Source organism: Tinamus guttatus, unplaced genomic scaffold, assembly GCF_059628265.1.
Source record: "Tinamus guttatus ecotype Peru unplaced genomic scaffold, ASM5962826v1 Tinamus_guttatus_pri_ptg000033l, whole genome shotgun sequence".
NCBI classification, from domain to species: domain Eukaryota; kingdom Metazoa; phylum Chordata; class Aves; order Tinamiformes; family Tinamidae; genus Tinamus; species Tinamus guttatus.
In genome coordinates this window covers 7,232,847-7,303,801 of record NW_028288567.1, presented here as the reverse complement: position 1 = coordinate 7,303,801, position 70,955 = coordinate 7,232,847, and the positions used below count along the sequence as shown (strand labels likewise).

The 70,955-nt window shown below is 44.5% G+C and overlaps 1 protein-coding gene and 4 long non-coding RNA genes across 5 annotated transcripts; 1 reads left to right on the top strand and 4 right to left on the bottom strand.

Annotated features, from left to right (window-relative positions):
• Positions 1–14,178: 14,178 nt before the first annotated feature.
• LOC148596057 (uncharacterized) lies at positions 14,179–22,544 on the top strand. Its single transcript, XR_015913760.1, has 5 exons — positions 14,179–14,270; positions 15,119–15,164; positions 20,835–20,915; positions 22,094–22,193; positions 22,492–22,544. It is a non-coding gene; the product is annotated as an uncharacterized LOC148596057 (long non-coding RNA).
• Positions 22,545–30,395: 7,851 nt separating this feature from the next.
• Positions 30,396–34,163, bottom strand: LOC148596056 (spindle and centriole-associated protein 1-like). Its single transcript, XM_088531459.1, has 5 exons — positions 34,145–34,163; positions 32,384–32,602; positions 31,103–31,497; positions 30,577–30,754; positions 30,396–30,445 (listed from the first exon to the last, which is right to left on the bottom strand). The coding sequence occupies exons 1-5, from the start codon at positions 34,161–34,163 to the stop codon at positions 30,396–30,398; spliced, it is 861 nt and encodes a 286-aa protein (XP_088387585.1).
• A 464-nt stretch (positions 34,164–34,627) lies between these two features.
• On the bottom strand, positions 34,628–66,819 carry LOC148596053 (uncharacterized). Its single transcript, XR_015913759.1, has 2 exons — positions 66,708–66,819; positions 34,628–34,775 (listed from the first exon to the last, which is right to left on the bottom strand). It is a non-coding gene; the product is annotated as an uncharacterized LOC148596053 (long non-coding RNA).
• Positions 53,986–54,576, bottom strand: LOC148596055 (uncharacterized). The gene is made up of 2 exons (XR_015913757.1): positions 54,525–54,576; positions 53,986–54,081 (listed from the first exon to the last, which is right to left on the bottom strand). It is a non-coding gene; the product is annotated as an uncharacterized LOC148596055 (long non-coding RNA).
• LOC148596054 (uncharacterized) lies at positions 63,288–63,724 on the bottom strand. The gene is made up of 2 exons (XR_015913756.1): positions 63,584–63,724; positions 63,288–63,341 (listed from the first exon to the last, which is right to left on the bottom strand). It is a non-coding gene; the product is annotated as an uncharacterized LOC148596054 (long non-coding RNA).
• Positions 66,820–70,955: the final 4,136 nt, after the last annotated feature.

The following is a 70,955-nucleotide window of genomic DNA, read 5'->3' as shown; positions in this document are numbered from 1 at the left end:
CACACTTTGTGGGTGGGATGAGAAACAGGCTTGATTCTGCTTTGCTGCCGAAAGGAACGCCGGAAGCGCGCTCTAGTGTAAGCGTGGAGTTGAGCGAGGGAAGAAGCGCAGAGCCCCATTTGGAGTGAGGCTGTAAAGAGCATGCCAAGGGAAGTGTGAAGCAGTGCCAAGACTCATGCTGGGCACACTTTGTCGCTGGGATGAGAAACAGGCTTGATTCTGCTTTGCTGCCGAAAGGAACGCCGGAAGCGCGCTTTAGTGTAAGCGTGGAGTTCAGCGAGGAAAGAAGCGCAGAGCCCCATTTGGAGTGAAGCTGCAAAGAGCATGCCAAGGGAAGTGTGAAGCAGTGCCAAGACTCATGCTGGGCACACTTTGTGGCTGGGATAAGAAACAGGCTTGATTCTGTTTTGTTGCCGAAAGCAATGCTGGAAGCGCGCTTTAGTGTAAGCGTGGAGTTCAGCGAGGGAAGAAGCGCAGAGCCCCATTTGGAGTGAGGCTGTAAAGAGCATGCCAAGGAAAGTGTGAAGCAGTACCAAGACTCATGCTGGGCACACTTTGTGGGTGGGATGAGAAACAGGGTTGATTCTGCTTTGCTGCCGAAAGGAATCCCGGAAGCGCGCTTTAGTGTAAGCGTGGAGTTGAGCGAGGGAAGAAGCGCAGAGCTCCATTTGGAGTGAGGCTGTAAAGAGCATGCCAACGAAAGTGTGAAATAGTGCCAAGACTCATGCTGGGCACACTTTGTGGGTGGCATGAGAACCAGGCTTTATTCTGCTTTGCTGTCGAAAGGAATCCCGGAAGCGCGCTTTAGTGTAAGCGTGGAGTTGAGCGAGGGAAGAAGCCCAGAGCTCCATTTGGAGTGAGGCTGTAAAGAGCATGCCAAGGGAAGTGTGAAGCAGTGCCAAGACTCATGCTGGGCACACTGTGTGGGTGAGATGAGAAACAGGTTGATTCTGCTTTGCTGCCGAAAGGAACGCCGGAAGCGCGCTTTACTGTAAGCCTGGACTTGAGCGAGGGAAGAAGCGCAGAGTCCCAATTTGAGTGAAGCTGTAAAGAGCATGCCAAGGGAAGTGTGAAGCAGTGCCAAGACTCATGCTGGGCACACTTTGTGGGAGGCATGAGAAACAGGCTTGATTCTGCTTTGCTGCCGAAAGGAACGCCGGAAGCGCGCTCTACTGTAAGCGTGGAGTTCAGCGAGGGAAGAAGCGCAGAGCTCCATTTGGAGTGAGGCTGTAAAGAGCATGCCAAGGGAAGTGTGAAGCAGTGCCAAGACTCATGCTGGGCACACTTTGTGGGTGGAATGAGAAACAGGCTTGATTCTGCTTTGCTGCCGAAAGGAACGCCTGAAGCGCGCTTTAGTGTAAGCATGGAGTTCAGCGAGTGAAGAAACGCAGAGCACCGTTTGGAGTGAGGCTGTAAAGAGCATGCCAAGGGAAGTGTGAAGCAGTGCCAAGACTCATGCTGGGCACACTTTGTGGGTGAGATGAGAAACAGGCTTGATGATTCTGTTTTGCGGCCGAAAGCAATGCTGGAAGCGCGCTTTAATGTAAGTGTGGAGTTCAGCGAAGGAAGAAGCGCAGAGCCCCATTTGGAGTGAGGCTGTAAAGAGCATGCCAACGAAAGTGTGAAATAGTGCCAAGACTCATGCTGGGCACACTTTGTGGGTGGGATGAGAAACAGGCTTGATTCTGCTTTGCTGTCGAAAGGAATCCCGGAAGCGCGCTTTAGTGTAAGAGTGGAGTTCAGCTAGGGAAGAAGCCCAGACCTCCATTTGGAGTGAGGCTGTAAAGAGCATGTCAAGGGAAGTGTGAAGCAGTGCCAAGACTCATGCTGGGCACACTTTGTGGGTGGCATGAGAAACAGGCTTGATTCTGTTTTGCTGTCGAAAGGAATCCTGGAAGCGCGCTTTAGTGTAAGCGTGGAGTTGAGCGAGGGAAGAAGCGCAGAGCCCCATTTGGAGTGAGGCTGTAAAGAGCATGCCAAGGGAAGTGTGAAGCAGTGCCAAGACTCATGCTGGGCCCACTTTGTGGCTGGGATGAGAAACAGGCTTGATTCTGCTTTGCTGCCGAAAGGAACGCCGGAAGCGCGCTCTAGTGTAAGCGTGGAGTTCAGCGAGGGAAGAAGTGCAGAGCCCCAATTTGAGTGAAGCTGTAAAGAGCATGCCAAGGGAAGTGTGAAGTAGTGCCAAGACTCATGCTGGGCACACTTTGTGGCTGGGATGAGAAACAGGCTTGATGATTCTGTTTTGCTGCCGAAAGCAATGCTGGAAGCGCGCTTTAGTGTAAGCGTGGAGTTCAGCGAGGGAAGAAGCGCAGAGCCCCATTTGGAGTGAGACTGTAAAGAGCATGCCAAGGGAAGTGTGAAGCAGTGCCAAGACTCATGCTGGGCCCACTTTGTGGCTGGGATGAGAAACAGGCTTGATTCTGCTTTGCTGCAGAAAGGAATGCCGGAAGCGCGCTCTAGTGTAAGCGTGGAGTTCAGCGAGGGAAGAAGCGCAGAGCCCCATTTGGAGTGAGGCTGTAAAGAGCATGCCAAGGGAAGTGTGAAGCAGTGCCAAGACTCATGCTGGGCACACTTTGTGGGTGGGATGAGAAACAGGCTTGATTCTGCTTTGCTGCCTAAAGGAACGCCGGAAGCGCGCTTTAGTGTAAGCGTGGAGTTCAGCGAGGAAAGAAGCGCAGAGCCCCATTTGGAGTGAAGCTGCAAAGAGCATGCCAAGGGAAGTGTGAAGCAGTGCCAAGACTCATGCTGGGCACACTTTGTGGCTGGGATGAGAAACAGGCTTGATTCTGTTTTGTTGCCGAAAGCAATGCTGGAAGCGCGCTTTAGTGTAAGCGTGGAGTTCAGCGAGGGAAGAAGCGCAGAGCCCCATTTGGAGTGAGGCTGTAAAGAGCATGCCAAGGGAAGTGTGAAGCAGTGCCAAGACTCATGCTGGGCACACTTTGTGGCTGGGATGAGAAACAGGCTTGATTCTGCTTTGCTGCCGAAAGGAATCCCGGAAGCGCGCTTTAGTGTAAGCGTGGAGTTGAGCGAGGGAAGAAGCGCAGAGCCCCATTTGGAGTGAGGCTGTAAAGCGCATGCCAGGGGAAGTGTGAAATAGTGCCAAGACTCATGCTGGGCACACTTTGTGGGTGGCATGATAACAGGGTTAATTATGCTTTGCTTCCGAAAGGAACGCCGGAAGCGTGCTTTAGTGTAAGCGTGGAGTTGAGCGAGGGAAGAAGCGCAGAGCCCCATTTGGAGTGAGGCTGTAAAGAGCATGTCAAGGGAAGTGCGAAGCAGTGCCAAGACTCATGCTGGGCACACTTTGTTGGTGGGATGAGAAACAGGCTTGATTCTGTTTTGCTGTCGAAAGGAATCCCGGAAGCGCGCTTTAGTGTAAGCGTGGAGTTGAGCGAGGGAAGAAGCGCAGAGTCCCATTTGGAGTGAGGCTGTAAAGAGCATGCCAAGGGAAGTGTGAAGCAGTGCCAAGACTCATGCTGGGCACACTTTGTGGGTGGCATGAGAAACAGGCTTGATTCTGCTTTGCTGCCGAAAGGAACGCCGGAAGTGCGCTTTAGTGTAACCGTGGAGTTCAGCGAGGGAAGAAGCGCAGAGCCCCATTTGGAGTGAGGCTGTAAAGAGCATGCCAAGGGAAGTGTGAAGCAGTGCCAAGACTCATGCTGGGCACACTGTGTGGGTGAGATGAGAAACAGGTTGATTCTGCTTTGCTGCCGAAAGGAACGCCGGAAGCGCGCTTTAGTGTAAGCGTGGAGTTCAGCGAGGGAAGAAGCGCAGAGCCCCATTTGGAGTGAGGCTGTAAAGAGCATGCCAAGGGGAGTGTGAAGCAGTGCCAAGACTCATGCTGGGCACACTTTGTGGGTGGGATGAGAAACAGGCTTGATTCTGCTTTGCTGCCGAAAGCAATGCTGCAAGCGCGCTTTAGTGTAAGCGTGGAGTTCAGCGAGGGAAGAAGCGCAGAGCCCCATTTGGAGTGAGGCTGTAAAGAGCATGCCAAGGAAAGTGTGAAGCAGTGCCAAGACTCATGCTGGGTACACTTTGTGGCTGGGATGAGAAACAGGCTTGATTCTGCTTTGCTGCCGAAAGGAACGCCGGAAGCGCGCTTTAGTGTAAGCGTGGAGTTGAGCGAGGGAAGAAGCGCAGAGCCCCATTTGGAGTGAGGCTGTAAAGAGCATGCCAAGGGAAGTGTGAAGCAGTGCCAAGACTCATGCTGGGCACACTTTGTGGCTGGGATGAGAAACAGGCTTGATTCTGCTTTGCTACCGAAAGGAAAGCCTGAAGCACGCTTTAGTGTAAGCGTGGAGTTGAGCGAGGGAAGAAGCGCAGAGCTCCATTTGGAGTGAGGCTGTAAAGAGCATGCCAAGGGAAGTGTGAAATAGTGCCAAGACTCATGCTGGGCACACTTTGTGGGTGGGATGATAACAGGGTTAATTATGCTTTGCTTCCGAAAGGAACCCCGGAAGCGCGCTTTAGTGTAAGCCTGGAGTTGAGCGAGGGAAGAAGCGCAGAGCCCCATTTGGAGTGAAGCTGTAAAGAGCATGCCAAGGGAAGTGTGAAGCAGTGCCAAGACTCATGCTGGGCACACTTTGTGGGAGGCATGAGAAACAGGGTTGATTCTGCTTTGCTGCCGAAAGGAAAACCTGAAGTGCGCTCTAGTGTAAGCGTGGAGTTCAGCGAGGGAAGAAGCGCAGAGCACAGTTTGGAGTGAGGCTGTAAAGAGCATGCCAAGGGAAGTGTGAAGCAGTGCCAAGACTCATGCTGGGCACACTTTGTGGCTGGGATTAGAAACAGGCTTGATGATTCTGTTTTGTTGCCGAAAGCAATGCTGGAAGCGCGCTTTAGTGTAAGCGTGGAGTTCAGCGAGGGAAGAAGCGCAGAGCCCCATTTGGAGTGAGGCTGTAAAGAGCATGCCAAGGGAAGTGTGAAGCAGTGCCAAGTCTCATGCTGGGCACACTTTGTGGGTGGCATGATAACAGGGTTCATTATGCTTTGCTTCCGAAAGGAACGCCGGAAGCGCGCTTTAGTGTAAGCGTGGAGTTCAGCGAGGGAAGAAGCGCAGAGCCCCATTTGGAGTGAGGCTGTAAAGAGCATGCCAAGGGAAGTGTGAAGCAGTGCCAAGACTCATGCTGGGCACACTTTGTGGCTGGGATGAGAAACAGGCTTGATTCTGCTTTGCTCCCGAAAGGAACGCCGGAAGCGCGCTCTAGTGTAAGCGTGGAGTTCAGCGAGGGAAGAAGCGCAGAGCTCCATTTGGAGTGAGGCTGTAAAGAGCATGCCAAGGGAAGTGTGAAGCAGTGCCAAGACTCATGCTGGGCACACTTTGTGGGTGGCATGAGAAACAGGCTTGATTCTGCTTTGCTGCCGAAAGGAACGCCTGAAGCGCGCTTTAGTGTAAGCATGGAGTTCAGCGAGTGAAGAAGCGCAGAGCACCGTTTGGAGTGAGGCTGTAAAGAGCATGCCAAGGGAAGTGTGAAGCAGTGCCAAGACTCATGCTGGGCACACTGTGTGGGTGAGATGAGAAACAGGTTGATTCTGCTTTGCTGCCGAAAGGAACGCCGGAAGCGCGCTTTAGTGTAAGCCTGGACTTGAGCGAGGGAAGAAGCGCAGAGTCCCAATTTGAGTGAAGCTGTAAAGAGCATGCCAAGGGAAGTGTGAAGCAGTGCCAAGACTCATGCGGGACACACTTTGTGGGTGGCATGAGAAACAGGCTTGATGATTCTGTTTTGTTGCCGAAAGCAATGCTGGAAGCGCGCTTTAGTGTAAGCGTGGAGTTCAGCGAGGGAAGAAGCGCAGAGCCCCATTTGGAGTGAGTCTGTAAAGAGCATGCCAAGAAAAGTGTGAAGCAGTGCCAAGACTCATGCTGGGCACACTTTGTGGGTGAGATGAGAAACAGGCTTGATGATTCTGTTTTGCTGCCGAAAGCAATGCTAGAAGCGCGCTTTAGTGTACGCGTGGCGGTGAGCGAAGGAAGAAGCGCAGAGCCCCATTTGGAGTGAGGCTGTAAAGAGCATGCCAAGGGAAGTGTGAAGCAGTGCCAAGACTCATGCTGGGCACACTTTGTGGGTGGCATGAGAAACAGGCTTGATTCTGCTTTGCTGCCGAAAGGAATCCCGGAAGCGCGCTTTAGTGTAAGCGTGGAGTTCAGCAAGGGAAGAAGCGCAGAGCTCCATTTGGAGTGAGGCTGTAAAGAGCATGTCAAGGGAAGTGTGAAGCAGTGCCAAGACTCATGCTGGGCACACTTTGTGGCTGGGATGAGAAACAGGCTTGATTCTGCTTTGCTGCCGAAAGGAACGTCGGAAGCGCGCTTTAGTGTAAGCGTGGAGTTGAGCGAGGGAAGAAGCGCAGAGCCCCATTTGGAGTGAGGCTGTATAGAGCATGCCAAGGGAAGTGTGAACAAGTGCCAAGACTCATGCTGGGCACACTTTGTGGGTGGGATGAGAAACAGGCTTGATTCTGCTTTGCTGCCGAAAGGAACGCCGGAAGCGCGCTCTAGTGTAAGCGTGGAGTTGAGCGAGGGAAGAAGCGCAGAGCCCCATTTGGAGTGAGGCTGTAAAGAGCATGCCAAGGGAAGTGTGAAGCAGTGCCAAGACTCATGCTGGGCACACTTTGTCGCTGGGATGAGAAACAGGCTTGATTCTGCTTTGCTGCCGAAAGGAACGCCGGAAGCGCGCTTTAGTGTAAGCGTGGAGTTCAGCGAGGAAAGAAGCGCAGAGCCCCATTTGGAGTGAAGCTGCAAAGAGCATGCCAAGGGAAGTGTGAAGCAGTGCCAAGACTCATGCTGGGCACACTTTGTGGCTGGGATAAGAAACAGGCTTGATTCTGTTTTGTTGCCGAAAGCAATGCTGGAAGCGCGCTTTAGTGTAAGCGTGGAGTTCAGCGAGGGAAGAAGCGCAGAGCCCCATTTGGAGTGAGGCTGTAAAGAGCATGCCAAGGAAAGTGTGAAGCAGTACCAAGACTCATGCTGGGCACACTTTGTGGGTGGGATGAGAAACAGGGTTGATTCTGCTTTGCTGCCGAAAGGAATCCCGGAAGCGCGCTTTAGTGTAAGCGTGGAGTTGAGCGAGGGAAGAAGCGCAGAGCTCCATTTGGAGTGAGGCTGTAAAGAGCATGCCAACGAAAGTGTGAAATAGTGCCAAGACTCATGCTGGGCACACTTTGTGGGTGGCATGAGAACCAGGCTTTATTCTGCTTTGCTGTCGAAAGGAATCCCGGAAGCGCGCTTTAGTGTAAGCGTGGAGTTGAGCGAGGGAAGAAGCCCAGAGCTCCATTTGGAGTGAGGCTGTAAAGAGCATGCCAAGGGAAGTGTGAAGCAGTGCCAAGACTCATGCTGGGCACACTGTGTGGGTGAGATGAGAAACAGGTTGATTCTGCTTTGCTGCCGAAAGGAACGCCGGAAGCGCGCTTTACTGTAAGCCTGGACTTGAGCGAGGGAAGAAGCGCAGAGTCCCAATTTGAGTGAAGCTGTAAAGAGCATGCCAAGGGAAGTGTGAAGCAGTGCCAAGACTCATGCTGGACACACTTTGTGGGTGGCATGAGAAACAGGCTTGATGATTCTGTTTTGTTGCCGAAAGCAATGCTGGAAGCCCGCTTTAGTGTACGCGTGGCGGTGAGCGAAGGAAGAAGCGCAGAGCCCCATTTGGAGTGAGTCTGTAAAGAGCATGCCAAGGGAAGTGTGAAGCAGTGCCAAGACTCATGCTGGGCACACTTTGTGGCTGGGATGAGAAACAGGCTTGATTCTGCTTTGCTGCCGAAAGGAATCCCGGAAGCGCGCTTTAGTGTAAGCGTGGAGTTCAGCAAGGGAAGAAGCCCAGAGCTCCATTTGGAGTGAGGCTGTAAAGAGCATGTCAAGGGAAGTGTGAAGCAGTGCCAAGACTCATGCTGGGCACACTTTGTGGCTGGGATGAGAAACAGGCTTGATTCTGCTTTGCTGCCGAAAGGAATCCCGGAAGCGCGCTTTAGTGTAAGCGTGGAGTTCAGCGAGGGAAGAAGCGCAGAGCCCCATTTGGAGTGAGGCTGTAAAGAGCATGCCAAGGGAAGTGTGAAGCAGTGCCAAGACTCATGCTGGGCACACTTTGTGGGTGGCATGAGAAACAGGCTTGATTCTGCTTTGCTGCCTAAAGGAACGCTGGAAGCGCGCTTTAGTGTAAGCGTGGAGTTCAGCGAGGAAAGAAGCGCAGAGCCCCATTTGGAGTGAAGCTGCAAAGAGCATGCCAAGGGAAGTGTGAAGCAGTGCCAAGACTCATGCTGGGCACACTTTGTGGCTGGGATGAGAAACAGGCTTGATTCTGTTTTGTTGCCGAAAGCAATGCTGGAAGCGCGCTTTAGTGTAAGCGTGGAGTTCAGCGAGGGAAGAAGCGCAGAGCCCCATTTGGAGTGAGGCTGTAAAGAGCATGCCAAGGAAAGTGTGAAGCAGTGCCAAGACTCATGCTGGGCACACTTTGTGGCTGGGATGAGAAACAGGCTTGATTCTGCTTTGCTGCCGAAAGGAACGCCGGAAGCGCGCTTTAGTGTAAGCGTGGAGTTCAGCGAGGGAAGAAGTGCAGAGCCCCATTTGGAGTGAGGCTGTAAAGAGCATGCCAGGGGAAGTGTGCATGCCAAGGGAAATTTGCAAATCTGTACCAAAGAACAATATGGTTGAGGAAAGATTAGGATAGGAAAGGATTGTCAGAAAGAGGAAAATATGTGAGAGTGACACTGGCATTGAATAGAAAGAGTCTGACACTGTTTTTTGTTTTGTTTTGATTTTCTTTTTGTTTTTCATGATTGTGTTGAAGAACATTTACTGATCCTCAAAAATAAGTGATAGGTTGATACAGCTGTAGCCACCGAAGATACCAGCAACATGGTAGGTGGCAGATTTTTTAGTTGAGGCCATATCAAATGACCAGCTTTTCAAGGTAGCAGAAAATTAATATTACTGTATCTGTAGTGTTACTCCAGCTCTGGGGGACCACAACTCTGGGAAATCGTTGCATGGGGAGACTGCAGTGCCGTGTTTCCTCAGAAGGCTCTGCAGGGACGTGCTTTGCTCTGTACTGAGAGCGCCTTTCCGCTATGCAGCACACTGCTGCTGAAGCTGGAGCCCCTGGGTGTCCTTGAAGAGATGTCCCAGAGAATTGGGATCGAGGAGGTTCAGAGTAGAACTTAGGAAAAAAATCTACATGGAGAGAGTGGTGAAGCACTGAAATAGGCTGCCCGTCCCTGGCAGTGTTCAAGAAACGTGTAGATGAGGCACTGGGGTACATGGTTCAGCAAGCAGGGTGGTGATGGGTCTATGGTTGCACCTGATGATCGTGAAGCTCTTTTCCAAGTGCCCCCCACCCAAAACGTGGCTATGCAGCGGCTCCCTCTGGGAACGGACTCACTCACACCCCCTCCTCCCCACGCGCGGCGTGCACGGCCGCGGCCCCCTCAGCGCGGGGCGGTACCGGCGCCCACCGCCCGCGGGCGGGGCCCGCGCGCCTGCGCACTGGCGCATGCCCGGCGCCGCCATTTCCCCTTCCCGTTCCCTTTCCGGTCCCTCCGCGGTCCTGTCAAGATGGCAGCGGCGGCGGCGCGCGGGCCGCGCCGGCTCTGGCAGCAGCAGAGGCGCCTGAGGGTGGCGGGACGAGGCGGGCGGCTCCTGGGCCCGGCAGCTCCTCCCGCGCTCCCTCCCCGCAGTGGCCGTCGCGCTGGTGCTGGCCTCGCAGGCGGCTTTTGTGGAGGACCTGGATGAGTCGTAAGTGGCGGCTGCGCCCAAGGGCGGGTTAGGGGGAAAGGAGGGAGCAGCCCAAGGCAGACGCTGCTCATTGCTGTGTCCTCAGCACCGGGTGGAAGAAGTTTCTCTTGGCAGAAGTGGTAGGAAGGTAGCAAGGCTGTGACGTGCTAAGGAATATCTGTCATGAGTTACCTTCTGTCTTTGCATCACCAGTTGCGTGGATATGGGCTTGCTGTTCGCACAAAACATGACTTTCCAAAAATATATATATTTTAAGTCAGAGCAGCCAAGCTGATTGAAGGCAACTGCTGCCACAAAGCAGCATAATTATGAGAAAGAAGGTATAAAAAATAGTTGCATGGGGTGTGAGGAGAAGGCATTCAATTTCCATTTCATGGTAAGTTTAAGCAGGTTTAAGTCTTTGTTTTTATAAGGGATCAGTCCGTGATAAATCGCTTCACAGAGTTGAAGAGTCAGAAAAGAAAATGCCTGTTTTTTTGTCTAACATTCTGCTTCCTCAGCAAGAGCAGGCAGTGCTAGGATCAACTTGAGGGGCAGTGAAAGCACAGGGGATGGAACATCCTGTCAGGAGTACTGAAGGGAGAAACCTCAGCATCTCTGACTTGTGTTTAAACTGTTGTGCATGAGAAGCCAAAGCACAGAACTGCTTGGCATTGACTTTGCAAAGGTTGTTTTTGATCCACGCCTCATATTTTCAAAGACTGAATTTGAAAAAGCCAAATGAATAAAACGAAATGCATTTGTGCTCCCGCATCATAGTTTGAAGTTTAAATGTAATTGTTGCATGGAATGACAAAGCATAACTCTGTACTCATGGAGCTTTTGTGAAAGAGCTGCTAGAAGGAAATCTTGATGTAGAATACTTTGCTTTCTAGTCACAGAACTGTAGAGGTGCTTCTGTTTGCATATTTAGAAATCGAAGGTTCCTGTACCAAGCTTACAGGATAGGAGAAAACAAGTAGCTGAGAAGTAACACAGGGGAGGTGAGACCCAACATTGCCTATTTGGCCATAAAAGAGAGGCAGAAACAGAAAGGCAGAGCAAGAGCTGTGTTTTTTGTTGGCCAGTGCAGATATAGCTGCTTGCTATCTGAAATCTGTACTTGTCTTGCCATCTTTGCTGAGCTGTGACAATGTGCTAACCAAGCAGAAGAGTAAGCTGACTTAAACAAAAGTAAATATTCCTCTATCTGGAGAAGGTGCTGTCATGGCTCAGTACAGAGAAGCCTCAGAGCTGGGGGAAGCAGCACTTGAGTTGGCCTAGGTTTCCTTTTCTTGGAGTTGTGGCCAAAGATCCTAGTTATACTCTGTGCTGGTTTCTTTTAACAGTTAAGGATGAACTGGGGTGCATAAATTAAGTTAAGGTGTTAGGGCAATAATTGGTCACATAATGTTGATGTTGAGATGTGTATGTTTTTGACACATGGTTCTGATTCAAGGATATAACCTCTCTCATCTTTATGCCAGTATGATTGTCCTTGTGCCTCCTGCTGACAGAGAGGGTTGCAGAGGGAAGTTAATGGGAAACTTTGAGATCTTTACCCTTAGAAATATATTTATAGCCCTAGAAACAGCACCTTTGGGAAATGTTGAAATACCCCTTTATACAGAGATTTCAATTTTTCTTCAACAGTATGTTTAGCCCACTCAGTGTTGTCTAATAATTTTATCACATTTACATTATCAAACTACAGTGGAAGTGCAGATATAAATCAGTAAAGCTTTAATAAGAAAAAATAAATGACAGATTGTAACTTCATGATAACTGCATACCACTTCTCTTTCTGGACTGAGTTGAGACAATTTTGCTTTTGTCAAACTTCTGTTTTTTTCTTGCCATTTGATGGTATTCTAAACAAGGATTTAGTTTGCCATTCGGCGCTTTAATGTTTTTTTTTCAGTTACCCAGTAGTACTGGGGGAGAGGTGATAAGAGTATTTCCTTGTAAATTCTTGTTTTGTGAACCAGAGGTGATATTCTAAATTCAAATACAACCCAAGATCTGATGATTCGATAGCTGTATTTACCTGTTGCATCATAACCAATTATTTGACTTTATAATTGGAAATGAGCTGGAGCTTTATTAGAATTCACAAGAGATGATAGACTCTAACTAGTTCTTCCATTAGCTCTGTAATGGTACATCTTTTAGTGAGGTTGCAAAGCAAGCAATTGTTTGCCTTAAAAATGCTGTTTTCTAGTAGTTGTCTTGTGCTGTCATTGTAAGTACCTTTACAACCTCAGCATGCTATCAAAAAGAGAAGGGAAAAGGGGGAAGATAAATGATTTCATCGCTGAACTGCAGCAGTTTTTAGTTTCAGATTTGCAGTTTTGTAATTAGATTATTATTTTAGAGATTTTTTTTTCTCCTAGTAGTGGACTAGCTCAGTTTTAGTATAATTCCAGAACTATTACATACCATTAGGAAGCTGTTCAATTTTAAATAAAATGTAATATACATTCTGTGATTCTGCTGACTGTCTATTTGCGATTTATAGTCATGACGCATATTGGGAAATGATGAGTCAGATTATGACTTCTATTAATTGCACCTCAACTCCATAAGGTCAGCCACAAATTTACTAGATAAGTAATTATATGTAATCCTCTCTTTCTATTAAAGACTTGGCATGCTATTTGCAAAGGTGTCACAATAAGAATTTTATACAATGTATTTTGTATTATGTGACATCAGTCCCATTCCTAGTCATTGTTATTAAAGTTTATCTCTTTTTTCAGAAAGAAACAAACCTTCCATAAAAATTATGTTTTATTTAACGCACAGTTTACAAGCAGTTATAAAATGAAATTATATGTATGATCTTGTGGTACTTAATTCAATTCAGTGTGTAACCAGCATTCTAAGAAGTATCAAGGAAGTTTCATATTTCACTCTTTATGTTGGAATAGAGTAATTTCAGCATCTACTGTCAGATTTGCAGTTGGTGGAGCTAGCTGGTTCGTTAAGTTGCCATTGCTCCAGCAGTAATATAAATTAATAGTACTAGTGCCTGTTTTTTATTAATAACTTAAACACTTTCTATCCAGTAGTGTTATTTTTATAAAAAGCATGAATTGGAACATCAGTAGTAGTCAAATGCTGAAGGAAGTTGAACTAAAATTAATGTTAACATTAAAGATAATTCATGCATAATGTGTGGTCATTGAAGTGCTAAGCTTAACAGGAGTGTAAATCCATGCTCTAGGAGAATGTATTAGTTGATTATAAAAATACTAGGTTTTCTGAATAGTCCTCAGCATGTAGTATTTATATATTTATGTAACTAAAATCTGTTAGTTTTAATTTTATACCAAGATAAGTGAAGTAGCAGTTTACTTTTTCACAAACGAACGTCATTTATGTATTTTCAAATGTATCATATATATATATTTTTTCCCCTCCTAGGTTTAAAGAAAACCGCAAAGATGATATTTGGCTTGTAGATGTGAGTATGTGAGAAAAACCTGAAGATTTTCACTTGATTTCAAACCAAGCTAGAAACTGAAACACAAAATGTACAATATGCTACACTGTAGTAAGGCTGCTTAATCATTTGGAAAATCTTTTGTGCATGGTTCAGAAAAATTAACATGATATTAATTCTGTTGACAATATGGATAAGCAATCTGTTTTGTTCAGGATGAAGCAGGAATCAGATTTAGTACTGAATGCAGGCTGCAGCCTCTTTTAAATCTCCTAGAAAGAAGCAGATTATCTAACGCTTAAATTGAGGGGGAGGAGTATAACTAAGATTTGTGGGGTGTTTTTATTTTTTTTTTAGTGGACAAGTTGACATATACTGTTTCAGAATTAATCAGTAATGTATAGGAAGACAGAAAACAATATTGCCAGGTAATATCTTCCTTGTTAATGTTGCTTAATGTGCCCATTCATGGGCAGAAAGATGGAATGGAATGATTCTCCCACCTGTTCTGGTTTCAGAGAAGATGGGGTCAGTGGGATTTCACAGTGTGCCTGTATAAGAATAATGTCTGAAACTGAAATCCAGAGAGCAGCTTGGAGAAATGCTTGTGTATTCTGCTTTCTTTCAAAGAACATTGTCCTCCTGTCAGGAGAAAAAAAAAAAAAAAAGTCCATATTTCTGAGTAAGAATCTTTTGCTAAGATTGATTTATGTAATCTTTTACTTTGCCATAACAGAGGGGGGTATTTCAAAGAGATTTTTTTTTTAATGTTATTGCATAGTCTGCTTTTAAATAACTGTTAAATTAGTACAGCAATTAAATAAGTTAATTATACACTTCTGTTTTCAACATTGAAAAATAGTGTCAAAGCTCAGTTTACCACTCCACCTTTCTAAGCAACTTGGATTTTTATTAAATCTTGTAATATAAAGAAACAGACATGGAAAATAACTCCTGTTAATGTGTTTGAGAGTTCAAATTAACTTCTCTCTTTTTCTGCCACTCAGTTTTATGGCCCTTGATGTGGCCACTGCAAGAAATTGGAGCCCGTATAGAATGAAGTTGGTATAGAAATGAAAAGCATGGGTTCTCCAGTAAAAGTTGGGAAGATGGATGCAACTTCCTTTTCTAGTAAGTGTGATTTGATTGGGGAAATTTCATGATATCATGTGTTTTAAAACTTTTTTTAAAAAAAAAGTTGTTCTTCTGTTCTTTATCATATAAACAAATGCACTTGAAAAATCTCTTCAGGTTTATGTTCCCTTTAAAAGTTACAGCATGTGATAGTGTGCATTTTTGTGATATTTTTCATGCTTTTGTGTCAGAATTCTTTCTGACAGATGGAAGATAAAAGTTTTTCAAAGATATGACTTTTTATATGCTTTTGAGATTAGTTTTATACAATAGCACTTCTTTTGACAGCATCTAATTTAATTCCATTTTAGATTCCTCTTATTGGTCTTGGACAAGTATTTATGTTTTTGCTATTACTCTTTTTGGGCAGCTAGTCTGTAAGATGTTACACCAAAGGCCTACTGAAATCACTAGATTCATTACATCACTGTTAAAACAGCTTCTTATAAACCATAACCAGTCTCAGATACTCTACACCTTTAATGTTAATTTTTGGTAATATCTTATATTTTTTGACCTTGAAGGATGTTTGAAGAGAAAAACTTCACTTATTCAAAGAAGTGGTTTGTGTAGACTTAAGTTATATGCGTAATGCTATTGTTTTAGTATTAATGTGCCTGCTTACAGTCATTTCACTTTAATCTGTCTTCAGCCAGGAGAGTGTTGGAAAGGGTAAGGCATAGGGAACAGTGGTGCCTATGTGAGCTTCTTTAATCCATGCATGATGCTAAAATTCATTATTTTTTCATTAATTTACGTGGCTGAAATAGTGAACTGTCTTTAAACTGTGGTCTTGAAGAACAAGATAGACTTAGTTCCCTTTGGCACTTATCAATATCTTTCAGGTATCGCATCCGAGTTTGGAGTGCGAGGCTATCCAACAATTAAGCTGTAAGTTGATGTTTCTTGTTGAATTGTTTCCTTTCCTGACTGTGATCTCAGGTGGATTAAAAAAAATGCACATGTAGCTAGTTGATATCAGATAAAACTTTTTTTTTCCCTCCTTTTTTTTTTCCTCTGGAATCCTTTCTTTTTTTCTCTTTTTTTTCTCCCTTTTCTTTCTTTTTTTTTTTTTAAAAAAAACTCTGGAACCCTTTTTAATTAGGCTGCCTGATAATAGTAAAAACTAAAACAACGGCAGCTTACCAAGTTTAGAATTAAACTTCTGAATTTTATACTTCTATGCAACTTTGTTACATGTATGTGTGTGTGCATGCGTGTGTGTATTTTAATCACCTCTCTTTTCTCTTCCCTGTTGAAAATCTTTTATAAAGGATGCTAGTGGTTGCTGCATAGGATAAATTGTGAAAGCAGTTGTTTGGCCAGGGGTGTTGATGTCTTCTTTTCTTAAAATTTATAGGAAAACATAAGTAGGTAACACTGTTGTGTGGATTTGCTCATAATACCCAATCTAAAATCACATTAAAAAAAGTCCTAGTAATTTTGACTAATTTTTACTATGAATATATTGGTTTGTCAGCAGTTTATTGTTTTAGCAAATAATTTCAGAATATATAATAGATCTTCTGTAGTTAACTTTCTCAAAATGTCGTAAAGATTTTTAACTTTGTAATCTTTAGGGAGGAAACATTCTTCTGGCATATAAAAGCATTATTTTTTTAATTATTTTTTTAAGATGGCTTTCATCTTGTAGTTTTCCTACAGTTATTTGGATTTCAAGGAAGCTTGTTGAAATTTACCAATTTACAAGACATTTAATCTTTTCTATTTTTGCAATATTAAGTATGTCGTGTCTCCTGTCACTTAAGTACAGTAAACTGCGCAGAACAGGAGTCCTAATTAAGCACATAAATTCAGGAGGTTTTGCAGATCATTCAACATTTTTCAGTTATAAAAGGCCTTTAATCATAGAATCATAGAATGCTTAGGGTTGGAAGGGACCTCTAGAGGTCATCTAGTCCAACCCCTCTGCATACGCAGGGTCACCTAGAGCACGTGGCACAGGACTGCATCCAAGCGGGTTTTGAAGATATCCAGAGAAGGAGACTCCACAACCTCTCTGGGCAGCCTGTTCCAGTGCTCTGTCACCCTCACTGTTAAGAAATTTTTCCTTCTGCGTTTTTTTTTTTTTTTTTGGTAGAGACTAGTCTCTTTGAAATGCTGAACGTTTGGGTGTAGATTTTTTTTTTTTAGATATATTTTTAATTTAGTCCTAAGCAAAAAGAAAACCTATTCATTTTTGAAGAAAATGACTGCTGTATAGTAGAAAAAAAATAGCAGTTAAGTGTTAATTGTTGGGGCCTTAGTAAGAATATATAGGAAAGTGGAGTTTGTGGGGAACTGGATCGACGCCTAGCAACCGAACACCTGGAGGAGAACCAATCAGCTGGGAGCCTGTAGCCAATGAGGGCTGCTCCTCAGCGCATGCCCACCTGCCCCGGTATAAAGCCCTGCTACAGACAACAGCAGAGCGGAGTTGACTTCACTTCCCAGAGAGGTGTTGTTCACTCCGGCTTGTGGAGAAGGCTTCGGCACTCGCCACAAGTTAAACCACCTTCATATTAAAGTCCTGCTCACTCTGATTTGTGGAGTGAGCCTCAACATTTGAGTGACCCTCGACATCTGGTGACCCCGACGTGATCGTGCGAGAACGCAAGGGATCTTACTGGAGAAAAGCGGATTGTGACCACGACCTGGTGAGTCAGAATGGGAATTGGCGCATCTAGAGTGAAAGTTGCTGCAACAGCAATGGAACATGATACTGTTGAACGCTTCGTAAGGCTTGCTCAAAAAACTAAGATTGAGGTCTCGAAAACCGAGCTAACTGATTTATTACTATTTTGTAAGAAGAAAAAAATCATAGAAGAAGCTTCCCAAGCATATAAATTTGAATCATGGGAGCGAGTAGGAAGAGAACTATGGGACGGTGTACAATTAGGCTCGGAGGAAGCGTGGCGCCTCACAAAGACTTTTCGTCTAATATGGCCTATGTTTGAGCGGTTAGTTGCTATTGCGTTTTGGGAAGCGCTCCATGGAGAAGAAAAGGAAAACGGGTCTGAAAGTTCTGAATGTACCAACAATACTGAGCCAATTCAGTGTAAGAAAATAGATAATAAGAGAAAGGTAACCTCACCTAAACAGGCATGTCCGGTAACTTTGGCGGAACGAGAAGTATGGGGGGGAGTGGATGAATATCTCCCCCCGTGGGAGGGGGAGGAGCGACCACCCCCCACAGCACCTGAATGGGAAAAGCGACCACCTCCCACAGCACCCGAATGGGAGGGGGAAAAGCGACCAACCCCCACAGCGCCCGAAATGGAAGTGGACCCAGTTAAAGTACCGATCCCAGATGGATCGGACGATGATAATGCCGTGGTTCAAAAAATGCGACAAGAACTTCGGGGACAGGCAGAGAAAATGACAGAATTATTAGAACAAATGCGGCGACTAGACGGTGGGTCCAAGGCCAGAGATGTGAAGGCAGCCTATAAGGCTGCCCATAGGGCTATAGTCGAAGGGTTGGAAAATGTAGACAAACAATTAGAGCAGTGGGAGGCACGAAAAGATGCTCCTAAGATTCAAAAGAAAGCAGCTGGAGCAAGTGACCCAGCGGAAGAAGGATTGCTGCCGGAGCTCCCAGCCACTTCCACTGCAGGTGGAAGTAATGATGAGGAAATGCCACCTGTTAATCCAACATTTAATGCGGGAGCACGGTATAAAGGGCTCATAGAGAATGCTCAGTTACAAGGAGAATTTGTACTAACACCACTAGCAGCTCCTGTAGTAACGGGAGCCCAGGGCCCCAGGTGGGAACCTCTCGATTGGAAATTTGTTCAAGGCATACAAAAAACAGTAATGCAGTATGGGCACGACAATAAGTTGGTGAGAAATCAGGTCTCCGCCCTGTTTAAATATTCCCATATGGTGCCTGCGGATAGCAGAGCGATAATGGAGCTCCTGCTTTCCTCTACCGCTTACATGCTTTGGTTAGCAAAATGGCAGGAAAGATTAGAGGAAAAACAGTTGGAGAATCTAAATCGCAGTATGGACGATCCATTAAGGGTTGCCACCCTTGATCAACTGATGGGCAATGGACGCTACCGGGCAACCGAGGCCCAGGCAGCGCTCCACCCCAGGATACTACAGCAATCAAAAAATGCAGCGCTAGCCACTTTTCTTGCACTACCACAAATAGGAACGCCACAGTTGCCATACACCAAAATAACACAAAAACCGAATGAGTCTTTTTTCAACTTTGTTGATCGACTGAAGGAAGCCTTGGATATGGCACCTAATGTGCCTGCGGAAATGAAAGCAATATTGGCAAAGGATCTAGCAGTTCAGAACGCAAACCAAACTTGCAAGCAACTGTTAGCTACTTTGCCACCAGGAGCTTCAATTGTCCAAATGATAGAGACCTGTGCCCGAGCGCCATTGATGGAGGAAGAACAAAAAGCAAAAATACATGGTGCGGCTTTGGCCGCAGCAATTAAAGGAGAAAGAATGTCTAGAAAGGAAGACAAGAGATTTCATGGGACATGTTTCCTATGTGGTCGATTAGGACACATGAGGAGGAACTGTCCTAATAGATTCAGGATGGAAGGTACGGCCCCGAGAGGATTTAATGGGACCTGTACGAGATGTCAAAGGTTCGGGCATAAGGCAGCGGAGTGCCGATCACGGTTCCGCAAGAACGGCACGCCAATACAGGGAAACGGGAGTCGCCGCGTTGTGAGGGACGCGGCGAACAAGTATCCCCAGACAATGGCTGCCTCCACGAACTCTCCGCCGCAACCCGAGGAAGTGCAGGAGTCGACCTCTATGTGGCAAAATCCACAGTGATTAGAGATTGACGTGCACATATTAGAATTGATGTGCACTGGTCCCCTGGGGAGGAGCTGAGAGCCAGCGACCCCCCCCCCCCCCCCCTCCCAACCGCCGCCCTCTTCTCCTTCTCCTGCCCCCCAAGCTGCATTGTTGCTGGGAGCAGGTCAGGGCGGGCGGACGATCTGGGCAGGGTAATGAGCAGCGGACGGAAGAGCAGATTTGTGGTCCTCTCGGAGGTGGCAGTGAAGTGCAACTTTAGCACGGGAAAATGAGTGAGCTTGACCAGTTATGCCAGGAGGCTGAGCAACTGAAAAACCAAATCAGGGATGCTAGGAAAGCATGTGCTAACGCCACCTTGGCTCACATCACAGCCAACATTAACCCCGTGGGGAGAATTCAAATGCATACTAGAAGAACACTCTGGGGACACTTGGCTAAAATTTACGCAATGCACTGGGGGACTGATTCCAGGCTTCTAGTCAGTGCCTCCCAGGATGGCAAGCTTATAATCTGGGACAGCTACATCTCCTCCTAGCTGGTTAGGACGACTTCAACTGCAATGTCTGGGATCATGATAACTGTGTCAGTTGCTTAGGTGTGACTGATGATGGAATGGCAGTGGCAACAGGATCATGGGACAGCTTCCTCAAGGTCTGGAACTGAAAAGAGCGGCAGACTCTGTGACTGGAAGAACTTTCCAGTGGTTGAAAACTAAAAATGATAGCATATCCAGTCTGACCATACTAACTTGGACCCCCATCCTCCCCAGCTCCAAAGGGCAAGATTTTTTCCTTCCCCTGTTGCTGAAATGAAGAGCACAATTACCTTTCCAAGAAGAATTTCTGTGGTTGTAAGCAAAATGAAATTGTGTATTCCTTTGGGACCATTTTTTTTTGTCTTGGGAATTTAAAAATGAAACACTATCATAAGCGTGACCAGAATGATTATATTTGTGCTTGCAACTAAGTTACTTTGTTTTTGTTCATAATATTTTGATGCATGGTATTGCCAATTTTTGTTTTTTGTAAAAAGAGGGGAAATGCTGAGGATTACAGCCATGTTACTCTGTTTTTTGTAAATGTTGCAATGTTTATTGCTAATTTTTGTTTTTTGGAAAAAAGAGGGGGAGATGTTGGGGCCTTAGTAAGAATATATAGGAAAGTGGAGTTTGTGGGGAACTGGATCGACGCCTAGCAACCGAACACCTGGAGGAGAACCAATCAGCTGGGAGCCTGTAGCCAATGAGGGCTGCTCCTCAGCGCATGCCCACCTGCCCCGGTATAAAGCCCTGCTACAGACAACAGCAGAGCGGAGTTGACTTCACTTCCCAGAGAGGTGTTGTTCACTCCGGCTTGTGGAGAAGGCTTCGGCACTCGCCACAAGTTAAACCACCTTCATATTAAAGTCCTGCTCACTCTGATTTGTGGAGTGAGCCTCAACATTTGAGTGACCCTCGACAGTTAATAATTAAGAACATTATTTTCAGAAAAAAAAAAATTGGCATTGTATAAAAAATTCTACAGTTGCATTTTACTGCATTACAGAGTTTTATGTTTGGCAAACCAAAGATCACTCTTTTGAGTGATCATTTGACAAATGAGCTTGCTTATTATTTGTAATAGATGACTGTAATACAGGTGTGGAGGTTTTGTAGTTCTACACGTGCAGATATGTTTTTAGTTTGTTGAGTGTCTTTTAAAATCTTTTTAATAGTGTTGTTTTTGCAATGTTTCTTAATATATTTTTTCCTTCTTTTTTATCCCCTCTGTCCAGCTTAAAAGGTGACTTGGCATACAATTATAGAGGACCTAGAACCAAAGATGATATAATTGAATTTGCTAATAGAGTAGCAGGGTAAGTATAGATTTCCATGAGAATAGTTCTGGTGACTTAAATTGTCAGGATTTTTCTTTAAAGGATGGAATTTAGCTGAAGGACAGAAAGTGGGGCATTAATTTAAATAAGCTACATATTAGTCGCTCAGTTTCATGTGGAATTGTTAAAAAAAAAAAATCTAATATACCCTCGAAGCTTGAAAGATGTGGATGTTCTTTGTTGCAGGTAGTTAGGTCCAGCGGCCGGAAGATGTCGTGCTGTACGGAAAGATAGGGCCCCTAATAGCCAATAGTGTTAGTTTATGATGTAAGCAGACGGATGTGACGTTGTAAGCCTTAGCTATATAACACCTTGTTACCCATCAATAAGGGCCATTTTGTCGTCCATCACATTGGTGTCAACTAGTTAATGGACCGAGTGGCTTGGGGGTGGTCTTGAACCGGGTCGCTGCGCTGTTTGAACGGCAACAGTTCTTTTACAAGATCTTTTTACACAAGGAAATTGTTTTTACAAGATTGTTCACAGTGATTTCTGTGAACTTTTTCTTCTTTCCTGACAGTGGCCCAGGCATTCAAACCTTATAGACAGTAATATTTGAGAAAGAAAGAAGTTCAGCATTATTCTCATTCTTAAGAAGCATTCATATATATGTATAAGATTAATTACAGATCCTAGCTGTATAGTCCAGGACCATCAGTGATCTCTGATAAGTTACCAAAAGTCTGTGAGAATGTTTATTTCGGTGACCACATTTCCCAAGCGCTGCACTCAGATCCAAAATTTATTTTTCAAATGACCATGCAGTGCATAAATGACTGGAATATTTATAGTTACTGTAGCAGCATTTTATACTAGGATACACTATAATTTTATTTAAGGGTGTTACTGAGGGAGAATTCCTGAATTCCTGAATTTATTTTTATTTTAGGGGGTGGGGAGTTGCCTTTTTTTTTTTTTTTTTTTTTTTTTTTGTCTTCCTGGAAAACTTAAACTTGAATCCTTTGAGAGTTAAATAAGAATTTACAAAATAAGCTTTACTTTAATTTGCTTTGGGGAATTTTGTAAGAAACCTATATGAACTGTTCTGGGGGATCTTGTTTGGAGTTTTGCAGCTTGTAGAAACTGAACCTTTGTTTCTTTCTCTTCCTTTTTTTTTTTTTTTTTTTTTTCTTTCTTTCTTTTTCCTACCCTCCCAGACCTCTAATCAGGCCACTTCCTAGCCAGCATATGTTCGAGCATGTGCAAAAGAGGCATCGTGTGCTTTTCGTGTATGTTGGTGGGGAATCTCCTTTAAAGGTTTGAAACTTGATTAAATAAAGTTATTTCTTTTGGCTCTTCACAGATGTAGTTAAAAATATATCTTCTAAAACAGGTGAGAAAGTAATAGTTGAAAGACTGAAGAAAGTGCATATGTTATAATAAAATTTTGTCTTTATAAATACTTCTACAGTGCTTTACAGTCTTTCGTTGTAACCATATTTTCTAATTGCTCTTTCAAAATAAGGCTTCCTTTGACTTGTACTAAAAAATGAGAAGAATTCCTTTGATTTGTACTAAAAGTTGAAAAGTTTTCAAAAATCTTTGTATTTTTCAGGAAAAATACATAGAAGTTGCCTCAGAACTAATTGTTTATACATACTTTTTTTCTGCCTCAGAAGATGTACTACCTGAGAAGATGTACTACCTGTACTACTACTCTTTCAGTTCTTATTATTTCCATTGACATTGTATAATTCTCCACATCTGTGTCTGCAAATTGGATATCTGTCTTTGAAAAAAGGATTGGTAAATCCTGAGCTGATTACATGTAAATGTTTGATATTCATGTCTACACTAGGTAAAATGTACAAATTGAGTTTAGGTTATGGTAGAGTCTTTTACTGTCTAGTTTGATGAAACTTTTCATAACTGTTAGTATATAAGTCTCTTATTAACTAGTCACTACTCATTCACCTTTTTGCAGTGCACATTTGGTATGTGTGTAAATAGTTCATCTGTTATTACTTTGGCCAGATGTTTTGTTCAGCAAATTAATAAAGCAGTATAAACTTAAACAGAAGGCATGCAGGATTTTCTCACTGACTTCCCTGATTCGAGGGATACATTACCTCTTTGTACCTTGTGCAAAGCAGCTCATCAAAACACAAGTCTGCTCTGAGATCAAATAACCCAGTCGACTAACTGCAGAATCCCATGCTCTCTCTTTGCGGGATTCTGTAACAAGGAAACCATTCACAGTAAATCACAAGGATGAAAAAAGTCAATGCTATTCTTAAGCCTAACTGTTGTTGTCCAAGTGCTGAAGTAAAATAAAGAGCCTTTCTAATTTCTTCTTATCTCCAAATGGGACCTGAAATGACTTTTAAAGTGGGACATGACTGTGAAAACGCTCATACAGGGTTAGTGGAGTGAAAGCTTACATAATTTCTTTTGTGATTCACTTGGATTTTTTTGATGCAGCCGGACTCTTCACAGTGGTGCCCAATGACAGATTGAGAGGCAACGTGTGCAAATTGACAGGCAGTTTCATCTGACATAAGGAAAAAGTTGTTTTATTGTGAGGGCAACAGAGCACTGGAATGCATTGCACAGAGAATCTGGGGTCTCCTTCCCTGCAGATATTCCTCAGCCATCTGTATAGAGTCCTGTGCCATGTGCTGTAGGAGTCCTTGCTTGAGCCAGGGGTTGAGCTAGATGATCTCCTGAGGTCCTTTCCAACCTCAACCATTCTGTGATTCTTTTCCTTTTTTTTCTACATCCTGCTAAGTAGAACTGACCTCGCTGTAAGTAGTGTATCATTAGATTTCCAAAACCCTTGTATCAAGAACTATCTTGATTTGAATTTTCCTATTTCTACCTTAGCCTCAGTTGAGCAAGAAAAATAATATTTACTTGCACATTGGAAAGTGCGCCTGGTGATAAAAATGAGCAGACAAGGTTTTCCCACAAAACATAATTTTGCTATAACTCATATTGGTCGTTTCTAGTATTATGTAGAACAGGAAAAATATTGTGAAAACACGGGCTGGTAGTTGTATCCTGCAACCTTCATTAAAAGATCCGTTTTGCCACTGCACATTATCTTGTCCCAAATTTTAGGCCTCTTTTGCAAGATATGCTCTGCATAGGCTGATCTGCCATTTAAGAAACTAAACTGCTCTTAGAGGAAATAGAAGAATGAGAGCATCATCCAGAATTATCTACTTCCTCGTTATTTTGAACTGTTAACTGTGAAAGCAGTAGATTCACAGTGTATCTCTGAGAAGGATAATCCAAAATGATTGTGGGAGGCTCATCAATTAGAGGAATATAATATTATTCCTATTTTTCCCCAGTACATCAGTAAATTTGAGAGTTCAGCCAACAGTGTCAGCAAGACTAAGCTCAACACATATTCTTTTATTAATCACATAGTCTATTATTTTGACCAAGAGTGTTAGCAAGCAGTAAGGAACAGATGCCAGAATTCATAAATGGCAGGATTCCCTTTTTTCTTTCTTTTTTTTTTTTTAAGTGACATGCTGAACATGAGATGACTAAGTTTCTTTAAGTTGCAGAGCAAGGGTGTCTACATCTGGTAAATTTTTAAATAAGTCTGTTGATGACCAAATAAATCCTAAATATTGTGTTTAGGGTGATAATTCATAGAAGCATTGTTCTGTTTACCTAAATTAGAGTTGTTCACATCCTTGTGCAGAATGAGTGCATTTATATCTTAATCAGCCTGAGCCACAGGAAATGGCACAAACATACAAGGGGACATGTTATCAGTATTACTCTCTCATTCCACAATAATACTGATTGTTAGTTTAGTAGAAATAACTGCATATGTATTACGGGTAGACTAACAACAGCATAGAGTGGGAGTAGAGAATAGTAAAAGACTGATGAAGCCTTTAAATTTTCATGTTTTTCTACTGTCTAGAATTCATGATAGGCTCTGGTTAAACAGTCCTTTAAACGTACTTCAAGATATATCCCTGTAGTCTAGCTGTGCACACTTTTAAGATTTGTCTAAAATTTTTGAGGAACATAAGAAAAAAAAATGGATGTATTACTGCATGGGTTTGAGCCTGGAAATTATTTCTGTGGTTTAGATTTTCCTATTTATTTGTCAGAAAGATAAGAGTAACTTTTGAGAAAAACTTTTTTTTTTTTTTTTAATGAAAAAAGAGTAGTGTGCTGCAGAGAAAAAAGTCATGAGGAAAAGCATGGGAAATAATGTTTCTAGCATTGACCACAAAGTTACAGTTTTCAATACTCTCATGGTGGAAGAAGTCATTTCATAATGGAAACATCAAGTAGCATCTCTGTAAAGAAGGCAAAATGGGAAAATCCAGTGACTAGTGTTGGAGGTTGGGTTTCTATTACTGAAAGAAAACCAATGAGAGATATGAAACTGATTAGCTTTCAGTATTTTCTCTGAGCTACCTTTACTTAAGAAAGCAGTTGTTAGCTCTTTTGTGAGCCAGCTATGATAATTAAGACTGATAACTAAGCTGTGGGTTGACTTTAGAGAACTAATGTGAGAAACATGTAATACCTCAACTCCCTGCTGGTCCGGTTCAGCTGGACTGATGAGTGGATGTAGCGCTGTTGTCTATAAACTCCTCCAAAAGATGGGTGAAGACCTGCCAAGTTCTTGACTGTTGGAACTCCTAGCCTGTGCTAGGAGTGGGCCTAATCCTTCTTACCATGATACTTGGCATTATGTAGACAACTGTCATTAAGATACAAGATTTTCAGTTCCACTTTGTTACTCTTTCCTGTTCAGCAGGTATGATGCTTTCATCAGCAGTAATAATGATGTCATGCATGACCTATTTCTGGTTGTCCTTGATGGTGATGCATGTTTTTAACGTGGGTAATGCCTATGTCTGTTTTTCTCTGCCAATCTCTGCTGAGTCACTTCTTCATTAACAAATAAAATGCCTAGATGAATGATTTTAATTTGAAGAAACAATCAGAAAAAGATGGGGCAATGGCTGTGCTGCATTCCTCCCTGGTTCATTTCAGTAATAATTGACTTCCAGGATGTGATCCTGGGAAATATCATTGGTTTCAGTGAGAAGGATCCATGTCCCATGAGCTCTAGCTATGAATCTTTTCTCTGGATTCACCCTAAGTTCTGGTTGGGAATCATTACTTTCTGCTCTAGACCATCTTTCTATGTCCAAATTAATGCTAGTATAGTTAGAAAAATTATCATGTGTGGTGGTTCTGCAGGCTTAGCAGGACTGAATATAACCCTTCAAAACTAAAACAATATGCAAGACTTTGTAGTTCCATGGGCCTGATTTCCAAAACTGCTGAGAATTTGCAGCGCTTATTATCTTCAATTAGGGTGAAGCACTTTTGAAAAGCAAGAATTGTATGTAAATAAGTAAAAATAAATGTTGCCACCCATACTTCTGGCACCAGGAGCATAATTACTCTTGTGAAATGGCTGATATCCAGGCAGGATGCCTGAGGGTATCATCTCAGATTTTTTGCAAGCTAATCGTGGCTATTGGGATAGTTTGTCGGCATTTAAATATATATATATATATATAAATCATGAGTATTTCCTCCTCCATCAAATTCCTTAAAGATGCATCAATGCATCAGTTTGGGTAATAAAATGGGTATCTCCAAACCTTTTGTGATTATTGGAAATGTTGATGTAGGCACACTTACATGCACATATGCTTTTAACAGAATTTACTTTTTTGATACTTGTTCATACTCATTTTTTTTTAATTGTTCCCATGAAGTGGGTGCTGTTTAGTCTTCAAACCCATACAATTGTTATAAAATACTTTTATTTACTCAATTTCCTTTATTATGGTTTTATTTTCTGTATAAATAGCAACTTTCAACTGATAGCTTGTGAAAAAATGTTGCTGTTCAGCTGTGGTTTAGAAGTAATTATATCTGTAGACAATATGCTGTCATTTGGAGGCAATATTACAATACAAAAACAAATTTTTAAGTACAGATACTAATATTAGTATTGCTTATATGTAAAGCAAGCAGGTGCCATATAAAAAATGAGAAACTCATACCACGGCTTTATGAATCAAAGCATTATGCAACTTTCCACCTGAAATGTAAAGAAGAGTTGGACTTCTAAGGATGCTTTTATGGATGTTTATCTGCTCTTATATGGTTTCACAGTGTTGATGAAGTTTAAACCAACTGCTGAATTTATTTTTCAAAATATTTAACTTTGTCTTTCATTTTTATCCTTTGCTTCACATAATCTTGACCTTAGTCAATGGTGTGGACTCAATTGTCTGTTTACTCTCCTATGTTCACTTCTCAATTCTGCAGTCCTTGAACTGGGAGATATTAACCTGAATTGTCCTGCCAACTGCCAGTGTCACAATACCAGTTTCTTTGGACCTGATAGACAGATAATAAGGAGAGGCCAAACCTTCAACTTTTATGTTCACTTCCAAAATCGGGATTGGGATGACTCTGTGGATCAGATCATTTTCACCGTGGAGAGAGGTAGTCACTCCCAAACTCTGTGTAGTCTTTCTCACTCCTCTGCTGGTAAGTAATATTTCCCACAATCTTCACTAATAAATAGTATCTATCCATTCATCATCTCCCTAAATAGCCTGTTTCCCTGCCATTGCTTCTAACACGTATAGCAACATCATTTTCATCCTGTTGTGAAAGTAACAAGTAGAAAAGGGAACCACCCTTGGGAGCTTTACATTGCAAATGATTGCTAAGCAAATCACTTGTCTTTTACATGTTCTTTCTTCAGCCTGATTGAACTTGTACTTATTTTCCTGCAAAGGCCTCAGACCCTGTGAATCAAATGAGACAAAATGCACCTTCCCAATGGGCAGATGCCTAGATCAAACCTGTTGGAGTGCTTCTTACAAAACTCATCAGCCAAAATGCATCAATGTTAGTGTGTTTCCTCCATCCAATGCCTGCATTGGCCACTACATTTTCAATATGTAAGTTACATCTTGCGGTCATACCTACCAGCGATGTCTTGGAGACTTTTATGTCCTTTTTAACCCCTGGTGTGCAGGTAAGAACTCCAGTGATGTTCAGGTGGTTTTTAGAAAAATGCTAGTAATGAGTAAAAACGTTGAAGAATGTATTACTCATCTAGTAAGTAGGTGGTCATAAAAATTATGAGAAACAGAGAGGGATTTGGGGGGTCTGTTTGTTTGTTTTTTCCTCCATTCTGCGATCCCAATTGCAACATTGAATGTTTTAATTTGGTTTCTTAGTGTTAGTAGTGACATAATATTTTTTCATGTTTAAAACAGCTTTCTTCTGAGCAAGTGATGTCACCGTGGATAATGGATGTAATTTGGTAGATTTAGTTATGGTTTTAGTTGTAAACACGCAGTTTGTAGGACCATTGTTATTACATGGCCAATGTTATTACATGGCAGATATTCACATGTGCCATACCTTTGGTTCAGTCAAAACTGGGTATGTAACTTTAAACACATAAGGTTTGATTTTAGACTGTTTAGTGTGAAGATGCATGGAAACATTTGTAATTCAGAAGTGCCATAGCCAGGACTGAGTTAATAAAGGCAGTATTAAGCTACAAAGAGAAATTAATTAACCATGAATGTTTAGAGAGCCAGCACCCTTAAACACGTCTAAGAGTATATATTTGAAAATTTTAGGAAAGATAGGGTGAGAAAGATGGAAGATGTAGAAGTGCTGAAAATATACGATATACAAAATACATTGATGGCTCTGCCTCCTTTTCCAGATGATCCTGTATATATGGACAATCAAGCCCACAGAGAAGAATATGTTCTGAATGAACATGGAATACTGTACGAAGGGGTTCATAAGCATATTACCTCTAGAACATGGCACTTTGGACAGACACATTTGGAAGAATTTTTCTGAAGCAATCATCCCCTTTTGTAAATAAATGAAGTTATAGCAACATAAGTTTACTACATATTTTTCAGAAATGTATCCTATAGTATGAAGTGTAAAAGCTTAAGATCAATTCAAACTATGCATACACAGAAAGAAATCACTGAAATTCTCACAATAGCACAAACTACTGAAAGGTACTTTTCTATAGCAGAGCTGGGAAAGCTACAGAGCAGTCTTGGAAAAGTGGAGCAAAATGATCCGACCACTGAAAAATAAGAAGAAAAAAAAAGCGGGCGAGGGACTTCACAGACATGAACATAACTACTGAATTGGCAAGAAAAAGACATTATCAGTGTCAGAGTACCATGATGCTTGTGCTAACTTTTCTTTCCTTAGTTTGAAGATGGGATTCTGGACATCTGCTTGAAAGTTCTGGACATGGGTGCCAGTTACCATCATGGCGCTGATCGAGACCATTGCTGGCGCAATGATCCTGTGCATGTCAGCATGGTGGTGAACCACATGGTAAGATCTAACAACGTATGACCTCTGAATAGATAGGTCATGCTGCATTATATTATACAATAGTGAATTGCACTGTAATCTAACCCAATGCTAGTAGCAGATAAAACTTTTCTGTGCTCAGATCCACAGGAAAAAATAATTAATTATGCAAATTTCTGATAGTGTTGTGATATGCCTAAGATGTGGATATGGTCAGATGTTTAGAAAGGTTGGTTTTCTCTCTCCCTGTAGATAAGTAGCCATAAAACTAATAGTATCATGAAGATCCCAGAAAACAACGATTACCTGAAAGGAACTAAACCATTTTCATGGAATGGAAGTGTCCCTATTCTTCAGCAGTGGTACAATGGCAGATGTAGACCAGTCAGATATGGATACTGTGGGTCTCTTGCTGCAGTAATGTGCACAGGTATGATACCCTCATATGTCTTCATGCAGTTGTCCTAAAGGGAAGCAGGACCTTCTCATCCTAAAAAATACTGCAAATTACTGATAAGCATTTTGCTATGAAAGAACCGTAATGTTTTGCCTTGTTACAGTATTATGTGGCTGCCTAGCCCAATGTTTGTCAACCTTTCATTTTCTTGTATTGAGTGAAAAGCAAGAAGAAAAACAGTGCTGTCTTCTCCTTGACCCTCATACATTGTATCTCTCAATAATGCACCTTTTTAAAAAATTCAGGGAAAGCACAGCATCATGGAGGCAAAATTTTATACTTTGACTGATGTTTGGGAGATGAGTATTTCTATACCAAGTTCTGAACAAAACATCTAGTATTGTCTCCTCCAAAATATAACAGCAGCAAGCTACTGTCTTCTTTTACTGGAAGAGAGATGATAGTGAACTAGAGCTGATATAAATGCTTCATCTTTTCCTAAAAGATTCTGCAGTAGAAAGGCCTGCTTAAAATGCTCTAAGCATTCCATAATATATAGATAATTGGAATTGGGAATACTGGGCATTAGACACACCAAGGAAATCTCTTGCTGCCTGTTAGGAACAAAACCTAGTTCTGCTCTTAAGTGACAGTGCAACAGTTCAGCAGACAAAGGCAGAGCAAAGAAGAAATTTACCACACAGCATGACATTTGCAACAAGCTAACTAAGAAACTAACTTTAGGAGAAGTTTAGGTGATGTATTTTTATCTCTCTGAAGTTTGCAGTCTCTAAAAACAAGAGATCGCATAGTCATTTAGAGCAAGTGCACTGAGACAATTGCTGATCTAGTCAATTACAGAGAACTCCCAGAAAGGAAAAAGCACTATCGTTCTGGTTTCTCCTAAAGCTAGGTACTTACCAGTATAATTTAAGGATGGGGGTGGAATAGGAGATACCAGTGGAGAGACCACATGGGCATCATATGGACCTAATTTTTGTGGGTCTGTTAGATGCAACAGTTTATCTTGTGCTTCTGCACTCTGATGATTCAGCTCTGCTATTTGTTCCTCCAAGCTCTTTGGTATCGTGAGATGAGTCTATAGACAGATAATTAGTTCAAATTAAAAGCTTATAATTTGCTCCTTTGGAGAGCATGCAACATATTAACATGCTTCAAGTACTTTTACATATCTAACTTTTCACACCAAAACACAAGTTTCTTAAGGACAGCACCTCTTGTAGGAAGAAAAAAAAGAAAAAAAAAACCTTCATATTTCTTTCTTTCATTGTCACACCCTTCAAGCCCTTAATTGACTAAATACCATATGAAATAGGCCTTAAAACAACTGGAAAAGATGTACCTTTTAAGAAAAAAAAATCAAAAGAAATAAAAAGAAGGTAAGCAGAAAGGGGAATCCACCCTTTCTTTTCTAGTAAATCCTCACCTGTTCCTTTGAGGTATCTACACCAGGGTTTATATTTTGTATTGGACCTGGGTTATGTACGCTATCACCTCTTTCTTCAGAGCAGCCTCTGAATTTGCTCAACTGAGCTTTAATAAGAGAATTCTGCCATGTTAGCTCAGCTATCTGTCCCAGCAGGACACTGCTTTGAGAGAATTCTTCAGCTGCAATGTTTTTTCCTGAATCATCTGGGAAAGACAAACTCACTTTTTCTTGGGAATTCTCCAAGTCTTCAGCTGCAGGAGAAATTGGGTGCCTTTGAGAAAAGAGATATTTTTGCTCGCTTGTGCTCTGTGCTATCAGGGAGGAGGGTGAGGTCCTTTCCTTGCATGGTTCTTTCTCAGTATTTTCAGTTGACTGAGAGATGAACTTGAAGACTAGAAACAAGAAATAAAGTGACAGTAAGGAAAGAAACACGTGATCCTTTTCCAAGAAGCTAACAGTGACTTCCTTCTGTTAGGGTAGCAATTTACAAGAGAAAATAACCAAGAAGAAACTTTAATTGTAACACATAACCTGAAAGGAGCACATTAGGGCGTAAACTCTCCTTACACAAGAGACTGCTACAAGTACTCGCCATTCCAAAGAGTTAATAATTTCCCCTGCCAATTGCCTTAGCATTTGCAAGATTTCGTTAGAGTTGGAGAGAGAAGAGAATTTCTTAACTGATAGAAAAATGGAAACACTCAAACACTTTGTCCTTAATTTCCCATAATCCAGTTACCTTACCTAAGAAACTACAAGTCTGCCTTTTTCTTCTTATATTTATGCTGGGCTGACAATAATCAAGCCAATATAAATTATCAACTAGTTTTAACAGTGTCACCATTACACGTGGAAGATGCTGGATTACACCACTAGCAGATGAAAATCTGAGAAAATGTGCTCTAAATCATAGACAGCTACAGCAAGCTACACAAGAAGACAATTAAAACCAGTACAAAATAAGATTGCCAGTCTGGAATGCCACTGATAGGGCTACAGAATGCAGACAGACGACTTCAAGGAATGATGACAGAAAGCCTAAAGGAAATGAGCCATAGGCACAGAAATAAGAGAAACGCTTATCTGGATGTGGATGCAGGAGATGACAGTTACAGGGCCAAGGTATCTAGACACCCAAATTAAAAAAGTTTTCATAGAACGTAGAGCTCTAAAGAGTGTGGGCCTACAAGATTCAAACAGTAACATAATACACTGACTCCAAAGTCTACTATAGCCAGCGATAAAGAGAAAGAGCAAGAGAAAGAGCAACCAGCTCACCATTCTGGAGGGGAGACAATTCCTGACTGCTCTTCTGCCGGGGCGGTGACAACAGTACTGCTGGCTGGAAGACTGGGAAACTTTTACCTGCTCCCACACTATCAGAGGCACTTGGCTTCTGGGGAAAATTGACAGGCACTTCCTCGTGTGGGAATTTCAGCATATTTTCCCTGTTGCCCACATCAGTCCTGGGCTCATAATAGCTCAAAGTGCTTATCCCTAAAGAAAGAGACAGAGCAGAGATTCAATTTAAAACACACACAAACAATGCAGGAGTAGTATAGGGAAAAAAAATCAGTAATGGCCATCCTTTCATCCAGGGGCCTGACAAGATTTATGTTTCCTACATACCCCCCACTTTCTTTTAATCCTCAAGTACAGAAATCTTTCTCTGGAGCATAACACACATCTTCATTGAGCAAAAAGAGCGATCGCAGTTAGCCTCACAGCCTCAGAACGCATTCATACCTATATGACACTGCATTTGGTGATATTCTCTTGAGAAAAGCAGATCTAGGTACTTGTCCTAATGTCCCCAGGCTTGACGGCAAGAATGATGTGCTGGAAAGGAATTCAAAACTCTTCAGAGCACACCAATGCTCTCACTATGACTTCATTCAAGTCAAACCTCTCTATTAGATAGAAGGCATTACTCTGCACTTAACTACAACTAGGTTTTGTCCATGTTGCCAACGGTTTTGCACATACCTAAGAAGTATAAAATGAAATTCGTGAATCAAAGCTATAGCTAGCAATGCACCCCAGTATTTTTAATACGCTTTCATCCTTTTCTCTATCAGTACTGGCTCTGGGTTAACCATTAATAGCTTTGTTTAGAACACTTGTTTCCAAAAGAGGACTTATTGGAGAATTAAGTTGGACATATCTGATCCAAGAATACCATGGACAAAAAAACTCTTCAAAGGCAAAGAGCCAAAATATGCTGTTTGATCATACTGCTTGCAGTCTGTATTAACTGAGAATGAATTAAGAACCTGCCACCATCTATTTAGTGACCCTGACAAAAGATGTTTCACCTTAAAGTGCACTTTCGAGGTATTATCCTTACATGTTATCTGTCATTATGATACTGTGCCCACCTCTTCTTCTTCTCTCTCCAGTCAAGTTCAACAATACAGTCACCTTACGTATGATTTCTGCAGCAAAATCACCAAGCAGACATCCAAGTTTTTCACAACCAGACAGAAGTCTTAAGGCTGAGTGAACTCTCATCCAAAGGAAGCAGAAAAGGAAGACCTATTTCTGCAACTTTAGGAAGCTTCTTAGGAAGCAGTCTTATCCCAAGAAGGCACACCAAAGAGAATTTGAAACAGACCTGCAAAACTGTTCAACAGGAGAGTTTTGTTTGTCTTTTTTAAAAAACAAACAAACCAAAAAAACCACCATCCTTTTATTAAAAAGCTATTTTTAGCCCTCCAGAAAGGGATATAGTACATGAATTCTCAGGAAGAGAACTACAGAAACCATTAGGAAGAAAGTTTTAGAACATAATGTCCACAGAAACAACATTTACATAAGAAATAGAATAGCTCCAAATAATCAGAGGATTCACTAGGAATTAGTGATCTTGGGAGCAAAGGAGATGCATTTAAACAGTCCAAGAAAGTCCGAGTGGAAAAGGATTAGGAGCAAACTCTATGGTAAGAGAAGCTTAAAAAACACCTTTAGGTGTTAGTTACCCATAGATGCTGCTGGCTTATTTGCCAGTGTCTGTAATGTATCACCTAACTGATCACTCACCTCTGGTAAAACCAAACATGTCAAGAAAGAGGCTTTGTCCTAGCATTTTCTATTGCTAAGTAACTCTGACACTTTTGTCAGCAGCAACCTTCAAAGGCTCATAGGATTCTGATGGATTATTTAGGACCCTCAAACTAAACCTCAGACTAAGGACCCTCAAACTAAGATGAGTTTGCAGGACATCTTAATTGGAAAGAAAAAGAAAGAAATCTCCCCTGTGTGATGAGAGGCTTATTTTTACATTATGGATTACTTCGAGAGATCAGCCCCAGGATCTATAGCTAATTTTGAAGTCCAGAACCAGACAGAAGGATGTCACTACAAAAGGAATACAGCTTTTATTTATATTTATAAAAATAAATACAAATCATTGTATTACTTAAAATAAATATATTTAATCAGTTTCAAAATGGTTATGCTCGGAGCAGAACTGTGGCACATGAATTCCCATCTCCCTCCTCCCACATGCATGTACACATACCCCTTGGCTGTTTGCTGGACCTTTGCTTGCAATTGCAAAATGATTAAGATTTTATCCTCTTTTAGATTCTGCTAAAGGGAAGCCTTTAAATGCTTGTATGAGAGAGGTTAGCTGTTCATCTGTTGATATCATGTATTGCTGAAGTTTCTTCTATGGACGAAGGAGAAAAAAAAAAGATACTCAGAAATGTATATTCAAGAAAGATGAATTAGAAAATTATATACAACAACCAGTACTTAGAAGAAATTCTGTTCTCTTAGTTTCACTTCCTGAATTTGTGAGATTCCAACAAGGTGTTTAATATCAGTATTGTGAGTTTATGATTTATTCTCTCCTCTGCCTCAACTAAATGCTTTTTACTTCCCTTACTCATTGGCCCCATTTCCTCTCCAAAACTGCTTTGTTGCTTCATTCCCAAATGTAAACATCATACAATCTTCCTCCACTGTAAACGGAGAAAATGAGAATGTAGCTATTAAGAATTGTAATGTATCAATTAAGAAAATTTACACTATACTCTAGTTTTGCAGCAAGAGAACATGTAATATCATGTCCCCTGTGAGCAGAACATCTTATCTGACTTTGGCTTAGCCCTGTTTTTCATACAAAGCTGAAGAATTGCAAAGAAGCCCATTTAATCCAGTCAGCAGTATAAAAGTTGTTCAAAGGCAACAAAAGGTGCAAAATCGGCTAGCGAAGTGTCAGTGGGCTTAATCTTCTTTCCTTGTTAATTCAGAACACTGCAAGGAATCTTTTAAATCCCTGTGCTTCTGCCTTTACAGTGTTTACAGCCTGAAAATACAACCACTGTATCTCTTTAGAGATATCCAATTTTAACTTACAGATATTTTTTTCTATGTGGTAATGAAAAAATCTCCAGATGTGCTCATGCTTGTCACTATCCTGTGCTACTCCTGTGGATTTTAAAGTTCCCTCAGCTCACTAATGAACACAGGCTTGACCGAATAAAGGCATTTGTTTTCTAATGCTTTTCACCATGGAGGAAAATAAATAAATAAATAGATGGTTTAAGTATTTGACTAAAAGCCTATTTTTTGAGGCAAAGGACCTTATAGTGAAGAACCTCTTGCCCTCAAAAAATAACAGCAAACTCTGATTTCAACATAGGCTGCTGTAGTAGACAGGCCTTCTCCTGCACAAGGAAGAACACAAAAGACCCTGTTTGCTCAGAGACGGGAAAAAGTACATGACTTTTTGGACTGCTGTAGTTAACAGGGAGTGGAGGTTACAGAGCGACAGAGACAAATCAGAAAAAGTAAATGGAGCTCTTCCCCAAATGGTTGTCTGCATATGCTTCAAGGAATTCCTGATTCCGCCTCCAAAACACAAGAGAGCTTGAAATGCAGTTAGAGTGCTCTTTTCTGGTGCAGTTGTGGAATTCCATGGCACTCCGCTACACAGCTTGGCCCATTTTGTATGAATCATTGTATTACTTAAAATAAATATATTTAATCAGTTTCAAAATGGTTGTGCTTGGAGCAGAACTGTGCCACATGAATTCCCATCTCCCTCCTCCCGCATGCATGTAACACACACCCTTTGGCTGTTTGCTGGACCTTTGCTTGCAATTGCAAAATGATTAAGATTTTATCCTCTTTTAGATTCTGCTAAAGGGAAGCCTTTAAATGCTTGTATGAGAGAGGTTAGCTGTTCGCTACATCCCAATAATCTCAGGCCGTACCACAACCGCCCAGTGCATCCATCTGTGCTTCCTACAATCTCCAGACTTTCCAACAGCGCGAAAGGTGCCAGCACAATAGCACATGCCATATATCCTGAGGTTGTACGCAGTGATAGCAAAAAGATTCACACTGATCAAACCACCTTTCCCCGGACGGCCAGTCACTTACCCATTGGCAAGCATATCCAGTGCAGATACATGGAGCTTCTCCCGCTCAGTCGCTGCCTGTGATTTTGCCTGCCTCATTATCTTTTTCATTGCACTGTCCAGCTCTTTGTTGAGGCGCGCTCAACTTGCTGTGCCAAGCAGCTCCAAACCATTAGCCATGGCATGTAGGTGAAAGGAGTCCCAGGCTTTAAGACATTATCCAGCAGAATCAAGCTGAAGAAGTAGAGGTTATAATTACTAAAACTTGGATCTGCTGCTTTTATTTTGGCAAGACATCCCTCCTTAAATCCTAGAGTCTCCTTATTGGTCCAGGTTGCATACTGTAACAGAGAAAGACAATTGCTAGAAAGCAGATGATGCTGAACTTCTTTTCATTCACACAAGCAAGTCAAGCTCAAAAGGAAGCAAGCCAAAAGAGGAAAAGAGAAACTTTATTTTCAGGTAAGAGTTAGCTTAGTAGGATGATGGAAATCCTGGCTACTTGAAGGCATGCCAGCAAGTGGAAGAATTTACATTCTAGGGGTTTATGTAATTTATGTCTGGTGGTAGATTTTCCAGTGTTGAGTACAAAGAGCTGACTGGCTGGAGGTTTGCCCTGCAGCTGAAGTATTTTGCATAGTTCTTTTAGATTTATTATTATTATTAATTTATTTTTATTAATTTATTTTATTATTTTTTATTTTATTTTATTATTTTTATTATTTTATTTTATATTTTTATTATAAGATCCTTCAACTCACAAGCTGTCATTTTTTTGTTATATTTTACCTTTCGGTGTGCTTCCAGCATGGTTAAAAAAAAGAGAAAGAAAAAGCTGGGAAGAAAATGTGAAGAGTCATCTAAAACCCTTATGGAGTAACAATCATACAGGAGAATCAATTAAATAGACTTAGCAGTGGTGGAAGAGGAGACACACTTTAGAAGCTAGAAGATTTACCTGTGTTATGAACCTTGCAAGCCCAGAACCATCCTGACTGCAATGCAATGCAATGTTGGGCTAGTCACCTCTTCACAAGTAGTGACGCAGCAAAAGAAAAGCGTGCTTTGCTCCTGATGAAATCAAGACCACAAGTAGCACACAGGCCCCATAATCTGACAGATAAATCCACCAAGCGCCTGCATTTAAGCCAGCTATTAACTGCTTCCTGGACCTGTGCACAGTCCTTATGTAAAGGAAGAATATGCACATCCCATCAAGCTAAAATGCAATATAGCATCAGGCAACGCACCTTCTTAACAAGTTACAAAACACTGATTGAGATGTCACACGCTCTACTGTTTTCAAACTGCTCCAAGATTAAAAGCAGAGATTTGACTATGCGGCTGCTAGATGGACTCTTTACCCAACACTGCAATTAGCTATGGCAAAGGAGTTCCAGGAAGTCTTTAAGAGTGCTCTCAGAAGTATCTCGGGAAACAAAGGAAAAATCCAAAGACTATTCCCTAAGGTTTCACTTACTCATAGGACTGCCTAGACCTCAAAGCCTTTTCAGCACTTAAAGCCTGCACATTTTCTTACACAGCTGGCAGGACATCCAGAAGGACTGTCACAACCAATCTTTTTCTTATGTTGTATGAGAGACCTTGTACATCAACAGGTGTCATGCTGGCACCTCCTTAGTATTTCCTGAGAAAGGCCCTCATTAGTACAACTTTTTCCAACAAATTGATTTATCTACGTTGTTTCCTAGAGTTTTTTCCCTGCTCACTTTTGGCTTGCTTTTATTTATTTATTTATTTTAAGGGTCTTTTCACTGGTAACATGACAGTAAACTTTGAGACACCGCAGAGGAGGCCCCTGCTGCAAGCCGCAGCTCTCGTCAACTAACTCAGACTAACACGAAACATCTTGGGCAGTGTTAAATTTGGAAAACACCACGGTTTGAGCTAGCCACAGCTTGGAGGGAAGAAGTGCCAAGAAGGAGATACGTGTATATGTATCCAAGCACATAAAGAGCAGAGAGGGAAGGGGAGAAGATGCTGCAGCAGGTGGGATGGCTGGAAAGTGAGTGCTGGCAAGGAGCAGAGCACCTGGGCCCAGGAGCCTCTACGGAGCAAATAGTGAGCGCGGGCAGAGCTGGACCCAGAGCAGGAGGCAGCGCAGAGCTCGCCCCAAAGGCACCCGGCCTGGGAGAGGCCTGTGAGGGGCTGGCAGGGGCCTGCCGGGTGAGGGCCTGCTCACAGCCGCCACACAACACGGGCACTTCCTGAGGCGGCTGCCCTCAGGCCAGCGCCTGTTCTGCGGAGGGCAGCCGGCAGGGGCTCCATGGCACTTGCAGCACATGGTGGCAGCAGACTCGGCTCGCATCAGCGTGGAGGACAGGCTGGGAGGAAGAACAAACTGCATGGGACGATAAAGGCCCCTGCCTGACGTGCAGCGGCCCGCATCCTGCATTCCCTCAGGGGTACCATGACCCTCCTTTCCCAGCTCCATCGATTCAAGAGTGGTCCCACAGCACTTCCGCAGCATCCCCAACGCCTCCTGCCCCATGAAGGGGGAGCCGCTGGGAGCCGCCAGTGGCCAGTCAGGGTCAGGGCCGCCTGGGACGTGGGCAGAGCTAAGGCTTTGGGAAAGCAGGTTTCAAAGGGAGGTTTGTTCCAGAGTGGAGGGCAATAGAAGGAGCTGGACGGCCCCCGCCACGCCTCAGAGGGGATGGGAAGCCACATTGTTGGGTGTCGTCACCAGGGGCCACCTGGTTCCTTGATGCCCTCGGGACCCTAGGTGCCCAGAGCAGGGCAAGCGGCCCTGAGGGCACCTCTGGAGCCCAGCATGGCTGCTTTGTGCAGCAGCACCACCAATGGCTCTTGGGCTATGGCTCTGCCTTGGCCAAGCAATGGCAGGGCCAGTGCTCGCCCTTCTGTTCCTCTGGCTTCCTGGCTACTACCCTCCTGACTTGCGGGATGCTTCTCCCCTCCTGCAAACCCCATCCCTGCTGCTCAGCTCCCTGGGCCCTCATGGACACGTCTCGCAAACACCAGACATGGAGCACTGCAACTCCTGCTTACAGAGCAAAACTAGGAATCGGCGTTACCAGCCAGCCCCCAGAGCAAAGCGGCAGCCATAGGCCCCACCACAATGCTCCTGCTCCATGAACCCTGCCTGCGTGAAGAACACATCTCACTGGTCGGGGAAGTCTGTGCTGCAGGCAACCCTCCTGCCAGGAAGAAGGCCACCAGACACAGCCTCCAGCTTCATTACAATGCACTGCTTATCAGCTTCATGCGCTGCTCCTGCATGCCTTCATCACAGCTTGAGCATGGAGATGTCTGCGCAGGATATGCAGCTGCCAGGACTTGGGCCACATATTTACCTGATCCACGTGGGGCAGCCGGTAGAGCTGGGCTGTCATGCACACCTCAAGACAGTGGGCTTAACTGCAGCTGGAGAAACTCTGCCCTATGTCAGCCACCACCGTGACAAGAGCAGGCCACACTGCTCAAGACCTATAAACTCAGCTATGATCTCTGGTATAAATACCTTACGCATAACTGTTGCCAGCTCCGCTTTAGACTCTGGGCTGCATGTGTTTCATTTCTTTGTCAAAATAATCTCACGAGGGAGCTCTGGGGCTTATCTTTCTATTGATGTTCTGACTTTTATGAATACTGCGCATAAATCATATGTACTGCTCTTAACAGTAACTACTTTTTCTTAACAGTAACTTTACTTTTTTCGGGGGTCCATTTGCCTTTGACCTATAAAGTAATAGTAGCTTTTTAAGCACCAAAAGGTACCAGAGGTACCGGAAGTCATTCTTCAGAGGAAAATACATTTGCTACAATTCTGCGTTTTGCTTATGAGCCTGGAACTCCTCCTCCTTTTCTCCCAGTTGGAGTATGCTCTCCAGAGTACACTCGGAAAATTTATGTATATAATTCTCTTGGAGCACTTAAACAAGTGAGTTTATATGTAAAAGAGCAGGACCCAGTTGAAAGTCAACCAGTAGGTCTTGTGTTTCACGAGCTACTTGCCTCACTAAGTGCTTCAAGTGTACCAATGACACCTTACGTCCAAACTGGAGACTGTTTTAATGCTGGGTTTAATTTGACTGACCCTGCAGCCTCAGTCTCGACCTCTAGGAAAGCTAGAAAACTTTTCCTGGGCAAAATCTTGGCAGAAATGGAAACCCGAATGGAAGGCAAGATATGGACTATCCCTCTCTCCAAAAAGGAAAATAGCATTGCTGCAAATGCTTTCTCTGCCATAAGAAAATGGAAGAACTCTCTTTATCCAAAGCTAGAAAAGGGGAATCCTTCCGCATTGGCCACCAATGCTGTGATTACCACTGCCCTTTATGAATTTGGCAAGAACCTTTTCCCTCGGATATGTTATCCACCAGAAATGGCGAGAGCGCTGCTGGGGCACAAAAGACATGTAAAAGAGGCGCTGCCAAAAATACGCACTTTCAACATCACATTGCTGGCAGCCAAATAGTGACCCCCAACACTGTGAACATGGGAGAAGCTTTGAGAGCGCCCATAACCCTGTGACCCTTTTAACGGTTGTGGTAATTTTTCTCGCCTACCTTGCTTTGGCCCTCTGGGCAGTGAAAAGAGACAAGGCTGATTGATAGGCTCACCAAGGACAAGATTATCGTTCAGCCAGACAATGACCCTGTTGATAAAGTGCACTTGGTGGTCACATTATACACAGGCAGTCGCTTGGGAGCTGGAACCAGTGCAGATGTTTTTCTTCAACTTGTTGGCCAGGATGGCACAAGTGATGTCTATTTCTTACGACAACCACATTTGCCCTCTTTCAGTCAAGGAAGCACAGATACGGTTTTGTTAACTATAAAGGAAGACATAGGAGATATTTGTGTCTTGAGAGTCTGGCACAATAACCAAGGGCGTTCTCCAAGCTGGTTCCTCAACAGAGCAAAAGTTGAAAATCTGCACGCTCAGAAGACCTGGTTCTTTATTTGCTGCAAGTGGCTTGTTCTCAACAAGGATGACTCGAAAGGACATTCTTTGCCATGAACCCAAAAGCACGTCTCAGCAGAACTGACTATTTTTGGATTAAGCTTGCAACAAACCTGAGAGATGGTCACCTGTCGTTCTCAGTTTTTGCTTGTACTGGCGCTGGCACTTTCAGCAGGCTCCAAAGGCTATCATGCTGTTTGGCCACACTGCTACTAGAGCTGCTTGTCAACTTTATGTTCTTCAGTGTTGACAAAAGAGAAGAATCCCTAGCACCCACAAGCTTTTTGCAGATCAATAACATTAGCAGCTGAAAGGGCTTTGATGATCGTTCCTCTACAGATACTCATAACTGCCTCATTTAAGTATTGCCAGGAGGACCCTTTCAAGGCAGTAGAAGGGGACAACTTTCAGAGGCAGAAGAAAAGACAAAGCACTGTCACCTTGCTCCTTCGCAAGCGACCACACTTAGTTTTTTGCCGGAGATGTGTCTGCTTGTCCTGGACACTCATTACTGTTGTAATGGGGCTAACATCATTTTTCATTGTCTGGTATGGTCTGTCTTACAGGTATGAGACCTCACGCCAGTGGCTTTTTACATCTGCAGTCTCCTTTCTGAAGAATACCTTACTTTTCCAACCCCTAAAAATCCTGTTTTTCTCAGCCCTGAGTACAATCCTGCCAAAATATTGTCAAAGCATTGCGTGGCCAAGTCAGGAAAATTATTCTGAAATTACACTCCACAAAGTCAAGAAGATTGAAGTTGAAATGACAGAAATGCACTGTAAGCTTGTTAAAATCTTTCCCTTCACTTACATCGCAGATAAACTTCACATCATATGTCAAGAAAAGAAAGATTAGTTTCAGTATCTCAGCTTAGGATTGAAGTCAGTATTGTTGCTTTTTGTTTTTTTAAAGGTCACAAGGTTGAAGATGGGAGCAGCTATTGGGAAATTTTACGTTTTTCATCCCATCGAATTCAGGCTCAGAGGAGACATCACCAACATTTGGGGCTCACAAACAGAAAAATAAATGGGAAAAAGGTGGTTTATCTTGTTATATGAGGAAGGCAGATATTGTATTTAGCACTTATTTTACTCTGTGCTATATACTTTCCAAATAAATGCTCCTCCATGTTTAACTTAATTAGTCATTCTTGCCTAAACTGGTTAGTAAGTTTTAAGGATTTCTTAATACTCAGACACTTTGGACTTTGTTCCGGTTTTCCCCCGAATTTTGGTCTTGTGTCCACCTCAGTGGTACTTTCCCATCGCGGGAGCCAACACCTCTTTCACATAGACAACGACTAGGGAATAAGACTATGAGGGGTAATCTTGTCTCTGTCAGAGAGGGTATGAGCGGGTCTATGCTAATCTATACTGAGAGAGGATTAAAAAAGGTGAGTGCTCTGAAAATGCTGATAAAGCCTTTGCTCCTCAGAGCACTAGGCATAAAAGACAAGAGGATGATTTATTGTGCTTTGACCTGGCACAGTGAAAATAGGAGTTCTTAACACTGCATTTACATTTGTATGTGTGTGAGACTGATACAGATTTTACTTTTGCAGCTCATTGATGTTAGACTCCAAAATAGTATAAATAGGATAAAATGGCCTTTCCATAGAATGATGCTTGCCAAAGAAAGCTACAAGGGCAGGTAAATGGAAGCATTTCTTTTTTTTTTACCCTGAAAAGCATAAAAGGCCATTACTTGACTATACCCGAACACAAACAAACGTTTGATTCTGGTATCACTGTAGCATCCTCTCTTACTTGGCAGCTCATGAAATCAACTGCCAGTCAGTCAAGCCCAGTGGCTTAACTCCCGCCATTTGGAGCAGCCACGTCTGCAGTGCAGCTGCTCATCTCCCCCAGCGCTAGTCTTGTCCAACCTTGGATCTGCCCCAAACATTTATTCCAAAATAAATCTGCACAGCCTCCTTCTCCAAGCAAGCCCCTGGTCCCATAGGGGAAATACAGAGACTTGAGGAAAAGGAAAAAAGCATAAAAGGGGACCACATGGCAACACACCCTTACCAATCCTTAGTGAAGGAGTGAACTCTCCAACAGGGATCCACCAGGACAGGAGAAGGAAGTGCAAAACCTCATTTCTTCTGTTGCTGTTTCCCTGCGAAAAACATAGAGCAAAGCCCTTTGGTTGGTAAGCGGGGCACCAGCACAATGTCTTTTTAAAGATATCTTTTATCTTTTGATTAAAAATAAAATTAAAATAAAGGACACATGTATAGTCACAAGCCTTTCTGCAGGACTTACTGTCTGTCCTGGCCTTAAGTGGCATAACTGATGCTTTTCCTTCTGGCTCATTCCAGAGAGGGAGTGACAGTATGCGGGCAGCAGCTCACAGAGGAAGTCTATTCCCCCTTTTTTTTTTTGACGCACGGAGGATTCTTTGGTTTCTTTGGGTAGCGGGGGAAGCATTTCTGGGCAGAGGTAGTAGGAGCTGATCAAAGGGGATGCTGTGAGTTTCAAAGTTCAGAGCTGGACTAGAATGAGTATTAGCAATCCCATCTCTGTCTCGTCTTTTTGGAAAGAGACAATAGGATTCTTCTCTTGCAGATCCAACCTGCCCTGTCCACTGGGATCAATCTGCACTCCCTGACTTGGGATATAAGGCATCTTTTTCCCTTCCTTTGCCATTCCAATGAAAAGGCACGCTAGCAAGGGGGACACTGTTCCAGTGAAGACATCACTGGGGTTAGCTGCTAAATGTGACAAGAATTACTTTCTTTGTTTTGGATGCACGTGCTGGAGATCTTGCAAAGAGCTTCTGAAAAAGGGTGACAAACTCTTGTGGACTGTCTTTCTAAGCATCGCTCTACATGCAAAGACACAAATTCAGGACTCCAAAGTCCACTGTTAGAAGAGCCATCATGATGAGGCACTTGGGCTCAGAAGAAGCCCTGGTTGCATTGACCATAAGAAAGCCAAACAAGACCACTCCTGTCATGGTTGTCAAGGGATCAGCTTTGGCCTGGAAAGCTAGAGAAAAGGGAATGTCTCCATGCTCTAGAGTTGACTGCCTCCACTGTCACACACTTCACAGACCTCAGCACAGCCTGTAGCCTCAGAGAATGGCAGAGAGAAAGCCTTATTGTCACTAGGATCGAAAAATGTTTGCAGGGGGCTGTGAATGGAGTTACACTGGGAGTCATATGAGCAACAGGAGTGCCACTTCCTAGGGGTGTAAATTCCAGAGCTGCTCCTCCTCTTCTACTTTGTGCTGCACGTTTTGCTTTACTCTGACTCCCCTCTTCAAGACTCTTCGATTAAGGTTTTTTGTGTGGAATGCCAGTATCTTGTTCTCTGTGTGTGTACTCTCTACATCGGTTCCTCCCAGTTAGGTATCCCTCCCCTTTTTTTTCATATGTAGTTAGAAAAGCATTTTTTCCACATTGTGTCTGGTATTTCGCACCTGTTGATTAATTGGCTTGCTGACCTAAGAAAACCATCTCTCTTCTTGTCAAGTGAGTGCTTTTTGATAGAAAAAGGGAAGATAACTGTATCTGGAAGTGGCAATGCTAGACACAATCCACTTAAAAAACAGCATCTATGAGGTGGAGATTATTTTCCTTGCTTCAGAAGAGCGCTCTGCTTTGACGACATGGCTGTTGCAGTGTGTGAATCTCTCAGTTCTTTATTCTCATAAACCTTCCGTCTAGTGTAGAGTCTGTAAAGTACATGTTAGACATGGGTAGCACCAGTTGCAAAAGTGCTGTGAATCCCCTCTGTCTTTGTTTAAGAGACCAAGTGGAATCAGGAGTTGATAAGCCTGTAGTCTTCACTAGCTCTTGATGCTGTGGTTCAAGTTCTACCTCTCATCTACAATGCAGGCATGAGTGCCACCAAGGCAGTGTGCTTTTCTGGCAGAAGATGGCTCTTTGTGCAGTGTGGGTCCTTGGAAACATGTTCCTTGGCAGTCCTTATCCAAGTGCCAGCATAGCCACCTTTCTCTTGGGTGTCACTGCCAGAGTTGTGAAGACAGTGGCTTTTACCAATCTTATATGAATTTACCAAGCTGTGAGGAGAGAAACATTTTTTCTCTGTATTTTTAGCATGTACTTGCCTCACCTGAGGCAAACCAATGATTTTGGAGTAGCTATCAGAAAGAAAGTTTGGCTGAATGTCATTATGGAGCAAAGGCAAAAGACGTCATTCACCCACGTGTAAATATGTGCTACCTTATCTACACTGGAAACTCTGGCAGAGAACTGATCATGAATACATTGGTTGTAGCAAAAACCACAGCTGTTCTCACTGCAACAGGCATGATTTAATGGGAGTGTGAAAACTACCCGGCCAATGATGAGATCTTTTAGAAAAACAAGAGCTTTCTTTTTAGTTTTGGTCCTTCTCAACCTGACTGCAATTGCATCAGCTTCTAAAAGCTTATACTGCTTCCTGCTTTTGAGTTTGACAAGCTTACAGTGCATCGCCCTCATCTCATCAGCATTCACCGTTGCTCTATCCCACTTCACTTCAGAACAGTTAACTAAGTTAACCATGCCATGTTTTCAAACTAGTTTGGAAAGACTACCCAGAGCTGAGGAAAAGAAGACTTTGAGGCTTTGCAGAACAAACACGTTCTTAACAACAGAGACTGTGGATGCTAGCAGCCACTTGGCGAAGCCTGATAGCCATAAGACAAGCCATATAATACAAGGAGAACTGACAGTAGCTCAGTTACAGCTATAATTAATAGCCAGGAGAAAGAGACAGGCCATCAGCAAAAAACTCGGTGTGGTTTCATGCTTGCTGTTTTCTGTTTTCTCTGAAAGTGGTCTTCTTCTGAAACATTATTATTATTATTACTAAGCAATGGATATCACTTAATCCATACTCACCAATGAGTTGGAGAAAAGCATTAGCCATGGTTCCAGCTCCCAAGTGACTGACGCTGCGTAATAGGACCAGAAAAAAACCCTTTGTCAAAGGGTCACTGTCTGGCAGTTCAATAATCTTCTCTTTCATTGTATCTATCTGTCTCATCTTTTTTTCATGGTCCAGAGGGCCAAAGTAAAGTGCATGAGAAAAATGGATACCTCAACTAAAAGGGTCACAGGGTTTTCAGGTATGTTTGCTATTAAGAATTTCTCCAGGTGGACAGTTTTTGGAATAGCTATAGTTTTGGAAGCCAAGAATACAACGTTGAAAATTAAATGGTTGTGGGCAGGGTGTTCGGGGATTCTTCTGTGCTTTCTAAGCATTTTGCAGGTACATGGCTCTCCTGGCCAATCTGTGCCAAAAAGAGCCAAAACAGTCTCCAGCTGCAGTTATGCCCAGTGTGCCACTGACTAGATGTAATTCTCCTGTCAAGCTTTTGAAGTTCTTTCCATCAACACAAAAACAGAGGCTCACCATCAGCATCTCACCAAGCTGAGGAAGAGCCGGTACAGCACTGAGGTTGCTCTGCAAAGTAAAAGAATTATAGGGAATGAAACAACAACCTCTGACTGTTCATGCAGCAGCCTGTAGGCCAGTGACCTGAGTGCAACACCCCAGAGGAGGCTAAGGGGCTGGTAACGAACACTAAGGAGCGTGGAACTGAGACTCAGAACATGCTGCAAGGTAGACTGAACTATGGGCATGAGCCTCAGACTGATGTGCAGCATCTGCTCAATGCTGACTCAAGCTACATGAAGCCTATGGTGCCTATAGCGTACAATCCAAGGGGAGTTATAGTAGGCAACAAAAGCCTGCTACACCTTGGCCCCTGGGGTGTAGTGCCTCTTCATGCTCATTGCTGGGAAAGAGAAGGGCAGAGGGGTTGCTTCCTTGGCTGCTAATACGGTGTAGCCGCTTTGCACTCGAGGTGTGCACACCAGCCCAGCTCCACTGGCTCCCCGGCGTTAGTCAGGTGAATGCGTGGCCCATGTCCTGGCAGGCCCGTGTCCTGTCTGGACATCTCAGTGCTCCAGCTGTCATGAAGGCAAGCCGGGGAGGCTTGGACACCTATGAGCACTGCACACGAAAGAAGCTAGAGGCTGTGGGTGATGGCCTTCTCCCTGGAAGGAGGGTTGTCTGCAGCACAAGCTGCCCTGGGCAAGAAGAGGTGCTCCTCACCCAGGCTGAGGTCAGAGCGCACAGCAATGTGATAAGCAAAGCAGCAATAAAGTGACAAGTCTAACCAAGTAGCATCTCTCTGCCAGTATTTTGCATTTTCAATCCGGTTTACAGAAGGTAAGCTGTCATTCTAGAAGATTAAGGGCACGGACTACTTGGGTTTAGGCAAACTGGACACCCATATATCTATGGGACCAGATGGGGTGCACTCAAGAATGCCGAAGGAACTGGCAGGGGTCATTGCTCAGTAGCTCTCCATCATCCTTGAGAGGACATAGAGAGCGGGGGAGGTGCCAGAGGACTGGAAGAAAGCCAACGTCACTGCAGTCTTCAAAAAACTCAAGAGGAGGAGGTATGAGGTAAGTCAAGGAAAAGAAGTTGTCCAGGATTAGTCAGCATGGATTCACCAAGGGGAAGTTGTGTCTGACAATCCTGATAGCCCCAGCGGTCAGTACTGGGCCCAGGGCTCTTCAACTTGTTCACCAATAACTTGGGTGAGGGCACAGAGTGCACCCTCAGCAAGCTTGCAGGTGACACCAAATTGGGTGGAGTGGCCGACACGTCCGAGGACTGTGCTGCCATTCAGAGAGACCTAGACAGGATGGAGAGTTGGGCAGAGAGGAACCTCATGAGGTTCAACAAGGATAAGTGCAGGATCCTGCACCTGGGGAGGAATAACCCCAGCCACCAGGACAGATTAGGGGTTGACCTGCTGGAAAGCAGCACCGCAGAGAGGAATTTGGGAGCCCTGCTTGACAACAAGTTAACCGTGAGTCAGCAATGTGCCCTCGTGGACAAGAAGACCATTGGGATCCTGGCTTGCATGAGGAGGTGCGTTGGCAGCAGGTTGAGGGAGGGGAACCTGCCCCTCTGCTCAGCTCTGGTGAGGCCGCACCTGGAGTACTGTGTGCAGTTCTGAGCTCCCCACTACAAGAGGGACATGGAGCTTCTAGAGAAGGTCCAGCGGAGACACACAAAGATGATTAAGGGACTGGAGCATCTGTCGTATGAGGAAAGACTAAGCGAGATGGGCCTGTTTAGTCTGGAGAAGAGAAGGCTGAGAGGACGTTTGATTAACATGTTCAAGTACCTGAGGGGTGATTGTAGGGAGGATGGGGCCAGGCTCTTCTCCGTGGCGGCCGGTGACAGGACAAGGGGTAACAGATGCAAGCTGAAACACAGGAAGTTCCACCTCCATGTGAGGAAGAACTGCTTTCCTGTGAGGGTCACAGAGCCCTGGAACAAGCTGCCCAGAGAGCTTGTGGAGTCTCCTTCTCTGGAGATCTCCAAACCCATCTGGACGCCACCCTGTGCCACTTGCTCTAGTTGTCCCTGCTGCAGTAGGGGGATTGGACTAGATGACTGGACTAGATGATCCCTAGAGGTCCCTTTCACCCTTAACCATTCCCTGATTCTGTGATTCCTTCACTTTGGAAAAAACAAGGATCATCATCTTTGGCTTTGATTCCCTAGGAAACGTGTTACAACTGTGAGGAAACAGTTCTTTGTGCAAAATCATCATTATAAATGCACTGATTAAAAATCAAGAGTTAAAAGGCTCCCGGAACTGTAGCACACCCTGGGCCAAAGCATGACCACATCCAGAAATGTACACAAAGCAGCGGTGCACTTGAAGAAGGGGGAACAACCTCTGCCTGGAGGACTCAAGAGGCTACAGGGAAGGACTGAAGTACCCTAAGGTGCAGGCTCTGAGATGGGCTGTGTGTACCCTTTGCTACCATGGAGTGATTTGCTGCTGCTGCAATCAGAGAAAGGACCAGCTCTCCAGAAGCTGGGAAACACACAGAGCCCCCAGTGCAAGCCAGCATTCAGAAATACCACTGCCTAAAGAGAACACCCCAGCCAAGCAGGCTGGAGGCATGGCAAGGAAGCCTTGGTTCATGCTTGTATTGTCTTTGGCCCCTTACATCCTAGTAGCCATGCTTAAAAACTCTACCTGAACAACCCCAAGAGTATACTCAGTATTTAATACATTAAATAACAATGCAGCAAAAGTGGGCCAATACCCAACTGAATTGCAGGCATTGTTACAGTACTCTTTCTGGCCACTCTAAACTCCATTTCCTACAAGCACCTTCATCATTAGGTGACAAGGAAGCTTGCAAGGAAAATTATCAGGAAAAGCACTAACTCAGGATGCTTCGAAGAGCTGTGTATTCTCAGCTGAGGAGTTTATTCCCTTGTGAAAGAAGCTAAATACAACCTCCTCAAAGACCAACTGCTCCTATTCTATTAAAACAAAAATCAAAATAAAATCACTGTGAGGTCTCCAACTCCTGGGACACTCTTACCTACCAAAATGCTCCAGCGTGCTTTATAGGGTAGCCTGTCCCCACACACAGATGTTGATTGGAAAGCTCGCTGCCGCTTCACTAAAGAACACTGGAAAGATCTAGGCCACTGAATGAACAGCTGCTGCCTTCCCGATGAGTCGCTCCGTCATTGGTCAATTTGCTCTCATCGGATCACGTTCTCTCAGGAGGTACCTGAGAAAAGAGACACAAGATAGGAGAGAGAAGAGAGGACAGTCATGAGCACATCATCATTTTTTCCAGAAGATCCCCAGCTCTTTCACTGTAAGAGGAAGGGAAGAGCACCCGGCACCTCCGCTAGAGGTGTAGAGTTTCTTTACCTGAGACAGGATGGGTCGTGCTTAGGGAAGGGAGCAGTGCAGCAGCAGGAAGGAGAAGCAGGAGGAAAAAAACATTGGCCTTTGCCTTAAGTAAAGGCAGAAGAGTTTCCTTTTCAGCACTGAGACTCAAGGCAAGCCCTTGGGGCACAAAGAGACCAAAGACTTACTTTGGTTCCTTCACCTGATCTTTACACACTGCAGAGACCAAGCAAGGCCTCCTGTTGCCCTAAGCATCCAATCACTAAAGCACACAGGCAGACTTAGAGGACACGTTTTCTCAGAATTCATTATGGGTCACTGAGCAACTCTTCTCATTTGTCCTGGTGCAAGCTCACCTAACTCAGGAACCTATTTCCCAATACAGCAGACCCGTTATCATCATTTTCAGCAGTGCACACAAGTTGAGCAATCCATTAGTTAAACTGATCAACAGGCACAATGAAGCCAGAACCACTGAAAAAAATCTAGTGCTATGGAACAAACACAGAGCATTTGTCCAGGTTCTGAGATACTGGGAGCTCCCGTACTTTTTATCCTGCTTACGTTAAAAATTGCAAGAGTGCATATAATTTCAGCTTTAATTTAGTGCCTAGGTATACTGGCCACTTCTTGCAATTAAAACCAATGCCATTTTACAGAAGTATTTAACAGGAAGAATACTCACTTAGCAAGGTTTTGCTTGGCTTGTGATTTACAATTTAAAGCAGCATGGATCAGTAACAGCCAAAAACAACTCTCTGGATAAAATAAGAAGAGAAAAAAAGTAAAAATAATAAAAATAAGTAAATACTGCTGATTACAATGGTTTGTTCAGCAAGTTTTGAAGGCTCCAGAGGAAACTCATCCACAAAACAAATTAAATAGTTAACACTGCTAGTAACCTTTGCAAAGAGAATTTGATCACAACCACACTTCAGTTTTCCCTTTCCAAGAAACGATTGCTTTTAATAGCACAGGCTACTGGAGGAGGATTAAGTTGTGCTAAAAAGCCTTTCACTGATCTCTTTACCTGAGCATTACTGCCTCCTATTTGGATTAGCTGGTAATGGATTGGGTACAGCTTTGTCACAATTTCCGTTTTCAAACTCCACCAGAGCCTGGCACAGTGGCAGCCCCAAACCTGGAGCCAGGGAAAGCTCGTGTTCTTCACCATGGGTTCTGCAGAACAAGAACGTGATTAAACTCCAGTTAAAAATAAATAAATTATTAAATAAATAAGTGTACTTTCAGTGCCAGTCTGCCCCTGTCTGCAGAGAGGACCGCTTTTAGCCTAGAGCGGATGAGGTTTCAAGTACTTTGCTGACATAACTAATTTTCTGTGGCGATTTTATTCTTTTTGTGAGCAATCAGGAAGTCTCACCCATTCTCCCTGTACTGATAAAGGCACAGGGCCAAGGCCTCCTGCCTTCACAATATGCTCTTTGGGCTACAACAAGTGGAAACCCTTTCTCTCTAGCCTCTGTCTACAGGCTCTTCTCTCTAGCCAGCAATTCTGCACAGGTTGCTATCCTAGGCTTCGCACCAGAGCATCTTCTTGCTAGTTCTCTGCCTGCATCTGTCTGCCTGCATCAAAGTAGCTGCCAAGTTCTTGCAGAAAACTCCAAGCAGGAACCTCGCAAAACATCTCTGCTCACACATGCACACGTCAGTCTTGTACTCCGGCTCTAAACTGTGAAATGAATCACAGCTCTCCAAATCTGCTCCATTTCCAGACATGCCTACTCTCAGGCAGAGTGCTCGGAGGTCCACAAACAGCCAAGCAATTTCACCTAGGGCTTAAATTATTGTTTTCTTTTTCCTCTGCTTTTTAATGTTTGTATCCTCACCCATCTCGGAGGAGCAAAAACGCAACAAGCCTGGAGAAGACAATGTCAACACAAGCGATCCTTCTTTCTCCATTCTAAAAACACTAACACAAACAAAACAAACACACAAAAATACTCAAGTAACCAAATTTCAGCTCTTTAGTCCATGGGCACTACCTGCACAGCCAATGTGAAAGTGTGTCTTTTCACGGCTGCAACAGGAGCTGACAGTGCCAAGGCCTCCAAAACGCCACTCTGCTTCCAAAGGCGGTGGAGCAGCACTGGAGGTAGAGGAGGGCTTGCTCTCCCAGGCTACAGAGCTATCTCTGAGAACACACTGCGCAGTGGTCTATGGCAGGTACCAAATGAGCACATTTCTCATTTCTTTTGGCACTTTTTCCAGACAACATTTAGCATTAAGGAGCCAGAGGACTAACCTTAGTCTCTGGCTTCTCTTTCGAGTGCTCATAACAGCAGCTGAGGGTCATGCTCCTTAAGCAGGCTACACAGCACCTCACCAAATTCCACAGAGTGAAGTTTACTCCAAAAAAAAAGGTGCACATTCATGTGCATGCTTTCTACTCACATCACCTTTCTAAGAAAGCTCATAGCCGTATTTAAAAAAAATAAATAAATCAAACTCTTTAGAGATCTGCCCTCCACTGATTTGGTTGCACAGACTCTTGCACTGCACAGGCTCCTCCCTCTGTATTTATTGTTCCTCACTAAATAGAGCCTTCTGGAACACTGTAAGCCGCTCAGTACATGTGCATTTTAAAACACTGATGACAGGCACTTAAAGTGAAGGAATTCTTCCTTTAGGCATACGTTTCAACTCCCAGAAAATGCCCATTCATGGAAGGCTGACTTGACTTTCTCTTGCAATTCTCTGAAATAGTGATTCACGAAGGACTACACTGACCTTGGAATTAAAACCAAAGGAGCATTTCCAGTCTTCAAAACAAGCACACAAGATTACTAGATTTATTTGAGCTTTTAACATACAGATTCCTAACTCAATCTGATTAGTTAGCTTTCAAAAGGCCTAGTCTGAGGAGAGTCATAGACTCTTTCCTCAAGAAAAAAAAAAAAAACAGAAGCCTTATCATGCTTTAAACTACTTCAAACTAAAGTGTCCCGCTGTCTTTACTTAGAGAGGGCTGAGCAGATATACAACAGGCAGTTCTGGGCTGAAGTACTATCTTTTCTGTAAATAATCCCTGAGGTTATGGACACGTGCAGTGAGGCTATGAAAGACATTTACTATTTTCTACTTTAAGCAAATCAAAACTATACTCAGGTTTCATCTGGCAGGTATTTTATTTTGATAAATATTCTCACAACTTCCATGCCGTTTCGATTTTCACTGACTATAACACCAGGCAAGCTCAGGTTCTCCTTCAGTCTTATGATGTGGAAACAGCAGAGCAGAGGAGGGAAAGAAGCTATGAGTGACTTCGATTATTAGCTGGCAAGCTGAAAAGCAGCACCAGCCTTTATGGGCCTACTCCTATAATGGAAAGCCAAAATTCTCTAAATTTACAGCCAGAAAGCTGTGAAGGAAAGCTGGTGGTGAGATTGCAGGATGGGGCAGGACAAATGGAGGTGTTCTTTGGCAATAAGCCATGAGTTCCTATGCAAAATAGGAGTTATTACAATATCATTACCAATTAAGGCACTCCAACTAAAGAACAGCCTTTTACATCTGAGCAAAAAGAAGCACCACAAACAGCTAGCAAGACACAGAGTGTCCTTAGGCCTATATAGGTGCAACATATTCTTCCTTTCTCTGTCACACAGCTTAGAATCAACCCACGGAAAGGAAAAACGCAGCAAAGGCTCAGACAGCGTTCATGACCACAAATGCTGGAGATTTCTATAGAACCCCTTCTAGACATTAAGACACTCTGTAGTCATAAGAACAAATAGATTCTTCAATACAGTATCTTAATTCCCCTTCTTACTTGGCAAGTTCCTGGAGTTGTTAAAAGTTCAGCAGTAGTTTGGTGGTCTTTGGCTCCCAGGAAGGACATCAAGATATGTGCATCATTAAACAGCAGGACGTGATCTTTAGCATGCTTCTTTGTAATCTTGAGAACATTGTCCCACCTCTTTCCAAGCTTTACACCTATGAAGAAAAAAATGCTTTTCCCATAGAAATGCCATGTGCAATATAGTTTCACTTTCTCCCAGGATAAAGAGCATTGCTAATCATCTTAAGAAACCAGTCCATGCTATACGACAAAAACAATAGCTCCACAGCTCCAGTAACAATGGGAGTGAAATCTGCTAGAGAAGCCAGAAACCCATGGTTGCTTGTGCTGAAGGAAATACTGATGCAATACTGTGCAGGCAGAGGAGGAAAAACAAAACAAAACAACAATAAACAAAACAAATCTGGTAGGAGGAAGAAAAGTTAGGCACATTATTATTAGCTCCAAATGATGCCTTTTCTCAAGAGGAGAATTTTAAGAGTCTCTCTGTTACACTGACGAAGCTTCTCTGAAAATATCTTTATATCCTCCCCCAATGTGCAAGGATAAAACAAGTTTCCCTTGACTGCAACCTTACCTGCCAAGTGAAGTCGGTACAGCATAGAAGAGTTATCTGCAACATCCAGCATGCTGTCTGCACAGCAGTCTGCACAGCAGGTCTCTCCATACCTACACCACTTTGACCATCTTGTCACACATATACTATACCATCTGACATGTACCCTTTGTGCAGGTAATATGACTTCACAGAAAATAGATTTTACATCATATCTTCACATTTTTTCCAGGACCAACACAGCCTGAATAGGAGATATCAACAGACTAGCAAACTACCAGCGCTGCCTCTGTAGCTCCTTAAAGCACAGACGTGAGATTCACAAATGAACTATACAATGCTGTGTCTTTTGGGCATTTTGCCCATTCAGAATGTTTCCCCAAAATGTTCTAACAACAGAAGTAAAGGGAAGATGCACGGCCCACTCCAACAATCTTCCATCTCTTACAGACAGAAGAAAGCAGATATCATGCCCTTTAGTGCGCTTATTCCCAGGAAAGAAAAAAGCCCTCTAATGACGTGATTGTCATGAATTGTCACAGCAGCCTCATATTCAGCCTAGGAAAGCAAAAATTTAAAAAAGAACTGTGTGGCAAACACTACTAACAGTCCGTAAGATTAGGTTTTCATTTTATGGTGGGCTACAATATTACTTTAAACTACGCATGAGGGATAAAGACAAGATATTGCTTCTGGCTCTCATGGCCCTTTCCTGTGATCTTTGCACAAACTAGTGCATCCTACAGGCTCTGCAATGACGGAGGAAGGAAAATAATTTTAAGGAGGCCGCAAAAAACATGTACAGACATAAGGTGGCAAAATAAACAACCTATTAGACTAATCCTTGCAACTGCGCTCCTCCTCTGTTCCCCTTACAGAACACAGGCACGCTACACAGTATTTTCCATGCAAATGACACTCTCTCCTTGCGAATGTCCTGTTTGTCGGCCTAAGTGCTAAGCATTAGGAAATCCAGAGAATTTCTGCATTTGCAATCACATAGGTAGGGTATATTGTAACCATTCCTGTAAAGTGCTTCAAGAAATTCAAAATCTCAAAAAACAAGAACTAATCACAGAATCACAGCATCACCGAATCACAGAATGGTTAAGGCTGGAAGGGATCTCGAGAGATCGTCTAGACCAGGGCTCCTCAAACTACGGCCCACGGGCCGGATACAGCCCCCCAGGGTCCTCGATCCGGCCCGTCGGTATTTACAGAACCACCCCCCGCCCCCCTCCCCCCGCGCCGGGGTTTGGTGGTGGAAACCAAGCAGCCGCAGATTACTTCCAGCCACTTAACCCGCGCGCCAGCCTCCACAGCCCGCAAGCACCCGCCGGGACTGGGCTGAAACCAGCGCCTCGTCCTCGACCAGACCCCCAAGGGGGCGCCTCTCGGCTACAAAACGCGCCGCCGACCGCTCCTCCTCCTCTGCGATGCGCGGCAGGTGAGAGGCGCGGGCATCTCCGCTGCCGGGCAAGCTCAGTCAGCAGCCTCTGGACTGCGAGGTCCAGCCAACTCGGGCGAATCGCCAGAGCCCCGGCCTGGCAAAGCTCCTTCGGTCCCTTCTGGCGACCCTTTCCGGACTGCGCGGCCAGGCTGTGGAGGGGGGCGGTGGCATCAGCGAGGTGGGCGGCTCCCTCGTCTCTCCCTCCCTCCCTCCAGCTCCCAGGCAGGACACGCAAGCCAGCACCAGGGGGAAGCGCGCGCACCATCATGTCAAAAAAAAAAAAACAAAAATTGACACCGAGTGCAGGGTATTCCAAGAAAAGTGGACTTCTGGTTATTTTTTCACGGAGTACAAAGAAAGAGCTGTTTGTCTGATATGCCAGAATTCAGTGTCTGTGTTCAAGGAACGCAATTTGCGTCGACACTACGAAACTCAAAGATAAATATGATTCTTTGGTCAGACAAGTGAGAAAAGATAAAATATTAAGACTGAAACATGGATTGACAACTCAGCAAAATACTTCTGTGAGGCAAAAGCAGCTCAATATATCATCACTTCCAGCAAGCTATCAAGTTGCCAAGCTCATAGCACGCACTTGCAGAGCATTCATAGAGGGAGAATTTGTTAAAGAATGCCTTCTTTCTGTTGCCAAAGAGATGTGTCCAGAGAAGGCGGATTTATTTAGTACAGTGAGTTTTTCAGGACCTACAATTACACGAAGGATTGAAGAAATGGGAGAAAAATTGAATTTGCAGTTGCAAAACTCCTCACAAAAACTTTGCTATTTCTCATTGGCACTCGACGAAAGCAAGGATGTTTGTGATTCTGCACAACTTCTAATTTTCATTTGTGGGACAAATGATTCTTTCGAAGTCACAGAGGAGCTTGCTGCACTGAAAAGCATCAAAGGAACAACTATAGGAGAGGATATCTATGAGAAAGTTTGCCAAACTATGAATGATTTGGAGTTGGACTGGGGTAAACTATTCAGTGTGACAACTGATGGTGCTCCTAGCATGGTGGGGTCCATGAAAGGAGTGGTTGCACACATTAACGACGAGATGGTCAAACGCAACCATTCACATCCAATAGCCATACACTGCATCATCCACCAACATGCACTGTGTTGTAAATCACTGAAGCTGGACTCTGTCGTGAAAATTGTAGTTTCTTGTGTTAACTTCATTAGAGCTCATGCACTAAACCACAGACAGTTTCAGGAATTTCTGTCTGAGCTAAATGTTGCCTATGAAGATATTCTGTACCACACAGAAGTCCATTGGCTGAGTCGAGGGAGAGTTTTGAAACGATTTTATGACTTACTTCCACGGGTTTATGATTTTATGCTTTCTAAAAACAAAGAAGTACCAGAGCTCAAAGATGCAGAATGGAAATGGCACCTTGCGTTTCTGACAGGTGTAACAGAGCTATTCAACAATTTCAATGTCCAGCTTCAAGGAAAGGGGAAGCTCATCTGTGATATGTATTCACATGTGAAAGCATTTCAAGTCCAATTAGACCTGCGCATTAACCAAGTAAAGGAGGAAAACTTCTGCCATCTACCCACAACTCAAAACCTGTCTGCAGAAAAAACAGCAGTTGCATTCCCAAATAAAACATGTATGGATGTACTAGAAATGTTGCAAAAGGAGTTTCAAAATAGATTTAAAGAGCTTTGTCTCCATGAACAGGACATACAGCTTTTCTGGAACCCATTTTCTGTTGACATTGAAACTGTTGATCCGATTTACCAAATGGAATTGGCCAAACTACAGACTTGTGACTCGCTGGAAGATGCATTCAAATCAAGCAGCCTTACTAATTTCTATGCATCTCTCCCCTCAGAGACATATCATAATCTCAGGAACCAGGCACTCGAAACTGCAAGCATCTTTGGCAGCACCTGTGTCTGTGAGCAGACTTTTTCCCGAATGAAACATCTGAAATCTCCAATCAGATCCAGACTAACTGATGAACACTTGCATCACTTGCTACGACTAGCAGTGACAAACATGGAACCTAACATTGACCATCTCATCAGCCAAAAGCAGGCCCATAGTTCACATTGAAATATTATTGGTTTTTGTTGATTACAATTGTTCTTCGTTTTAAATTGCATTCTTTTTCCTGTTTTTGTGCACTACTACAAATAAAATATGTGCAGTGTGGAATTTGTTCATTTTTTTCCAAACTATAGTCCGGCCCCTGAGAGTGTCTGAGGGACAGTGAACCGGCCCCCTGTTTAAAAAGTTTGAGGACCCCTGGTTTAGGGTTAGGGTTGGGGATGGGTTAGGGTTTAGGTTTAGGGTTAGGAGTTAGGGTTTAGGTTTAGGGTCAGGGTTATGGTTAGGTTTAGAGGTTAGGGGTTAAGGTTGGGGTTAGGGAATGGAAATGGAAATAATACTCTGCATTAGAAATAATCCTCTGCACGGAGTACACTGGACATGATTCATTTCTGGGATTGAAAGAACAAAAGCATCATTTTTGGCCAAATGTTTCAATTCATGAAAAAGTAGCACCTCTTGGTCCACAGGTCAATGCCAAACACTTATTATTTCAATGTAACTCAAAAAAAAAAAAAAAAAAAAAAAAAAAACAGAGCACATGCATGTAGCCTATATAGGGCAATCTTGAAAATAACACATGACCTACCTGCTGAGAGGAACATCAGCTGTCCAGAAAGGATAAACCCAGGTAACAGAATCTCACATTGGTTTTGAATTCCAGGGTAGAAATAAGGTAGAAATAAGCTTGCAATCTTACTGCACCCAGCCTATGCCCCTTACCAGCTCAGCCTGAGACCTAGCAGAAGGCACCATTCAACTACCCTTCACAGTGCCAAGCGCTGTCCAAAACCAACAGTTCCAGTGCTAGCTTGTTACTTAGTGTACAGAGGTGTGTAGATTTTTTGCCCCGTTGCAGATACCTGCTCTCTGTGGTACATTACTTACATAAATATCTATATACACACATATATACATATATACATGGTGTACAATCTGCTCTCCATGGTATATGAAAATAGCATAGTAAAGGGCGGGATGGGTGTGATGACATTCAATATTTAGATATTTAAATTAGATATTAAATATTAGAAAATTAGGAAACTAGATATTTAAATGTTTTTAAGGGATGAGCTGTTGCCCTTAATGATGGGTAAGGTGTAGGCATCTGATGAAACAGCAGCACTTACCTGTAGACAATAGAAAGGTGCTGAGGGAGGGTGAAGACTGCTGCTGGTAGGATTTCAGGAGTCCACAGCTTAGCCCTAGGGCAGTGAGTTTATGCTCACCATTCTTACACTTTCCTCATGTGAAAGTTGCTTCAGGTGTTTGGGAGTTCTCATATCCTGCAAATGCCTAGCATAGCTACATGAACATATAGATGATGGCAACCATATACAAACTCACGAGTGAAACTGGCTCAAGCTGACTGCACTCACCCGAAGACAGACAAACCAATCTACCTCAGTCTGACCTAAACTCTGTTAATATTCTGTATAGTCTCAGGAGTACCCTGTTCCTCTTTTTATTAGCAATATTTTTATTCACAATCCTCTCTGCTCTTTGTCAGTACCACTGTTTCAATGGGCACAAAACTCTACTTTTAATGGCTAAAGTTGTGCCTTCATGTCTCACTGAAATGTCACATGCTCCTCAACAGCTTGGCTATTTTTCAGTCGTTGGTTGGTTAGGTTTTTACCATCCCAAAGGAGGTTTTGGTGGTAGCTATAACACTGTCAACACAAATCTGGTAACTTCACAACACAAATCTGGTAACTTCCCTAACTTTGAGTTTGGGGGATTTATTTATTTAAACAAAAGCTATTTTTGTCTCTTGAGTTGCCCAGGAAGGAAAAACAACTTTAGCTAGATTTAAGGGAAAAAAGGAATATATAAGTATTATCTGCCCATCCACCCTTTCTTGAATGATGGTCAGCAGACCTATGGTCTGGTGCCCAGGACCTGGGAGAAAAGAGCACAGTAAAGCAAAACATCAAGGTCATGTTGCTTCTGGGTGGAAAGCAGCAGCTACTCAGCACCAGCTTTCTGGCCATGCAAGTTTAGCCTGATCACAGCTCTGCACTGCCTTTTACTCAGGAAGGTACTCAGAAGACAGGGCAGCACAGTGCTGCAGGAAGTGCAGACCACAGATGCAGATGAAAACACATCGTCATAGCTCTGCTCACACATACAGCCAGCTTGTCTCATGCCTTCACATGCAAACATGAGTGTTTAGCAACCACCCATTAAAAGCTTAGAGTTGGTACTACTGCACAGATCTGGTTTCCAACGCACACTAGATGATAGTTTGGCAACCATCACTTCCAGCCAGGGCCTCCAGCCTTTTTTCTATTGTTCTCCTCAGCCCCACCCTGAAAGGGATGGCAATGGGCAGAAAATCCAATGCAAAACTGACCCATTTTCTTCCCTGCCAGGAGTTGTTAAGAGATTGTAGAAAGAAGGATGAGCATGTGGAGGAGAGCAGGGAGGAGGCTACCTGCCCCTTGCGAGCAAAAGTGGCCGCCTGTCCCTTGAATGGCAACCTCGTAAGCCCCATACTCCAACACAGGCATTCATCCCAATTGCTGCTCTATTTTCCTCCCCACACCACTGTCTAATGCTTGTTTCCTCAGTGAACAAAGTTTAACAGAAAACAAGAACAAAAGATGTCCTGCAAGACTCCATGCTTCACATGCATTTGTGTGCTGAGCACTTGCAGAGCCAAGCTAGAACAGGAAAGCTGACAACACAGAGCTGCCTCAGCACAAGGCCAGGCCACCCTGCCAGACAGAGGCACCCAAACACCCCCAAAATACCCATTCATCAATTGTGCAACCTGCTAAGTTTGCAAGATCAAGAGGGTTTTTGTTTGTTTCCTTTGTTTTTTTAAGCCACTGTCCCTCCTCTCTCCACCTCTTACTCAAGGGGGATCAGAGAAGAAACATTTGTTCTCATGAGAAATTGCACTGCAGTCTCTGGCCAGATTTGCTCAATTTGCATAAAATATTTGATGGATACACAGGAGTAACTGCATGGTCTGACTGATGTATGGGCACCATAGAAACTGGGCAGGTAAGCTCAAGCCTAGTGAAGTTCCTATGAGACAGACATGCTAATCTTTGGGCCGCAGGCAGGGCATTAGCACCACCTCAAGCATCTTTCTCACTCCAACATAGTCTCTCACCTCCAACAAGGTCCCAGCTTGGACAAGAGCAATACATCTCCCTCCAGGTCCCACAGCAGTGGGGTTTGCCTTGGAGTGGCTCCTCTCTGCTTGGCATTTTCCTGAAGCTGGTGCTCAACATGCTGTCAGTGACAGACTATGTTCTCACTTGCCATGTAACCCCAGTGCCCAAGATTTAACATCCTTCCCTTGGCACTGCAAGCTCTTCCATGCCCAAAACATTGTACCCACCCCAAAGGCCCAGGTCAGGGTTGTACCTAAGCTTCTCCAGGCACTTGCTACAATGAGGGACTTGTTAGTGCAAGGCCTGTGATGAGGGCTCTGGCAGGATGTCTTGCCTGTTTTCTAAGGAAAACAGCTCCTTCTCCTGCGGTACCCCAAACCCTGGTCCTGAAGTACTACCCAGCTCACTCCCTGGCTCACCTTAACAATGTGCAAGATCAGCATCACAGCAACTTGGTGTCCTCCAACAAACCACACTGCAGCAATTTATGCAGCTCCCAGCAGTCATCATAGAGCAGGTCTCAATGCTAGTGGAACTAGTAATACAGAGTCAGGGAAAAGACAATACTTGCAGCGTCTAACACTGAATATACCACTGCTCTCTGAGGGGACTCAGAGACCACAGGCTCCACAAGTCACGCCTCCCGCACATCTCAGCTTGTCCTATAACACCAAGATTATCATAGATTTGGGTTTCACTAACCTAGAAATGAAGAATGTGGACTCCTACAGCAGCCCTTCTGTTTGAAGTACAAAACTTTCCTAGACAATACAGACTTTTCAGAATAGAAAATGACCACAGACTTCTGGTTACACGACTGGATCAGAGCCTTTGCACTGGGTGCAGGCACATGCATCAAAGAAAAAATGCTCAGATAATGACAAAAATAAGAACAGCACACCTCAAAGAATACTTTTTAATTCAAAATTAGCAAAGCAGGTCACATTTTAGATGCAATGTCTGCAATATTTCATATCTTATTCTTGTTTTCAAATAATTGAGAATTCAGGAGGAATGCAGAAATCAATAAAAAACTATTTCAGCTGAAGAAAAGTTGAAGAGGGGAAAAAAGATTGGTCCAGATATTTAGATACAGAAGTCAACCCCAATCCTCATAAAACCTCCAGTTCAGAGGAGGAGTTCACCGCCAGTCCAGAACAGGAACCTGTTTGCCAAGTTTGCCCAAAGCCAGCACACAGGAGCTGGAAAGAGACTGAGGTTGCTGGATGGATTCTTCATTCCACCTTGCCCTTTTAGCAAAGCTCCCTGGACCATGCAGCGGGGGCCAAGAAGCTACACTACAAACAAGGCTGTGACTTGTTTGCCAGTGAGCCACACCATGGTGGCTCACACTGCTCAGAGAAGCACTTCTGGTGCTACACAGGAAACCACTGCGCTGACAAGCACCCATGCTGCCAGAGGCAAGAAGTGAGATTGTTCTATGTGTAAAAGGAAGAGAGGCTATAGTAACCAAGACAGGAGGCTGTGAGTCTTGCAGAGCACTTGTGGGAAACTTCAGTCCACCATGTCTCGTGAACACTGCTGTCCCTGGCATGAGTTTCTCTTGTTATCATGGTTCCCTTCCAGACACAGGACAAGACTCTCCAACAAGAAGAAAACAATACCCCACTGTCATTTCAGCTTGGAGTCCTTTGCTCACCCAGCAGTTGTTTTGTGCCATGGAGTGGCCATGGGATAGGAACCATACGCTCCCCCAGCTTGCTGAGGAGACCCTCTGAAGGTGGCAGCCCCCAGGGTACAAGCACCAGCTGCAGACAGGGGAAGAGTCTGCATTGTGCCTTGAGCCCACTCACCAGAGTTAATAACAAAACCTCCAGTTACCTCTCTCTTCACTGACTCCCACTGAAGATGCAGAAGCTAGAGGGCTCTCATTAGCTTGAGCTGTCAGGTGGTGTATGCTCCAACAGATGCTATGGGAAAGGTGCAAATACCATCCTTCCTTCTGGTCCTGCCTCAGTTATTGCAGCATCCCTTCATGCTTGCCATGGGATCCAGCTTCTTTTTCCCCCAGGGCTGCTAAGCATGGAAGCAGTTTTGTTCCCAGTGGACATTGGTGGCCTGGCACCTTTGACTGGGGAAGCAGTTCAGGACACCCCTTGCCTCCCCTCGGGGTTCAGAAAACTGGGATCTTGTCCCTGCTCACCGTGTCCAAGTCATCATCCAGGGATAGCAGGACCTGAGGAGGAAGAAATTGCAAGGTAGTGGTCAGCCCTTGCTGGTGGCCTAGAGGCCTAGGGAAGAATAAGTCAAAGCAGAAGGTCCAAGCCCTGTTTCCAGGAATCACCACAAAGGCGATCTTGGGAAAGAGCTTGTGCACTTTTTTAGGTTACTGGGGCCAACAATGAGGCAAAGGAGGACAAGAAGGAAGAAATGGTGAAGGTATATAGCAAAGTGAGGGAAGCTTGAAGCAGGACTCACCAGAAAGGAGAAGAACAAGGCAGTTGCAGAGAGGAAGTGCCAGACATCATGGTCATCAAAAAAGCCCAGAAGGATGCACGGACTGTTCTTCTCCCGAGACTCTGCCGGAGTCTCCTGGCAGGGAGAGGGGGAGGGAGGGAGAGAGAGAGAGAGAGCGAGCCTGCCCTGATCCCTGTTATCCTCTCACACAGGACCACATCAGGACAATGCTTCATCCTAATGCTTCATCTCTCTGCATAGGGAGCCAGGATGAATGTGCTAGCAGGACATGAGGGGAAGATAAAGCAGTAACTCTGTGCAGTACCTTGAACCTGCAAATTGACCTAAGATCATAAGCCAGGGGAAAACCTCTGGTCTTTGCATGAGGGATCCTGCATAGCATAGACTGCTCAGCCTCCTCTGGACACTTTGGCAGCAAGCCCCTTGCTTCCAAAGACAAAAGCTGGCTCTTATCAGAAGGCACCAGTATGGATTTAAGAGCCTTTCAGATCACAGATAGCCCTTGCCTCTGGCAGGGAGCTTCCCTCCCTATGGAGGGTCCTGCCATCTGCAACTTATAAGGATCTGCCCAGTTTCACCTTTTAGATCCTCATCTCTTCCCCCAGTCTTGTTGTCCCCCAGCCCCTGAGGGACCAGTCACCCCACAGGATCACCTGGTCAAATCACTTCTCCAGAGCTGCATGATTAGAATAATTTTTGGCTTCTCAAAACTTCCCATGGCCCTCTCCCAGTTTGCTGAAGGAGTTGAAGGCTTTTAGCTCACTACAAGTGGCCTAAGACCCTTTTCCAAAGGTTTTTTTTGTTTGTTTTGTTTTGGAAGAGGAACAACAAGGAGGTAACAAGGAAGGGGAGCAAAGATGGCAACCAGAGAAGCTGCGGTGACAACGGTCAGCAATGCTGGCTTTGTTCAAACTTGCCCTTGCTGTGACTTGACAGTCTTGCAAGCCATCTGCTGCCTCCTTCAGATTTCTGTCAGCTATAAATACGCTCTTTAATCTTTCCTGAATCTTCCTTACATTTTTTTGAAGGGTGGACAATATTCATTTTTTTTCCAGCACAGTTTTCTAAGGAAACAAGTTTTATGTGATCCATGTGACAGGCCTTTTGATTTTTGAACCTCTCCCATATTTAATACAGGGGTATCTCAAAGAGAGTTAAGTTCCTACAAGATGGATGGAGAGCACTGGGAAATAAGTCATGTCTCACATTTAGAATGCAACAGAGTAATCCTTCCTTTGAGGGTGACATGAAGGTATTGCACTGGGCTATTATGTAGAGATGCAGGTGTTGTGGTGGTGGCAGGGGCAAAATTAGGACCATAACCTGTAGAAAAGCAGTCTGAATGGCTGGAAAGCAGCCTCTTTGCAGTGGCGACTATGGGCAGAACTAGAGGTAATGGCCACAAACTGAAGCAGCAAAAGTTCAACAGGAACTTAAGGAAAAATGTTTTAACAGTGGGGGTGACAGAGCACTGGAACAGATGTTCCGAGTAGGCTCAGGATTCAGCAATAATCATGCAGAACGAGGTGTCTACATCAAGCTTTTTTTCAGGTGAAAGCAAAAACATAAAAGAAGCAAAGTATAGATAACTACTCACGAGGTGATACCTGCCAGTGGGATACTGGACCCGAACCTCCTCTCGAGCGGGCAGATCAGAGAGTTGCTGACCAGTTCCTGCGGAGATAGCATAGGCCTCCGAGTTAGGAGTTTCTCCTCCCTTCCGCTCTCTCCTCACTGTCCTTTCTATGCCCAGTGCATCCTGTAACGTAGGGTCAGTACGACCCGGGAGGCAGGCCGGAGGGGTGGACAAACTCAACTTTCAGTTGTGGAACTCTCCCCCCAACCCGGGGTCCACGGGCGCGCATAGCACTCGGGGGTCCCAGCCCTCCATTTCAGGGTCCTGCCTTCCTCCTCAGGAGCTCACTTAGTCTTTCAAAGCAAAGCCTGCTGCAGAGGATAGATAGTTCGGACAGTGCTCTGTCACCCTCACTGTTAAGAAATTTTTCCTTAAGTTCTTGTGGAACTTCTCATGCTTCACTTTGTGGCTGTTTCCTCTAGTTCTATCAGTGGCCACCAGTGAAAAGAGGCCAGCACCATCCTTCTCACTGCCTCCCTTGAGGTACTTATATACGCTTATCAAGTCTCCTCTCAACCTTCTCTTCTCCAGGCTGAACAGGCCCAGCTCTCTCAGCCTCTCCTCACAGGGCAGATGTTCCAGGCCCCTGATCATCATTGTAGCCCTGCACTGGACTCTCTCCAGCAGCTCCACATCCCTCTTGTACTGGGGAGCCCAGAACTGGATACAGTACTCCAGATGTGGCCTCACCAGGGCTAGATTTTAGAGTCATTACAGGCCTTGGAAAAACCTTTGCAGTTAGCAATCCTGTATCAGAAGGCTCACCAACAGATCACTTGCAATGTAACTATGAGAAACAACCTTGTTGGCGCTGCAGTGAAAGAAGCTGCCTTACAACCACTGCTCACCAAGAAGAAATTGGTAATGATTAGGACTATAGAGAAATTGGAAACAGGATATATATATATATATATATATTTAGGGAAATCTGTGGCTCCCTAAGATCATGTTGATATCACTACTGAGAAATTTCCACAGATGGACACACGGAGAGGTGCCTTATTTAGAGAACAAATTTCCCAGTCATGGGCAGCATTGGTTTGACGCAAGCAATCTTACAATAATGAAAGCGTGTTTGGTAGGTGCAGAATACAACACTAATTGAAGATAGATGCTAAAATAAAATTACGATACCCAAGGGCTTGGATGCCATTTCAAAAATCGTGAACAGCTTTCAAAGACATGCTCCTGAAAGGGGTCAGGAACATCTGCTAGTCATAGTTGACTAATTATTTTGTTGGGTGAAAGCATTCCCAGTCAGGAAGGCTTCAGCCTCAATAGTAATAAAAGGCTTATTGAAAGATACCATACCACACTTTGAGATATCGTAGATTCTGATAAAGGAACTCATTTGACCACTGAAATACTAAAAGCAATACATGAAGCATTAGCAATTGAAATAAGACTAGAAAGTCTTCATAGAAGACTACAAAATAAGTTCCAGCAGTAGACAAAAGGAAGGAAGGAAGGCTCAATAAATCTCAGTACCTGTAAAGTAATGCTTTCCTCCCTCACTAGGAGGATTTCTGCAGTTAAAGCATCAATCAATTCTCTATGTTCATTCAACATCTCCTCATGTTGCTGCCTTATCAGGTCTTTCTCATGCAGTTGCATTTCACTCTAAAAAAATTGAGAAAAAGTTTAAAATCTACTTTAATCAACAAAGATTCATATTTGAAAACAAGAACACTTCCACATCTCCACATCATATTATACTCAAAGCGCTCCTTCCAGTGTCACTAGAATGACTTAATTCTTTTCACCACAAAACCCAATTTTCAGGGTTTGAGAAGTGTCAGTGGGCTTAATCTTCCTTCCTTGTTAATTCAGAACACTGCAAGGAATCTTTTAAATCCCTATGCTTCTGCCTTTACAGTGTTTACAGCCTGAAAATACAACCACTGTATCTATTTAGAGATATCCAATTTTAACTTACAGATATTTTTTCTATGTGGTAATGAAAAAAACTCCAGATGTGCTCATGCTTGTCACTATCCTGTGCTACTCCTGTGGATTTTTAAGTTCCCTCAGCTCACTAATGAACAGACAGAGACAAATCAGAATAAGTAAATGGAGCTCTTCCCCAAATGGTTGTCTGCATATGCTTCAAGGAATTCCTGCTTCTGTCTCCAAAACACAAGAGAGCTTGAAACGCAGTTAGAGTGTTCTTTTCTGGTGCAGAGACAAAGAAAAAATGCAAGAGCTGTCACAGGGCAAAGACATGCAGATATACCTCCTCTAAGCATACCAGAAACCAGCCAGCCATTTTCTGGTTCTTGTCCAAGATAAAGAAAACATGATAAGATAAAAAAAAAAAAAAAAAAAAAAAAACTCCATTGTGCTGAATCTGCATCTATTTGATATGTAATTTTACTAAGAAGCCTGGGAACCTTGAATTTCAATAGTTGCTTTTAAGAGCGGGATGACTGCCTGATAGGGAGTAGTTTTTGGATTATATATTATGGGGGCCTCAGAGCCTCCTGGCCTCCGATATGGGGAGTGGGAAGCCTCCCAGCCTCCTCTATGGGGGCCTCTGAGCCTCCCGGCCTCTCTATGGGGTACTAGGAGCCTCCTGGCCTTCGATATGGGGGGCCCTGAAGCCTCCTGGCCTCCGCTATGGGGAGCTAGGAGCCTCCTGGCTTCTCATATGGGGGCCTCTGAGCCTCTCAGCCTCTCCTATGGGGGGCCTCTAAGCCTCCAGGCCTCTGATATGGGGGACTGGGAGCCTCCAGGCTTCCGCTATGGAAATCTAGAGCCTCTCGGCCTCCTCTGTGGGAGCCTCTGAGCCTCCTGGCCTCCTCTATGGGGGTCTCTGAGCCTCTCCTATGCGGGGCCTGGGAGCCTCCTGGACTCCGCTATGGGGGCCCTGCGGCCTCCCGGCCTCCAATATGGGGACCTAGAGCCAATCCTATGGGGTCTGGGAGCTCCCAGCCTCCTCTATGGGAGTCTCCCAGCCTCTCCTATGGGGACCTGGAGTCTCCCTGTCCCAACTATGGGGAACTGGGAGTCTCCCACCCTCCAAAATGGGGGGCCCTGGAGCCTCTTGTCCTTCACTATGGGGAAGTGGGAGCCTCCTGGCCTCTGATACAGAAGCCTCTGAGCCTCCTGGCCTCCGCTATGGGGGTCTGGGAGCCTCCCATATGGGGACCTAGAGCCTCTCGACCTCCTCTGTGGGGGCCTCAGAGCCCCCTGGCCTCCGATATGGGGAACGGGGAGACTCCTGGCCTCCTCTATGGGGGCCTCTGAGCCTCCTGGCCCCCTCTATGGGGGTCTCTGAGCCTCTCCTATGGGGGGCCTGGGAGCCTCCTGGACTCCACTATGGGGGCCCTGCGGCCTCCCATATGGGGACCTAGAGCCAATCCTATGGGGGGCTGGGAGCCTCCCAGCCTCCGATATGGGGGGTCTCTGAGCCTCTCCTATGGGGTCTGGGAGCCTCCCAGCCTCCTCTGTGGGGTCTTCTGAGCCTCCTGGACTCCACTACGGGCATCTCCCAGTCTTCTCACCTCTCATATAGGGGCCTCTGAGTGTCCCAGCCTTCTCTATAGGGGCCTCTGAGCCTCCTGGACTCAGATACGGGGAGCAGGGAGCCTCCCGCCTTCCCCAATGGGGGCCTCTGAGCTTCCTGGACTCCACTATTGGGGTCTGGGAGTCTCCCAGCCTCATCTATGGGGGTCTCTGAGCCACCTGGCCTCTCATATGGAGGCCTCTGAGCCTCCCAGCCTCCTCTATGGGGTCTCTGAGCCTCCTGGACTCCTCTACGGGGGCCTCTGAGCCTCCTGACTTCTCATATGGGGGCCTCTGGGCCCCTCAGCCTCCTCTATGGGGGCCTCTGAGCCTCTCCTATGGGGGGCCTCTAAGCCTCCCAGCCTCTGATATGGGGGACTGGGAGCCTCCTGGCCTCTCATACAGGAGCCTCTGAGCCTCCTGGCCTCCGCCATGGGGGTTTGGAGCCTCCCATATGGGGACCTAGAGCCTCTCGACCTCCTCTGTGGGGGCCTCTGAGCCTCCTGGCCTCCTCTACGGGGGTCTCTTAGCCTCTCCTATGGGGGGTCTGGAGCCTCCTGGCCTACACAATGGGGGCCCTGGGGCCTCCCAGCCTCCGATATGGGGACCTAGAGCCTCTCCTATGGGGGGCTGGGAGCCTCCTGGCCTCTGCTATAGGAGGTCTCTGAGCCTCCCGGCCTCCGATATTGGGGCCTCTGAGCCTCTCACATCGGGCCCTGGGGCCTCCCGGCCTCCGATACGGGGGGCTGTAGAGAAATGCTGTGCTGAGAATCTGCATTGCTGAGAAGAGCCTGTGTGTTCGGGACCTAGCAACCCTCCTAGCAACCAATCACAACGAGCCTGGAAATCCCTCAGGTGCTTGTAGGGATCAATATCCGCACACTTTGGTAATAAACAGAGCAAGAAGTGACCTCATATTGAGCCCATGTCTTGCGATCCAGCTCGGCTCCTGGAAAGGCCGTGCAGTTATCCTGCGCTGGTCCCAACAGCTGGCGTCCGAAGAGAGACCCGACAGCAGGAACGTCAGGACCCGACGGCAGGGAACCAAACGGCAGGAAAGTTGCTGCAACGGGTGGAAGATCCTGGGTTGCTGCGACTTGACGGAGGATCGAGGAGCCGGGAAGGGGCATCCGCTGTGAGGGATTCTCTGCTACCAATCAGGCCTGGCTGGTGCAAAAGGAAAAAGGGAGAATTAGAGAGGAATGGTTAGAGAGCTGCGGCCAGGGCTGCCCAGCAGGGCTGCTCAATCCGGGCTTTCAGGTCTTAGTGGAAGCACAACGGGAATGCTGACTAGGGGATAAGGAAGCAGGCCAAGGTCAGAGAGAATAAAAGAGCTGTTGAACTAAAAGGAGAAGCTAAACAAGTCAGGGGAGCTGTAAGGGTCTCAGTTACATCATTGTCTGCCAATCAGGAGCCTGTGCAGTGACATCACTAACTGCCACAATCATATAAATGTGCTGCCCGCGAGCTAATAAACTAGCAGGATCCTTTAACTGCCATTGGGTGGGCGTCCTGACTCCGGCTGACCTCCTACAGGGGAACATGGAGGGATATGAAGGACATGGGGAGACATGGGGGGACTCAGGGACACATGGAGGAACACGGGGGGACACAAGGGACATGGAAGGACACACAGGGACACAGGGGGACACACTGAGGGACATGCAGGGAACACACAGGGACACACAGGGACACATAGGGGACACACAAGGGACACCAGGACACACAAATGACACAGGGGACACGCAGGGGACACACGGGGACACACGGAAGGACATGCAGGTGACACAGGGGACACCCGAGAACATGCGGTGACACTCCCGGCGTCCCTGGGCGCCAGCGGCTCCCGCGCCGCCTCGAGCAGCAGCCCCAAAGGCTCCCGCAGCACAGCCAGGACGCCCGGTGCCAGCGCAGCCCCCAGTTACCCCCAATGTCCCCCTGGGGCTGACACCAGCCCCCCGGGGAGCGGGATCCAGAGCCGCCGCCATCACTGCCGCCATCTGCGCCCTGCCCCTTCCGATTCCGGCGACTCGCCCCTTCCGCCGCGCGTTGCCCCCGGCGACGGCTCCGCCAATGGCGGCGCGTTGCCCCTAGCGACCGATCCACCAATGGCGGCGCCTTGCCCTCAGTGACGGCTCTGCCAATGGCGGCGCGTTGCCCCCAGCGACCGATCCGCCAATGGCGGCGCGTTGCCCCTAGTGACGGCTCCGCCAATCCCGCGCGTTGCCCCTA

Bases quoted from the DNA above. Each gene is read 5' to 3' on its own strand.
- LOC148596056 (XM_088531459.1), bottom strand. The intron at 30,755-31,102 runs GTGAGGATTTAC...ATCTGTCTATAG, and splicing joins TAGATACCTCAAAGGAACAG to ACTCATCTCACGATACCAAA. The intron at 30,446-30,576 runs GTAAGTACCTAG...TCTTGTTTTTAG, and splicing joins CCCATCCTTAAATTATACTG to AGACTGCAAACTTCAGAGAG.